Below are 72,089 nucleotides of genomic sequence, written 5' to 3'. Positions count from 1 at the left end.
TTTCAACTGACATTTGGTGCTAACTCTTCTGGATTTGGCTCGACGTTGGTTTTTAAGTAACTACGATGAAATACAAAGTTTTACAGTTTTTTATGTTTTTCTTTTCTAGCAAAATGAAGTAATCCACTAACTGTTGGCATGATGTACAAATAAAAATGGCAAAAATATTTATTTTTCAGTCTGTTTGAATAGCATGTTTAATTTTTTGTTACTTGATGCGGTTTTAAAAAAAGGAAAAAAAAAAAGATTGTTCTATTTTTTTGCAGCTTAAATTTTTTTATTTTTAGGTTTTGGTTTCATCGGATTTCACCTTTCTCACCGGTCAGCCTTTATGAAATACATATCAAAGCGATAGGCACCGACTCTTTGGGGGTAAACTGCCGTGATATGATTCACCACTCAAGTTTCTTTTTTCGTCTAAAGCACAAAGACCAAAAAAAAACAAAAATAAAAGGCCGATATTGTCCTACTCAGCGTAGAAGGCAGCTCGATAACACTTCTGTCCACATTCGTGTGCTTCTTCATCGGGTAGTTTACACCCTGTACGCCACTCAGGGAAGCAGCCTGGATCTCACCCCTCTAACCCCCCCCCCCACCTCCCCCGGCCCACCACCCCAAAAAAAGAAAAAAAACCAAACCACAGCATGTGAGGTCCTCACATCCATCCATCCAGAGATCTGCCTCAGATACCACACGCACAGACACGCAAACTGAGATATGAAACAAAAAGGTTGTAAACTATAAAAAAGATGCAGCGTGTACCACCATGGTTAACATGCATTTCTTTTTTCCTTGCTTGTTTTACATTGTTCAGTGTTTTTTCTCATAATTTATGGTATTTTATTTTTTTCCCCAAAGGAGAAAAAAAAAAAAAGTGGTTTGTGTGCACTAATCTCGTCTCAATAAAGTGAGACCGCTGTGAAGCTTGATTTCATTCTCTTTTCCTTTTTTTATTTTTTTAACTTGCGGGCCAATTTCAACTAACCGTCTGGAATCTAACAAGGCGCTGCCCCAGGGCAGTGACCACGAGGGTGCCAAATTTAAACTTCAGCAGACAACGGAAATAAATAAAACGAAAAGAAAGCGACTTTCTGTGGAAAGGTCTTAAGAGTCAAGCAATCGCAGCGGCTTTTACTGAGCTGAACGCCATTGACAGTACTGTGATGTCCAGAATATATGACGAAAATATCCTTTTTGACAAACAAACTGTGAACCCCCCTCCCCTCCCCTCCCCAACACATGTACACACACACACACACACACACACACACACACACACACACACACGTCCCCGTATTGTGCCCGGGCCCCCGTTGTTGTCTCTTCCTCCTCGTATTGAAGGATGTCATCCCACATTCAGTGTTTTGTGGTTACATGTAAATAAAAACAAATAAACGCACATACACACCCTCATCTAGCCATAGGAGAGAACAACATGACGAACCATTTTCTCATCTTGAACATCTCCCATGTTTTGTTTTGTTTTGTTGTTTTTTTGTTTCGGTTTGTCCCTCCCCGAATTTCCGCATATCCGCCACATCCACGAGCGTCAGAACCAGAACCAGGTTAATAATAATGACTTTCAAGAACACCTTATCAGCTGTCAGTGTCCCGATGAATCTGAAAAAAGACAAGGATCAAAGTAAAGGAGAGAGACAGAGAGGGAACATTAGGCGAGCGGAGGTCTGAAATCTGTTCCTCTTGAGATAAGGTCTCTAGCGTAAAAAAAATATATGTATATAAAAAGGTGACACGAGGCGTGGAGGGAGGGAGGGACACAGCCAGGGGAGAACGTTTAAAAAAAAAAAACAACAAAACATCACTAAGTCGTCCAAATGATCCCCGTGAGATGATGTGAGGATTCTGCCGGGCTGAGAACCTCCCCTCTGGTCCATCACCAACACATGAAGGTCACTATTTATTCATGAAGTGCTGCTGCTAATGTATATTTGGCAAAAGAAAAAAATATTTAAAAAGGGAAATATGAGGGATCCCACGCGCTCCCGCGTTTCGTTGCCTCTCCACACAGAAAAATGAATTTCAATTGCAAAAAATAAATAAAATAAAAATCATCAAGCGTTTTGTTGTATAATTCAATACTAATAATACAAGTAGCGAGAAGATTTTAACATTCTTTGTTTTGATATAAATAATGGAAGAAAAAAAACCAACAGGCTGAATGAATTGTATATAATTTGTGTAGGGGTTCATCAGTGATCATTTGGGTCCAAAATAAAAACCCGGGGGCTTTTTGAAGGTTTACATGGATTGTGCTGCTACTCCTCTATTTCACTGACGGAGGAGGGATGCAATGTTTTAAGCGCCCGATGGGTTTTCTTTGGAATTCAGACAGAACAGTCCGGCATCATCCATCACAACAGGTGAAACACCGTCGCTGTCACTCTCCACAAATGAGAAATTGATTAATAGAACTACCGAAAATGCCTCCGGTTTGATTTCGGACAAAAAAAAGAAGACCTGTGTGTGTGTGTGTGTGTGTGTGTGTCTCTGTGTGTGTGAGTGTGTGTGTGTGTGTGTGGGTGTGTGGGTGGGTGGGTGTGTGGGTGGTGAATGATTTCCTCTGTGAATCATTCTAACAGTGTTGGAAAAATGGATCCAAACGATGATTTGTTATTCACTATCTATTCATGTGCAAGAAGATGATGTAAATATATATACCTGCTGCCCCGCCCCGCCACCCCCTTTTTTTTTTTTTTTTAGATTAAAATAAAAAGTCATTATTCAAACCAGTGACCAATGCCTCCATCCATTTTCTTTTAAAATAAAAAAAGTACTAGTACTTAAGTACATTTTTAAAAGTATCAGTACTTATTCAGTATATAGTATTCAGTACAAGATTCAACATGTTTATTTGTCACATACTGTACATATACATACGATCATACATACAGGCGTGGACAAATTTGTTGGTACCCTTACAGCTCATTGAAATAATGCTTCATTCCTCCTGAAAAGTGATGAAATTAAAAGCAATTTTCTCATGTATACCTGCATGCCTTTGGTATGTCATGGAGCAAAGCAAAGAAACTGAAGAGATAAATTATTGCTAAACAGATCAATTATATTCTAAAATGGCCTGGACAGATTTGTTGGTACCACTTGGAAAATATTATAAATTGGATTATAGTCATATTTCAAACTAACTGTTTTCTTTGATTGGTATCGCACGTCTTCAATCTTATAATCAGTCATTCAGCCTATTTTAATGGAGAAAAGTAATCACTCTGCTGTTTGGAATCATCGTGTGCACCACACTGAACGTGGACCAGAGAAAGCAAAGGAGAGAGTTGTTTGAGGAGATCAGAAAGAAAATTATAGACAAGCATGTTAAAGGTAAAGGCTATAAGAGCATCTCCAAGCAGCTTGATGCTCCTGTGACTACAGCTGCAAACATTATCCACGGGACTGTAGCCAACCTCCCTGGACGCGGCCGCAAGAGGAAAATCGACCCCAGATTGAACAGAAGGATAGTGCGAATGGTAGAAAAAGAGACAAGGACAACTTCCAAAGAGGTACAAGCTGAACTCCAAGGTCAAGGTACATCAGTGTCTGATCGCACCATCCGTGGCTTTTTGAGTGACAGTGGGCTCCATGGAAGAAGGACAGTTAGTCAGGAGGACTCCCCTTTTGAAGGAAAAACATAAAAAAGCCAGACCGGGATTTGCTAAAATGCATATTGACAAGCCACAATGCTTCTGGGAGAATGTCCTTTGGACAGATGAGTCAAAACAAAAAAAAGAGCTTTTTGACAAGTCACATCAGCTCTTATGTTCACGGACAAAAAGGCTTTTTCCTTGAAGGGTACCAACCAATTTGTCCATGTCTGTATATGTAGTGAAATTACATTGCAATGCACCCGGAGATTATGCAGATAATTAACCAACTAACTGAATTAACTGATTTCTAAATCGTAATGTAGTTAGTAAATATAATAAAATAAGAGTAAAAAGGTTGTATACAGAGTGGGGATACAAAACAAAAATAAAAGTAATCGACTATTATGCATGTACAGATATGTGCAGTAAAGTGGCATGTGAATTAAGTGAGGTAGTATGTGTGTGGAGATATACAGTACAGTATACAACATTACGGCACAGCAATTACAGTAACACAGAACAGAAATACAGCACAGCATGCAGTAACCCAGTACAGTGATACAGTATGCAGTACAGTATGAAACATACTGTAAGGCAGTTCAGCATTGAGAGTCCTTATGGTTTCCATCTAGAGATGTTCAACTTATACTCCTTCATAACTTCAAAGAAACTGTCAATACTTTTACTACATTTATATACTTAGATTGATACAGTCACGTTAAATATTAATATATTTAAATAAATATTGTACTTTATAATATATTTTATATTATATTTATATAAAAGTAAGCCAAATCAAAAAAGATCTGACTGGATTCATCAAACTGTTCGTCAATAACTGACACGCTCTAAATGCAAATAAATAACTATTATTATTATTATTATATTTATTATTATTATTATTATTACTACTATTATTATTTTCTAAACTTTAATCATCTGCAGTAAAAAAATAGCACTTTATAAAGTATTACTGGATACAAGTACTTTGACTTTTAATTTTTAAGTTAATTTAGGTACAAATGCATACAGTATACATTTTTACTTAGGTAGAAATGTCAGTGTTACACTTTCACTACAGTAATTGTTATGTCAGGGTATTTATACTTTGACTTCAGTAAACGAGCACTCCTGAGAAAACATAATTTGGAGTATCGGCCCCTCGCCAGACCCTCACTACTCTTCCTTTCTTTCTCCTCATCACTTTATTACTTTGCAATTCAACCATCACCTAACCGCTGGGTGGGGCCAGCTCGGGGCCCATCCACCGCTACTGGGTTTGGTCTGGACCCGGATCTGGACCCGGATCTCTCTGGACCAGCTGCAGCAGGTCCTGGATGGGGCCTGTGAGGCCACGCTCTGGGACCATCAGGCTGTACTGCAGGGCCTTTCTGCTGAATTCCAGCACCTGGCACACACACACGCGCGCGCACACACACACACACGCACACACGCACACACACACACGCACACACACACACACACACACACACACACGCACACGCACGCACAATGGGAAACATACCAGCTACAGCTGTTAGAGTTGGACCCTGTGGGGGCCAAAAAGCCCACTTATGTAATAAGAGTGGAGGAGTGGGCGGGGTCGTGTTGGACAGCAAGGCTTTCAGGGGAAGAAAAAAATAAAAACATTTCATTAATTTATCCCACAGAGTTTTGTTTCCCAACCTATCACTCTCACACAACCGTTAAGCACTAAAAACGTCAGAAATATGTAGAACTGTGCTGAGTTAGTGACGCAAGGCTCGCAAACGATTCGCTCGTCGTGAACAAAGCCTGTAAATGACTCGGAAGTCTGGAGCCACTCTGACAAAGGAGTGAATCCTCTCTCACAAGCGTAAAAAAAAGTAATGACTAAGGCCCAAGTCAGAGGCACAACAAGGTGAATGAAGTTGGCACAATTCATACTGAATGTGACAGATTTATCACTCTTTGCATTCCACCAAAATAAACACTTTTGATTAAATGATTACCCTGAGAATTCCATTTGCAGCTCGGCGCCGAACCCGCTCTTCTGGCTCTTTGTTTATTGTACATTAAACCAAATTAAATCATTAAGGTGATACAATCAACAAAGAGTCGGAATAAGTCAACGACTCTTTTTTTCACCGAGTGGCTCGTCGAGAACCGAATCTCACAAGAAAGAGTCAAACTTCTCATCACTACACTTTCAGTGTGAAACGCGATTCGCACTCGCTGAACAGAGGGAGTAGTCTGGCTGGAGCTGATCAATTATTAATTTCCATTTTGCGTTCAGGCATTTCCGCCGCCGCCGTCGTCCACGCAAACAATTACCAACCGCTTTGAGGGAATTCTGGTCAGAGGTGCAATATTCTGTGAGCCAGGATTCCTTTTTATTTTTATTTTTTATTTTTTTTTAATCACAGTTTCACAGTCATTGATACCGAGGGTTATTGAGCGTGTGAAGAATGAACGTCTTTATCTTCTCCTTTTGAAAGCCTCGGCGCCCAACGTAACGATGTCTGCTCTCCGCTCTGTGTCTGTGAATTTTGTCTATTGATTACTCTCACTTTGAGGTGTGAGGCTGCCGCTCCCTCCATTCCACTTCATCAATGGGTTGAAAAACCACAAACGCTCGCAGACAAGACGACCTCCTACTGCACTTAGTTCGATTTCTACCATCACTCTTCTACAAATACCACTTTAATTTTTTTATTTTATTTTATCTTTTTAATAAATATCAAAATGTATTCTGAGACTTAATTAGGTTGTTTCAAGTATTGAAGTATGAATCATGTATATATTATTAATACGCCACAGCATTGTGGCTTTGAATCGATTGGTTTTGCGTGCATCCTCCCACGTCGCTCCCCGGAGGCAAATATGAAGCATACAGTGGAATTGTGTGATGGATGGATTCTCATAGCAAATGCAACACCAACACACCGGCTTTCCTTCAAACAACACCCCTGTCAATTCCCGTCTGCACTTTTTTTTTATAATAAGGAAAAATAAATAATAAATTAGATAATAAATTAAAAAATAATTGCTCACTACTGCTTATAATACAGGACTGTAGAAATAATAATAATAATAATAATAATAATAATAATAATAATAATAATAAATAGTACACAATTACTAATTATTAAATACAAATTGTAAAAAGGTCTCCATATAAAATCTTCATATAAGTATCAAGTCTATATTTCTCCAATCTGATCTCTTAAAATATGACATTAATGTAGTAAGGCATTCTACGGAATCGTTGAGTCCACCGGAAATCGACAACCAGTCTCAAAATAATCCGTCCAAAAACAAATAAATAATAAAAAAACAACATAATTGAAAGCATTGAGATAACCCTGGCATTTGTTTTGAGATGACCCTCTTTAGATGGCTCTTTTACTGCAGAAGAGCCATTTACTGACACTGAACATAAAAATTTGGGTAGTCAGTCGTAGTAATTTGCCTCAACCCAACCAATGGAAATGTACATTGTATTAACTGCAAAATGTATCGTATTGGTTTAAAATTCCTTTCAACATTTTGGATCTAATTTCTGTTTGCAAATGCGGAATCGGCATTGCTTAATACATAAAAAATACGGCGGAATCAAGCAACTTTTAATTTGACACCGGTATTTGTGTGGTTCCTCAACATGTTTTCGTCACATTAATAAAAAAGGACAGAACGGGACCTTTGACGCAAGCTGAGGGCTGAAATTCTACGTTGGGGTTTGTTGCACAGAAAGCGCCGTACGCCCGTTGCGTACGGTATCACACGGCGGTTCCTGGAAACGTCCACACTTGCACCTGCTTGTGTCCCTGGAGCCTCTGTGGTGTCACTTCAAAGTTGCGTCCCCACCCCAACGCCCTCGCTGACCCAGTGAACCCAAGAGACCCAGACGAGGTTTTAAAGTCAATGGTCAGATAAGGAAGAAACATTTACTCTGCCTCGTTCCTCGTATTAGTTTGACCCGCTCTCGAAACTACTTAGTCACTGTTGATCCAGTGTCTTAAAGGCAAAGTGCATGCCACCGGTGTCTGGAGGCTTAACGGCCAAACTAAGACGACCGAGATACCGACGACACGAAGGTGCGGGGTCCAGATTAGAGTCTTTAAGAGCTTAAACCAATCACAGCTAATCCCGTCCCCAGAGTGAAAACTTCGCCGGAAGTGGCGCGTGGAGGGGGGTGATAAAAGATGTTTTACTGTGTGAAAGGAGAATCTAGGTCTAGGTCTGGTCGGGTTCCGCACCTTCTCGGCGTCGCCGGCCAGGAACCAGAGCATGGCCCGGCAGTGCTGCACCACGGCCGTCTGGGCGCAGTCCGTGATGGGGGAGATCTTCTGCACCAGCTCCTCCAGGATGGTCCTCAGCATCCGGTCCACCTCGGCCAGCCGGACCTCGTCTGTGTCGGCAAAAGAAATGGGTACAACGGCGGAGATGAACACAGGTCACGGATCTAAATAAGCCCCCCAAAATTAGGTCAGGTTGCAAATTCGCAGGACACAGGGATACTGAAATGGTTAATGTGACATGGCTTGACAGGGTGAAAACATCTGAGGGGGGAGAAGCATGCTATTTTTACCATCAGCGGTGAGAAGATGAAGGAAATCAATGTCCAAATGGGTTTTTTTTATGAATGAATCAAGTAGGAAAATAGGTGGAAAAACGTTCAGTTTACCGAGGCTTGAACGAGCTGTCAATACACACAAAAATCTGAAAATTGAACCAGACAATGGGGGGGATCGTGAGTCGGCGAGGCGTGGAAAAATCTGGAAATATAGAAAATAAGTCCAGACTTTTGCAGCAAACATTAAACTCTGAACTTAATGTGAGTTTATTTTTTCATCTTTCTTTTCGTCAGTGGTGCCCCTATAGTAAAGATGCCCATGAGCATCTTTTTTCCATTTTCCCAGTTTCATTGCAAAAAAAACCCCCAAAAAACCTCTCTCACTCTACTAGTACCGCTTGTTTCTAGAGAATGTTTAGCTGTGACATACAGTTGGTTTGATACTGTGACAAATGTGTGTGTTTACTGTTAAGTCGCTTTGGACCAAAGTGTCCGATCAGTGACATCATGTAATGTAATACAACTGGGTGAAACTGTAAAGGTTTTGATCAACGCTTAAGGTGTTTCTTTTTACCCCATTAAGCCACAATAATGCCTACAAATGAGCGCGTCCCCAAACCACTCTGAGCCAGCGAGTGACCACAGCAAGGTCGTGGCGGTTTGGTAACCAGCCGCAAAGCCTGGGAAATTGCATTGGGCCTAATAGGCTTAGTGTCATATGTGGGGCGAGCCGCGGCAGGAGTGCGGAATCAGCACAGCCGGAGATGGCGGCGGCGGCGGTGTCACTGGTGGTCCGTAGACGGCCCTCGGCTCGGGTTCTAAATCCGGGCTTTAGTTTGCATATAGCACGGCGGGCCAGCGTGACTAAATATAGAAACGCTGACATTATTTTCAGTGATACGTCAAGAGACACGCTCCCCAATGCCGATGGCGGGAGAAAGGATGATGATGATGATGATGATGATGATGATGAAGATGATGATGATGATGACAACGACGGACTGGTGTGATGTCACCGTCTGAGCGGGAAAATTAATGCGAAATTGTGCTCTTGAAATTTTGGTTGAATTATTAGGTGAGTAGATTGAAAACGCACTGGTGCGCCATATTATTTCCGTGCCAATTATCCAACATATGCTGATGAAAAAGGAGGAGTGTCTGCGAGTAGAGTTACATTTAATACCTTTGAAAAGACCCATTTGAATGAAATTTATATATATATATATATATATATATATATATATACACACACACACACACACACACACACACACACACACACACACACACACACACATATACAGTGTATGTCTATATATCTATATATATTATATATATATACATATACTGTATATGTGTATATATTATATATATATATACATATACTGTATATGTGTGTGTGTGTGTGTGTGTGTGTGTGTGTGTGTGTGTGTGTGTGTGTATATATATATATATATATATATATATATACATACTGTATATACAGTATATAGAGGTCACATAGTAAGGTAAGAGATTAGGAAGTGGAATGAATGCAACTTGTACTTAGGACATATAGGTAAATAAAATAAAAACAAAACCTTATAAAATGTTTACATTTCAATTCAGGTCTCATGAATCTAAAGACAATTGAATGACTTTTAAGGCCGAATATTTGTAAAAACTGAAACGACCAAACAATTCAGTAAAACACATTTCATGTGGAAATATTTACCGAAAGAGGGCTCAGCTGCAGAGGGACACTGTCCATTTCCCACGCGGGCCTCACAGAGCTTGGTCAGGTAAGAGTTCCAGGTACCTGCTACCTACAAGGTAAACAGTTATCACCTAGTCATCTATCTATCCATCTATCATCCATCTATCATCCATCTATCATCCATCTATCCATCTATCATCCATCCATCTACCATCCATCCATCTATCATCTATCCATCTATGATCCATCCATCCATCCTTCTATCTATCATCCATCTATCCATCCATCAATCATCCATTTATCATCCATCCATCTTCCATCTATCATCCATCCATCCATCTATCATCCATCCATCTATCATCCATCCATCCACCTATCATCCATCCATCTATCATCCATCCATCTATCCATTCTTCTATCTTTCCATCTATCATCTATCCATCTATCATCCATCCATCATCTATCCATCCTTCTATCTATTCATCCATCTATCCATCTATCATCTATCCATCCATCTATCATCCATCCATCTTTCCATCTATCATCCATCCATCTATCCATTCTTCTATCTTTCCATCTATCATCTATCCATCTACTGTATCCATCCATCTATTCATCTATCATCCATCCATCTATCCATCTATCTATCCATCCATCCATCATCCATCCATCATCCATCCGGGGATGCAGGGCCAGTGTCAAACGGAGAGCAAGGAGGTGGAGATTTCAAACCATTTCTCCCCTCGATTGTGACGGGGAACGCGAGGTCCCTGGCGAATAAAGACGGCCGAGCTCGGAGCGCCGACGAGGAGACACACCGGCAATATCAGCAATCCAGTATTACGTGTTTCAACCGAGACGCGACCGCAGGAACATCCTCCGGGCGCCAACACCACTGTCCCGGGCTTCCAGGCGGTCCGGGGCTGATGGAGATTGCAGACAGAGCGCTCAGAAGAAAGGAGGAGGGGGGGGTCACTGTGTTTGTGAACAAGGGATGGTGTCATCCCGGGCACGTGACCGTGAAGGGGTGCTTCCGTAGCCCAGACATCAAACTGTCAGCCGTGAGTTTTCGTCCACATTATCCGCCGAGGCAGTTCACTGAGCGGCATCATTATCGCTGTTCACATCCCACTGTGGGCTGTTGCCGACGCGGCGTGTGACGTCATCAACTCAGCCGCTGCCAGACAACAAACAAAACACCCAAATGCATTCGTAGCAATTTCCGGGGACTTTAGCCGCACGTCTCTCTCTGCTACACTGCCAACTTTTCAACAATTTGTCAACTGCCCCACCAGGGAAAATAAAACGCTGGACTTGCTCTATGCAAATTTGAAGGATGCATACAGCTCCACTGCCCTTCCCCCACCCTTGGCAGATCAGATCACAATCTGGTATTTCTCACCTCCACCTACACCACCCATTGTTCAGCAGCAACCTGTGACCACAAGGACTGTGAGGTGGTCGCCACAGGAAGCAAATGAGACTCTTCAGGGGTGATTTGAGGCCACGGACTGGGACGTACTCTGTGAGTCCCACGTGATGACATCAACTCCATGACTGACTGTATAACAGAGCACATCAACTTCTGCGTGGATAACACCGTTCCCACCTGGACAGCGCAATGTTTCCACAGATAACAAGATCACCAGCGATCCGAAGGAGCTGCTGAGTAAGAAAAAAAGAGAGCCTTCAGGGACGGGGACAGGGAATAACTGAGGAGTGTGCAGAAGGAGCTGAAAGTGAGACTGAGGGAGAGCACGGAGGCATACGGGCAGAAAACCCCCCCCCAAAAAAACATGCGGGATGTGGGGTCAGGCATGAAAAAAGAATCACAGGCTTCAAGGCGAAGGGGGATCAGGCTGAGGGAAGCCCGGACGGAGCCAATGAGTTGAACTCGCTCTTCGACAGGTTCAGCACAGGGCCCTCAGCTGCCTTCCCCCCTACCCCCAGCCACACGGACCCCACGCCCTCCCTGCCCCCACAGCTGCTTCCCTCTCACACCTCCCCGGTGATCAAGACCACGGACTCACACTGTGCCTCACCCCTCAACCCCCCAACCCCCACCCTGGACTTCAATACAGCCCCATCAACACCCACCCACTCCCCCGTGTCAAGAAACAAAGAGCCCCCCTCTACCACCCGCCTTACTGTTTCCTGTAGTCGGGTGAAGAGGCAGCTGGAGAGACTGCACCAGAACAAGGCTGCAGGTCCTGGTGGCACCAGCCCCAGGGTCCTGAAGCCTGCGCGGACCAGCTATGTGGGATTCTACAGCACCTCTTTAACCTCGGCCTGAGCCGGGGGAAGGTTCCAGTGCTCTGGAAGACATCCCGCCTTGTTCCGGTACCTAAGAGTCCTAAGAAGTCCTCTCCCTCTGCCCTCAATGACTACAGACCGGTTAACTTAACATCACACATCATGAAAGTCCCGGAGAGACTGATGTTGGCTCATCTCACACCTCAGGTGAGCACCTCTCTGGACCCGCTGCAGTTTGCCTACCGCCCCCGAGGTTGGAGTTGAAGACGCCAACATCTACCTGCTCCAGCGAGCCCACTCTCACCTGAACAAAGCAGGCAGCACTGTGAGGATGGTGTTTTTGGATTTATCCAGTGCTTGCAACATGATCCAGCCTGCACTGCTGCGAGGGAAGCTCCAAGAGATGAAGGTGTACGCCTCCACAACCTCCTGGATTATTGATTACCCGACGGGCAGACCACAGTTTGTGCGGCTGAGGGAATGCGTGTCTGGGCGGGTGGTTAGCAACATAGGAGCACCGCAAGGGTAGGGACAGAGTAGACTACTTCTTCGGGAAGCTCAGGTCCTTCAATGTGTGCAGCAAGATGTTGCAAATCTTCTACCAGTCTGTTGCGGCTAGTGCAATTTTCTTTGCAGTCATCTGTTAGGGCAGCAGCATGAGAGCCAGAGACTCCAAGAAACTGAACAAACTGATAAAGAAGGCTGGCTCTGTGCTGGGGACTGCTCTGGAGCCCCCCAAAGCTGGTTGTGGAGAGAAGGATGTTGCATAAAGCTGCTCAGCACTGCACACCCCAAGCAGAACCTACTGGTCAGACAACAGAGTGTCTTCAGCCAGAGGCTCCTTCAGCTCTGCTGCAATCAGGACCGTTACAGGAGGTCATTCCTGCCCACCGCCATAGCCACCTACATTGACTCCCCTCTGTGCCAGGAGAGGAAACTCCTCCTCTGAATTGCAATGCAGAAGGTACATTTTTACTTCAAATTGAACTTCCACTTTTAAGCGTTACCTTTCACTAAGTTAAATTATATTTGATTATATTCATTGATATTATTATAATTTATATTTTTTATTTATTTAGTTATTTTATATGTTTTAAAACACACGTTCAAAAAGAATGTGTTTTTGTAAATTATTATTATGAATTTCCCTTTGCGGATTAATAAAGTACCTTCATCTTATCTTATCTTATCCATCTATCATCTATCATCAATCTATCCATCCATCTATCATCTATCCATTTATCCATCTATCCTCTATCCATCCATCCATCCATCCATCTAGAGATTCAAAGAATAATCACAAGAGCACTAATGGTTGAGCTTCTGAAGCCACCGTACAATAATAAACAAGCTGGTGGAGCGTGACCTCAGAGTACAGGGACTGAGCGGTGCGCAGATCCCCCTGCTTCACAAACACGTCGGCCATGAGGAAGTAGGCGCCGCAGGTGACGGTGCTGTCCAGACCAAACTCCTCACTGGCGTAGTACACCTGGAAAACAGAGAGGGCACGGTCTTCAAACATGGGTACGTTAAATAAGACTAGAAATATACTGTACATTGCAGAGGAAAACAACTTAAAGTGGTAATCCATAGGATAGTTTGTGTCGGGTGGATTTCTCCACAAGTCCTGGAATATCCACAAGGTGTGGCAGCTATTTTTGATTTACTTTACTGACCTATAATTTCATTCTAGAGACTTATAACCATCAAATTTGTAAATAAAGTGAGTAAACATTTCCCCTTGTTTCGTTTTTTTTCTGTCTACTTTGGATTTTGTATTTATTCTCAATTATTTTTTTTTTGAAATTTATTTTGAGATGTGCTATTTTTGGGATGGAGCGGGGACGCTTTGAGACATATATATGTCACATATATATGTCTTATGGCTCTGGGGGGGGGGGGGGGGCTTTCTCATGGGGCGAGGCGCGCAGTGCGCTGCGGTCTAGACTCCATTGGTGTGTGTTGGTTGCTTCGCACAAGATCTGCGCCAAGCCGAGATGAGAGGGAGCCGATGCTGCGTTCCATGGGAACTCTGAAAATTGTAACTCGTGTTGATAGGAAGTAATGGTGCGTTCGATGGGAACTCAGAAAATTATAAATCGACTCGATAGGAAGTGATGCTGCGCTTCACGGGAACCCGGAAGACTGTAATTTCTGAATGACATGACTAACCTGGACCCCGTGCATTGCTGCCTGCAGCTATATTGCGGAGATGGGGGCTGTGCCAGGCTTGGGTTGGGAGGAGGCGAGTTCAAGTTCAGGTTGGTGTTTGAGAAAGATCTGCCGCGTCAGCTCCGGGGGGCCTCATCCCCGCTACGCGCTGCCAGGCCACGAGAGAGACCGGAGGAAGCAGCGGCGCTCCTGCTGTACGACTGACCATTCGTGTCACATGGTTGTTTCTCTGCTCTGTACGATTGGCTGTTCGTGTCACATTTTGAAAAACCCAGCACCAGTTTTCAGAGTTTCTTTTAAACACAGCACCAGCTCAAGTTGTCTGTCTAGGTGGCGCACTCGCAAGTGGCTGGAGGGGAATGACTTCCAAGAGGGGAGGCTTGGACTTGACCTAATGATGGAACTAATGGATTTACAACAGTCTTTCACTAATTTCTGCTCCAAATGTAAATCGATACTGATCAAACTCGAACAACACGTCTGAAACGTCCCGGTCCTAACGAGACATCAACCATCTAATAATAAACTTAAAGGTAAGCACGTCATTGGCGAAGTGGTGCAGGGCGGCTTCCAGGTCGCCCGCGGCGGCGTGGAGCCGACCCAGGCCGCGGTGCAGCTGGTGGCGGATCAGGTGACCACAGTCCGGGCTGGTTATCACCGTCCACTCTGCCTGGCACAGGAACTGCCTAGCCTGACGCAGATCGCCCAGACCTGGGGAGAGAGAGAGAGAGAGAGAGAGAGAGAGAGAGAGACACACACACACACACACACACACACACACACACACACACACACACACAAGCAACCAACACAATAATGAGCACAGGTAAACGAATGGGAACATACATGTTAAGAGGCTTGAATGTGAAATGGCTGAACGAGGCAAAAACATCTCTAACATTAATGAAAACAACAATTCATCTTTTCCCCTATCAGTGGTGAGAAGATGAAGAAAATCAATGCTAAATTAAAAAATTCCCCACTAAGTATGTAATATCTAAGTCACGTGAGCTCCATTTTCCAATGATATCATTTTGAAATATATTTGTGCACAATTGGCTCATTTAGCCCCCTATTTTTGCCAATTTCAGCCAAAAATAATTCATAAAAAAAATTAAGAGTTAAATATTCTCTTTGTTTTCATCAATGATAGTACCCATGGTACCTTAAAACTGGGAGAAAATTTTAAAGATTATGATCCATGTTAGAGGTGTTTTTACCTTGTTTAAGCTACATTAACCCCTTCAGAATGTTATAACTGTTGGAAAAAAATAATAATCGGAATCGGAAAGAACGCATGTTCGGCGCTTCCCTCCGTACCCATGTTGGTTTCAGCCAGCAGCAGGTAGGCGGGCACCATGAGCACGGCGGTGGCGCCGTACAGGTCAACGGTGCAGCGCAGGGAGAGCTGGGCGGCGGGCAGTGCCTCCTGCGGCTTCCCCTCAAACAGCTTCTTGCGCACCACGGCCCGGGAGATGTCCAGCAGCTCCGTCTGGACCGGGGAGACACCACACAGGTTCCCTTTCGACTCGGATGCTACCTCAGTCCACGTTTAAAAATAAAATGACCGGAAGTCCATTCATTCCTATGGAGAGTCGGATTCCGCACATGAAAAGCTGCGAGGCTCTGCGATAAGCTGCGCCCTCTCTGAGATAAGCTCCACCTCCTCTGCAGTGCGGAATTTCCACGTGCGATCGAGGATCTGGGATGCGTTCAGATTTTCCGACTCTTGTGGCAAGTTTCGGAGCCGACACTGCGACCAGAGGTTAAATTTTTTTATTGGAATTTTATTGGAATAACGTTGGATGTCAACATATTCACTATCAATAAATCTGTTTCTACATATTATAACTGTTATTATTTACTTTGCAAACACTATATAACTCAAGACTATTTTATTCAAAATAGTAATCAGGATCTGCATTAGCATCATCTGCAGAAAGAAATGATGGTATTATAGGTTATTTTATATCAGGAAATACTTTTACTTTTAATACTTTAAGTACATTACGGAGCCGGTACTTACGCAGTTCTACTTAAAGGTGCAGTGTGTAGAATTAAGTGGCATCTAGCGGTGAGGTCGCTGATCGCAACCAACCGAATTCCCCTCCCCATGGCGGTGCAACATGGCGGCCTCCGTGGAAGAGACGGTGGCGGCGAAAACTCGGGGGTTACTCAAGGGTGGCGGCGGGGCCTTTTAGGCGCTACGATCTAATTTCGACTGTATGCAATAGCATACAAATACTCTGTGTCGTATGCCAAGCATGCTGACAACACAGGTTAAAAAATAAACAATAAAAAATTCATTAAAATAATATAGAGGAGTTATTTTCAGTGAAGTGTAAAATACGACATGAGCAATGTGCAGTGTGTAATATTTGTCATTTTAACTAAGCAAAAAGTACATCTACTTCTTCCACAATTGTGTACAGCAGAAGAGTGTGACGTTGTTTTCTCACTGGTGACTAAACCGAGCTGGTTTTGTCACAGGGTCATAAGACGCACTAACAAATGTTGGCATTCCTGCCCTGGCACGCCATGCTCCGCGCAGCCCCGCAAGGAGCCCCGCCACCCTCTTCACCTGTCTGAACAGGATCTGGGCGTGGTAAACGTCGCGGTCTGCCTTCAGGCAAAGCACGGGGCCCGGGCTGCGGATGGGAACCAGCAGCTCACAGATCCTGGCGTGGATCCCCACCCAGTCCTCCAACTGGTGCTCCTTATCACTGGGGAACAAATAACAACAAAAAAATATGCTGTAATCCTCAGGCCAGGCCATAAATTCCAAAACCGACCTCACTCCCCCAACATCCTCCCTTTTCAGCTTGTTACCCGACCAACACATCGAGTCAACAGGGCCCTTGTGTGTGTGTGTGTGTGTGTGTGTGTGTGTGTGTGTGTGTGTGTGTGTGTGTGTGTTAAATTACATGTTAAATCATTCCGTCAAGTGCCTTGATCTGATCTGAATTGTTTTGGGAATCAAACAGCTGATAATGAGCCTCTCAGGTTTCCTGTTTTGGAAGATTCTTTTTTTTTCTTCCATGTGATCAGCATTTTAGAGCACTTTATCCACGTGGCGTCTATTAACATGTACATAGCTGAGGTTCAATGAGGTTCGAGACAAACAAGCAAACAAACAAACATTTGTGTTTGCACAGTGCCTCCCAAAGAGCAACAATAAAGAGTAAAAATACAGATTAGTACAATACAGTGGTGTTTGGATACAGCCGCTGTGTTGCTGCTTGCCTTGGTGTGCAGAGTGCACGGAGGGCATGCTAAATTCTACACCGTTGCATAACTAGTCTGTAATTTTGCTCATCTGGCAATTTCCTCACATCTCCTCTTCAGCCCTGGCGCTGTGGAAACTGTCTTGAGTTTCTCTCTGTTTTTCTTCTGCCGAGCATGTGTGCTCTTTCCAGCGTGTGTGTGTGTGTGTGTGTGTGTGTGTGTGTGTGTGTGTGTGTGTGTGCGTGTGCGTGCGTGCATGTTTTTCCCTTTCCTTTTTTCTTAGTGGACTGGAGTCAAAGAGGCCATGTGCATTGGCCACGTCACATCAGCAATTACATTGGCAGAGTGTGTGTGTGTGTGTGTGTGTGTGTGTGTGTGTGTGTGTGTGTTCAGGGGTCTTGGAGGAGGAAAAGAAAGGGCTGAAATGTGGATTTTCTTCACACCCGAATACACACAGACTCACGGAGATGAGCAGCAATGAAGAGGAGTCCTGAAGGAGGAAGAGTCCAGTGGTGGAAAGTAACTAAGTACAAGTACTTGAGTACTTGATTTTTCTGAATATCAAGTACTTACTTAAGTATACTCAGTTTTGGAAACTTTTTACTCCACTATATTTCAAAGCAAATATCTATACCTTTTGCCCTACTACGTTTCTCAGTAACACAGTCGTAGAAGTAGGAATACCAACGTGGTACTTTCACTTTTACTAGAGTAAATTTGTATCAGGGTATTTGTACTTTTACTTGAGTAAAAGCTCTGAGTGCTGAGCCACTGAGCTTTTTTAATTTACGCTGCAATTTCCTTGCAGAACTCAAATTCATACCCCCAAAAAAACGACCATGAACAGTGTCTCGAACAGAGAAACCTCATAAAACGCCTCTCGACAGCTAGAAACCAGAGGGTTCCTGTGGCCCCCGCGGTGTCCATGGAGGAATCGCATTTGGATTTTTGGATTTATTTTTTCAACTCAATCAACACTCACCCTCACGAATGAAGTGAGTATTATTGTTGTTGTGAGATTATATATTTTTTTGTCAACAAGGTTTAAAAAAACTGGTAGAGTTGTTTAACCTAACCTTGCACTCCACACAATCTACACAACAGTTTATAATAGGCTGATAGCATATACACACACACACACACACACACACACACACACACACACACACATACTGTATATGTATATACACACACACACCGACACGACAAACACAACATTTAAACCTGTGAAAGGTGAAGTGAATAACATTGGAAAACTAAGGATCTGAGCGACTTTGTCAAGGGTCAAATTATGATGGCTAGACGACTGGGTCAGAGCATCTCCAAAACGACAGGTCTTGTGGGGTGTTCCCGGTATGCAGTGGTTAGTACCTACCAAAAGTGGTCCAAGCAAGGACAACTGGTGAACCAGCAACAGGGTCATGGGAGCCCATGGGCTCATTGATGCACGTGGGGAGCCTGCCCAGCCTGTGCATCACAGCTTGCTGCGTATGGAGCTGTGTAGACGCAGGCCGATCAGAGGGCCCATGCTGACGACCCCTTTCCACCGCCGAAAGCGCCTACAATGGGCACGTGAGCGTCAGAATGAATCACGTTTTCTTCTACATCATGTGGATGACTAGGTGCATGTGCATTGTTTACCTGGGGAAGAGATGACACCAGGATGCACTATGGGAAGAAGGCAAGCAGCCGAGGCAGTCTGATGCTCTGGGCAATGTTCTGCTGGGAAACCTTGGGTCCTGGCATTCATGTGGATGATACTCTGACTCGTACCACCTCCCTAAACATTGTTGAAGACCAATTACACCCCTTCATGGCTACGGTATTCCCTGATGGCAGTGGCCTCTTTCAGCAGGATAATGTGCCCTGCCACACTGTTGTTCAGGAATGGTTTGAGGAACATGGCAAAGAGTTCAAGGTGTTGACTTGGCCTCCAAATTCCCTCAATCGCAATCCGATGGAGCATCTGTGGGATGTGCTGGAACAACAAGCCCGATCCATGGGGGCCCCACCTCACAACTTCCAGGACTTAAAGGATCCGCTGCTAAGGTCCTGGTGCCAGATATCACAGGACACCTTCAGTGGTCTTGTGGAGTCCATGCCTCCACGGGTCAGAACTGTTTTGGCTGCACGAGGGGGAGTTACACAATATTAGGCAGGTGGATTTAATGTTGTGGCTAATCATTTTGTATGTATGTGTATATATAAACAGTATATATATATATATCATTTTATACATTTTTTCGGGAGGGAGTTGTGGGGTCCTTGGCCAGAGCCTATTGTCTGCCAGGGGGGGCCATGCTGTAAAAAAAGGTTTAGGAACCCCCGCTACAAACGGCACAGGCCCACTAGTTATACAATAACAATGGTCTTAAACTTAACTCAAGAGGACACGACACGTAAGTCAAGTGTACATGGCCAGTAGTCATATGGATAAGTCATTATGTGCTTGGCAACTTGAGGCATTTCCTGGTCACGCTGCTCAGAGCGTCTCCTAACCAGTTTTCCCTGCTCATAAAAAGGCAGGTTAATCACACAGCCCTCCCGCCCACCCCCCAGTGTTTTTGATCCGCATCGTTTCATTGGTGGGAGAAATGTGTGTCATGTGAAATGCATTCTGACGGCTGAGCAACAAACAAACATGTCGTTGAGGACGGAAGTCGATAAAAGCCTGGAAGACAGTGGCTTCTGCGGCTCATCCTTTTAAATCCTATTGGGGGAGAGGTTGTGACCTAATGCTGCACGGCCACTTCGGGGGCCTTTGACCTTGGTTGAAACCTTAACAGAACGAGTGCTCGATTGAGCAAAAATACATTTTATATTTATATATTAATTTCCTATTCCTATTTCCTAAGTCATGTTAATAATAAATATTGGTGGTAAGCAATTTACAAGTTTATATCCTTGTAAATTGCTATGACACCAACAATACAATTTTATTTTAAATTTGAAAACTCATATGCATGAACACTCATCTGCAGAAAAGGGGCATAGTATAGCACTTTATGCCATATTATAGGCTTTTACATTTAATACTTGAAGTACATTTAAGAGCAAGTATTTTTACTTAACAAGACTAATTTCAGTTTTACACGAGTAGTTTTATGAGTCAGGGTATTATTTTTGGCACTTTTACTTCAGTAAAAGGTCTGACACTTCTACATTCTCACATACGTGCGTTTTTCAACGAGCATGTTTTTAGAAATCAGTTCACCACCGCCCCCCAGTGGTTGAACCGAGGAGGGCTCAATAATAGTGGATTTTGAAAGTGAAACCGCGGTAATTTTTACGCATTAACATTTTATTTGATAAGAGCAAATGAAATGACCAGAGACGACATAATGATCATAATGTCCTGCAAATTATCAAATAAATAAACCGGTAATTACTTCCCACCCGGACTCACCAGTAGAAGGTGACCCGGCACTGGGTGCACTGGAGCCGGGCTGGTCTCTGACACAGCTCGCACGCTTTCTTGGTCGCTCCTTTTGGGATGGCGAGAGGGTATATAGTCGATGTTTCACCGTCACTCTCCATTTCTGTGGCTGGTTATTCTGAGAGGAGCAACATGGGGAGGGTTTTTTTGTTTTTTGTTTTGTTTTTTTGTTTTTGTTTGTCGCTAATTTTTCTGACAAACGCGTGTTGTTTCCAGGACGCGTCCGGCTGCTATAGTGATGACCTTTGACCTTAGTTTTTACCATTTTTTTTGGTGACGAGGTAGGTCCGTGGTAAATAAATTGGTTGATTTCACTTTTATTTTTTAAACAACTTGTCTATTAATGATAAAATAATGATGGTGGTGATAATAATAATAATAACAACAACAACAACAACAACAACAACAACAATAATAATAATAATAATAATAACAATAATTATAATTGCGATAATAATTAATAATAATTGTATGAAAAATTATATTAATAATTAATAACTATTGTAGACAATTCCTGGTGACATTATGGAAATGTGCCGTGACTGTGGGTGTTTATGTACACACGTGCGTGTATGTGGTTACGTTTCCATGTGCTGCTGTGACAATTGGATTTCTTTGAACGTGTAACTGCCCAAAAACAATCATTTCTGTTGGCTAGATTTTGGCATCGTTTGTGAGGGGACAACGTGTTTGGTGTAGAATGTGTGCGTGTCCTTGCAAGACTGTGGGGGCTCGTGTTTCAAAGCAGGTACATTTTACACCGCACTCTTTTTTTAGCGTGGGAAACCTCCTGGCACAAATTATGGCACAAAAAGTGGAATATTTCATAAATGGTTTTGGCAAGGCCCTCCGCAAACCTGATTGGGCCGTTGTTTTGATATTGTCTGGATGTGCCTTCTTATTTGGTATACAATGATGGCAGCTCAGCTTTGTGATGTCACAAAGACATCACTGGTTACGTCACAAAGACATCACTGGTTACCACGGCTACCAAGGGGCGGGTCTAATGTGGGAAATTACCCTAAAATGTTTACATGTGTTTTCCATGAAGACTGGATTTCTCTGCCCACTCTATTATACCTACAGTATGGGGCCAGAATTAGGTGCAAAAAAAGTGTAATTTTTACACGTCTAACTGCACTGGAGAGAAACTGCACCCCAAAAATTCCTCAGCAGCCACAACATTAAAACACATCACTAATAACCACTAATATTGTGTAGCTCCCCCTCGTGCTTCCAAAACAGCTCTGACTTGCGAGGCATGGACTCCACAAGACCTCTGAAGGTGTCCTGTGGTATCTGGCAACAAGACCTTAGCAGCAGATCCTTGAAGTTGCGAGGTGGGGCCCCCATGGACCGGGCTTGTTGTTCCAGCACATCTCACAGATGCTCCATCGGATCGGAGCCTAACCCATGATGTAGAAGAAAACGTGATTCATCAGACCAGGCCACCTTCTTCCATTGCTCCATGGTCCAGTTCTGATGCTCACATTAGCATTGTAGGCTCTTTTGGCGGGGACAGGGGTCATCATGGACACCCTGACTGGTCTGTGGCTACGCAGCTCCATACACAGCAAGCTGTGATGCACTGTGTGTTCTGACAACTTTCTATCATAGCAGCATTAACCTTTTCAGCAATATGTGCTACTGTGGGATTGGACCAGGGCTACACTTCACTCCCCATGTGCATCAATGAGCCTTGGGCGTCCATGACCCTGTCGCCGTTTCACCGGTTGTCCTTCCTTGGACCACTTTTGTTAGGTACTAACCACTGCATACACGCCCCACAAGACCTGTCGTTTTGGAGATGCTCTGACCCAGTCGTCTAGCCATTACAATTTGGCCTTTGTCAAAGTGGCTCAGATCCTTACTCTTGCCCATTTTTCCTGCTTCCAACACATCGACTTCAAGAACTGACTGTTACTTGCTGCCTAATATATCCCACCCCTTGACAGGTGCCTTTGGAACGAGATGATCAATGATATTCAATTCACCTCTCAGTGCTTTTTAATGTTGTGGCCGATCGGTGTATATGGATATTAATAAAGATTTATGTACTATAAATGTATTGTTATAACTTAAAACATTTTTAGATTAAAAAATTCATTTTAAATTTTGTGAGAAGAGCAAGAAATATTTGAAATCAGATCAGTTAATTTATTTTCCATTTGTTTCAGCTTTTTTTTTAAGGAAAGTTGGCGCAACTAAGAAATAGATATAATACATCAACTTTAGGTACAAAAATATATTTCTAATTTGCTCCAGAGATAATTCTAAGCAAGTTCAATACAAAGTTAAGCTATGTTGGAAAAGACAGGCTCCTAACATGAAACATAAATACCAAATATAAGAAACAGAGTATGAAAGCCGAATGCATCACGTGTTTGAACAAAAGAATGAACAAAAATATCCTATAATTTTCTTCTACTAATACTGTAAAAATGCAAATAAAAATATAAAGCAAATCATACTATGTGTCGAACTGTTCTTAGATATGGCTTCTATGGCAGCAAAAAACAACAACCCAAAAAACATGAGCTTCTATCACTCCTCCTTTGCTCCATCACTCATCCATCTCCGCTCCATCACTCCTTCTTTCGCAGGTGAATGTACATGACTCCGCTGCCGAGCAGGAGAGGGACGCACACCCAGGCCAGGATGAAGCAGTATCCAAAATGTCCCGAGGTCAGTTCTCTGGAGTCCTGAAGAATCTCCTTGTTGTGTAGGGTGTAAATCAGAGCGGCCGCAAACGCTGTTAGCCCTAAAAAAAATAGATAAATAAAAAGAAAGACAATGACTTACTTACAATGGGTTATTATATTGATCCACCAAGAATCAGCATTAAGTAGCAAGTAGATGCATTGTTTGCCTGGCTTGGGTTGCCTGTTCTGTTTATTTCCAGAAATATTCCTAAATATTCATCACTCTTTTTTTCCTTCTTTTTTTTTTTATCAAACGAAATAAACTTTACGAAGCTTTCATAGTAAGTTTAACTAGTATAATAATATGGTTGGTGGTTGTTTATAGACCAGAGTCGTGGTTCTCAACGTGGGTTTCGGCGACCGTCGCAGGGGTCTACCAAGAGGGTACAGGGGGTCCCCAGCAAAATAATTAATAGTGAGGCTTCAGGAGACAAAATCTTATAAAATGGGGGTTCGTACTGTATTGCGTATCAAATTGAGGTTCCTTAATGTGGAAAAATGTTGAGAGTCACAGCATTAGAGTTGTCTACAGTTGATCTGTAGCCTTCTTCAGAAACACCATCCAATATAATAACATCTTTATTTTAATTTCCATTTACAGAAATGTGTATATGATGTGATATTTTTCTTTTTCTTTTTTTTTTTTTTCTTTTTCTTATTTACACAAATGTCTCATTATTTCCGATTTACCTGCAAAGACCTGACACAGCCCCGTGAAGTAGAAGAGTCCACCTTTGGACATGGTGAAGAGCTGGCCCAGGAAGACCAGGAAAGACACGGAGGAGAAGACCACGGAGAGGACCATGAGGACCTGGACCGCCTGGAGCCACTCTAAGGGAACATCCATCCGGGAAAATTGGTTTGTTTTGTTTTTTAGCAATATGTGGAAAAAATTCCAATATTTGATATGAATTTGCTTATAGTCTATCTATCTATCTTTCCATCCATCCATCCATCCGTCCATCCATCTGTCGCTCACCAGTTTCCTTGGAGGAGGCGCAGAGCCAGGTCCCGGTGTCGTTGTCGAACCTGCAGTTGTACCACAGGTCGGAGTTCTCCATCCCGTCCCACACCCACCACGACTGGAACGGGGAGAAAAGGACGAAACTGTCAATGACACAATTAAGAAATTTGGGAAGGCAGAAAAGAAAAGCGTCGAGCTTTGTTGAATACCTTCTCCATGGTGGCAATGAAGAGCATGGCCAGCGTGATGAGGTGCAGCAGGGTGACAAACATCAGCAGGTACGCCATTTCAGAACCCTGTCAGAGAAAGATGGATGGATGGGTGTAAAAATGACAAGGCCAGACAGACAGACAGACAGATAGACAGACAGAAGGACAGATAGATGGATAGACAGACAGACGGACAGATAGACGGACAGACGGACAGATAGACAGAAAGAATAATAGCAAAAATGTTAGAAAATAAATTAATGTACAGTAAACAAATAGGCAATAAACAATAAAGTGACAAAAAAGAAATTTAAATCTGTAGAAACAAGAAATTATTTTTGGCAATACCAATCCATCTATCAACAAGTGTTTGATCACAAGGAAATTGTGATGTTTATATTGAAATATACTGTATATATTCTGTATATGAGAGGAAATCATTGTTTGATTCGCCCCGGCACAATAAATGAGCTCATTGCATGAAATGCTGCCTTAAAGAACCTGCCTGTTTTGACTGAAAACACAGAGTGGAAAATGTGGCCGTCTGAACACAGTGCAGTCTGTGTTGTGTCAGAATACGGTTGGTTAAAAACACAGTGCCAATGATTTCCTTTTTTTTTTTTTTTTTCCGCTTCTACTTTCTAAATCTGCTCTTTGACTGGACGGTCGTGAGTTGCAGCAAACTGCTGCTGGAACCAGAGGGCGAGGCCTGTTCGCATCAAAATGGAGTCAAAATATTTACCCACTTCACTTTTCTAAACGGGTGAAGGGCACCGTGTTCCAGTCCACAGCGCAGGGCTTGTTACCGACCTGCACCTGGGTTTGATTTGGGGCCATACACTCAGAATTTTAATTGCGGGCTGAGGAATAAAATAGTTGTTCCGCCTCGCAGCGCTTATTTTCTTTTTTTTAACATTTAATTATTTCAAACGGAAGCAATGTCGACGTGACGGATGAACAGGGGGAGGGGAAAAAACGCGATGGATGAAAAAAGCGGGGACAGGATGAAAGTGTGTATTTCGATGTTTATCTGTAAGCAGCCGATCAGGAGGGTGGGCGGTGGAACCATGATGATTCAACTTACCCCTTTAAATGGAGCCAAATTATGTCATTAGACCAGATTACACCCATCACACTAAACAGTGGATTAAAGGCAGCAATGAATTGAAACAAAAGATAAAAGTGTTCTCAAATAGTGAACATAATGTTCGGAAAATTACAGCTTTGGTATCCATATTTAGAAGGCCTGTGAACGTAGGTAATTAAGCTCAAATCAAAATGTGCGTCACATTATAATGTTATTTTGATGGTGAATTTAATACAGTGGTGTATGTATATGTATTAATGCCAATTTTGGGGCTCATTGCCATAGTTTGTTCAGGTTTATTGTACATTCATCTTTCTGCTTCAATGTTTTGGACATGCCTTTTTTTATGTTTCTGGTCATTTTTATATATTTTTAAATAGTTTTTTTCTGTTATCTTAGGTTATATCTGTTATTGATTATCTGTTTAGTGTATATTGGCAATTTCTTTTTTTTTATTAGGTATCATTTACTGTTAGGTTTATTGTATATTTTCCACACATTGCCTTTTTTCATATTCTATTGTATCTATCTATTTTGCTATCTATATATCTATCTATCTAAATGATATGATATGTAACACAACTGAGTCATTGCAAAAGTATTTCTGCCTGAATTTCAACACTTTCTAACACAACCCTTGTCCAATTAAAAGACTTACTTTTAGAAAAAAACAACCAAAAGAAAACAACAACAACAACAACAACAACAACAACAACATCCAGCGTAAGAAAAGTGTAAATCCATAAATAAATAGATCTTTACTCACTTTTATGTCTCGTTCACGTCTTGCTTCCCAGCTGTTTCTCGCTGCAAAGCCAGCGGCGCAGTCTCAAGCCCCTCTCAGCGCTCCTCACATTTGTACCCTGCGCCACTCCCCTCTGTGTTATTTTCTCACTCACTCTTCATTCTCTCACTCGCTCACTGACTCACTCCATCCAAAGTTCCAGGAGGAGGAATGCAGACTTCTTAAAGCGCAGAAACCCTAAACGCCCATTTCCTCTCTGCCGAACAGAGCTGGCCTTCTGCTCCGCTCTGAGGGGACCCACCCAGGGCCCGTGGAGCCGCTGAGCCCTCGCCACATGAAGGGACGTCCAGTGTAAACAGTCCATCTGGAGCGCCGCGTCGCCTCTAATGACTGCCCTGCCGCTCCCCCAATCCATCCGCCATCCAGGGCATGATTGTGGACATGACATTTCACTGCATATATGTATGACCGTATGTATATGTATATGACAAATAATCTCCTGAGCTTGAACTTGAACTTGAACGCACAAAAAAAAATTTTTCGGGGTGCCATAGACTAACTGATCTGCAGGTTTGAACATGTGGAGCCGTGGATTTTTTTTTTTTTTTTTTTTTTTTTTTTTTTAAGGGCAAAGGTTATAATGGCCCTCTGTTCAATGAATAAGATTTGAAACATGTGAAAAAGCTTCAAATTGCCGTAGCCACATAAGCAAGAAATGTAGGCATTAGACGTGACTGATCACATTTTAGTGGGTTTGGTTAACTAATAGACTGAAAAACTTAGTTCATAGTTTTCTTATTTAAAATCTTAAAACTTTAAAATCATATAGTCTATGAAGAATGCTGTTTTGATTCAACCAATGTTGTGCTATAAGATAAGCTTAGATAACACATTATTAATCCCCAGGGCAAGGAAATGCAGGTTTTAGAGCAACAAAAACAGTGCAAGCCATGAAAGGAGCACATAAAAAAAAAAGAGCTAAAAAACAAACAAAAAACAAACACATCTATAAATAATACATCTATCAGTAGAAGTTAACAGGGAGTAGCACAACATTAACTAGTGAGTCAATACGGGCAGGATGCATTTACACTAAAGTAAATGATAAATTACAATAATACAGTATTATTAGATTGAGGTATTACAGCAGTCATAATAATATCAGTAATAATAATAATAGTCCAAGGGTGCCCGTCTGTGTGTGCTGTGTTGTCTCATTTGTTCACGCGCTGTGCGGCTCCACCTCTATGATTGGCTGATTGCGTGGCAAGGTTAAAGGAGCGGTGTGAATCCTCCACAGTGATTGGTTCAGTCGTTTCCAGGCCCAATCAGAGAACGCTGCCGCTCCCTGGTGCTCCTGGTGCTCTGCAGTCATACTTTCGCTGTGACGCCAGTGTTGCTGCTTGTGGTTTCATTTTACTAAAAACCCTCATTTGCGTGTGCCTACGGCTTTTTGGTTTGTTTATTGTAGCATTAAGACACCCTTGTTTATTTTGTTCCATTATCTGGTTTTTGCCTTGTGGGCCTTGTGTTACCTTTTGGGGCCATGCCATTTATATACATGGATCAGCCACAACATTAAAACCACCACTAATAACCACTAATAATGTGTGGATCCCCCTCGTGCCGCCAAAACAGCTCTGACCCGTGGAGGCATGGACTCCACAAGACCTCTGAAGGGGTCCTGTGGTATCTGGCACCAAGACGTTAGCAGCAGATCCTTTCAGTCCTGGAAGTCCCTTCTTCCATGGCTCCATGGTCCAGTTCTGATGCTCACGTGCCCATTGTAGGCGCTTAAGGTGGTGGACAGGGGTCATCATGGACACTCTGACTGGTCTGCAGCTACACAGCCCCATACGCAGCAAGCTGCGATGCACTGTGTGTTCTGACACCTTTCTATCATAGCAGCATTAACTGTTTCAGCAAGCGTAGCAGTTCGGGCTACACTTCGCTCCCCTTGTGCATCAGTGAGCCCATGGGCTCCCATGACCCTGTCGCCGGTTCACCGGTTGTCCTTGCTTGGGCCACTTTTGATAGGTACTAACCACTGCATACCGGGAACACCCCACAAGACCTGTCGTTTTGGAGACGCTCTGACCCAGTCGTCTAGCCATCACAGTTTGGACCTTTGTCAAAGTGGCCCAGATCCTTACGCTTGACCATTTTTCCTGCTTCCAACACATCGACTTCAAGAACTGACTGTTCACTTGCTGCCTCATACATCCCACCCCTTGACGAGCGAGATGAGCAATCTTATTCACTTTACCTGTCGGTGGTTTTAATGTTGTGGCTGATAGGTGTATATAGTAGTATACAAATAACGTAGTAACTTAATAGTATTGGGTTTTTTTTTATATAGTAGTAACTAATAGCGTAGTAGTGTTCATATAAAAGTAAATTTATTTTGTTTTATATATAGTAGTATATAATAGTATAGTATTGTTAATAAAGTACTAACTTAATAGTTTTGTTTGATAAATAGTAGTAGAGTAGAATAATAATATACGGTCTATAAAACCACCCCGTCGCTCGGTGTTTCTGTCGTGTCCGAACGTGGGCTCTCCCACCCTCCTCCCCCGCGCCCCAACTGAGTAGTACGGTCCGTTGCCATGCCACCGGCAGAAGCCACTTCCCCGCGCCACGCCTGTGCTGCTGCGGCGCGGCTCCCCGTCCGGCCCCGCGAGGTCTGTTCAACTTTATAACCTCACATTTGGAGTTCAGAAAGCGCCCCAAACAACCACCGGGGGGCTTGGGTGGCTTTTGTATCAGTCCGTCGGAACCAGTTATCAGCCTTTCGCGTGGCTAACAAGCTAGCTAATGCTAACGTAGTAGGATTCTACCGGGTCAACTTTGGGGCGAAGTTGCTAACTCGCTGGCCGGCGGCTACACATGTAACGGTGACTAGTTTGTTTATTTTCAGATGAAGTGGTTTAGAGGTTAATAATCTGGCCGACTGGCTTCGTGTGTTCCCTCCCAGTCAGTTTGCCGTGTAAAAGGAATGCAAGTCGCTGTGGTTAGAGGACCTTACTTGGTCAGACATTTTGGGGAGGAGGAGGAGGAGGAGGAGGAGGAGGAGGACTGAGCGGCCAGAGCTGGTTCTCTCACCCTGCTCCTGCTGGAAGATGAGGGCGGCCAAAACAAATGGGACTGGATGGGAACATTTAACATTTTAATATAGTCAGCCACCTCACTGTTGGCAGGTATAACTTATGCACGGCTGTTGGAGGAGAAGGTCCACTTATTGGTCTCCTAAAATCTCCCATCAGAATTGGGTTGCAGCTTTTTGCACCACAGCATCTATTTTGACATATCCATTTTGTGTGTGTGTGTGTGTGTGTGTGTGTGTGTCTGTGTGTGTGTGCGTGCAATTGCCCGCCTTATATTTCGATTTTTTTTGATACAGAGATTAACTTGTTTATTTTGAGATTATTTTTTATTGCCATTTTTTTCTATATTTAACTTAAAAAAAATTGTAAAGGGCCAATCTTTGTCTATTGCCTTGATTGACTGTTTGTTATGATGTGAGCTGTTGCTAGTGCAGACAAACAAATAGCATAAAAAGAATGCTTAATACTCGAAAAAACACCACAAAACATAAATATACAATATACAAAATGTGCTGCATACACACTTTAGAGGTATATAAATAGGCTATTGCAGGCTAACATGCAGTAAGGATGCAAGTATTGACTGTGTATAAATGTATAGTAAATATGAATTTATTTGGGCTGTTTCTGTACACGATCAGTAAGGTTTGCAATATAAGAGGCAGCAGACCAAACATGGCTAATCTGCTTGGAGCTTTGCATAGCTTAAAGTGATGCACTGTATTAAACCTGTCTCTATGGGATGTACCTGAGCGGTAGATGATAGTTGTTATTGTCATCGTTTAAGGCTAGAATGTAGTGTGTAATTACAGGTTCCAGCTTGTTCACACTGCTGTGCTTTAAGGTCTGTTATTTTAATTTTGCGCAGGATCAGCTCATAAAGAACAGAAGAAGACAACATGGATAAAATTCATCGAGAAGTGGAACTGTTTGATGGCTAAAGATCTGCTCATCGCTGACGCTGATGTTTTCTGAGATGGTATATTCTCCACTGGATGCGATGTGGGCTCACCAGCCACATGACATCATCACTTCTACTTTGGGGAAAATGTTCATCACCGACAGATGCAACTTCCTCAAACCTAATGTGTGAGCATGGACCATGAAGAGGTAATGTCCATCACCTTCACTGTTAATTTGCTTAGTTTTGCTTATCTCGACAATATATCTACTGGTTTTGAAAGCCTTCACTAACCTCTGACAACCCTAGAACCCTACTGGCATTAAGTGGGACTTGTGTTGAACTTTTTCAGTCTGAAAATCCTATCACTATGTTGAACAGACTAGATTTATTTTTCCATCAGGAAAAGTTGTTTATCACCCTCACGCATGCCAGGGCTGTTTAGGGACTTTCAAAATTCATGCCCGTCATTTCAAAAGGTCAACCCCCCTACTCTCAGCTCCAGTCTCAAAGTCATTAGGGATGGGTTGGAAAATCCATTATGCATCCCCCATGATGAGCATGATTGTGCTCCCCATTCTGCTTGTTCTAGATGGCCCTTTCCTACTTTCCAATATTTTTGTACTCAGCAATATCATAGAGCCACACCAAACTGTTGAACAGATGCTCAGTACCGACTCAGTCTAACAACTGTAAAATGCATTGAGGACCGAATGATTCACAGCCAGTGTCCTGCATTTAAGGAAAACACAGCCTGAAGTGACATTTAGTGAAGTGACATTTGTAAAGGTTCTTGGCTTTTAATTTGCCTGATCAGTCTCATATTCCACAAATCAATATATTAAGGAAAAAAAAAAAAAAAAAACGACTTCTACTTAATTTGATCCTCAAGCACAACAGATGATCTCGCCTTGTCCAGGAACTCCACACTGAGTATGTTGTCGAAACAACTGTGTCCTAGTGTCCTCGCTGTCAGATCCCACTCAGGTTACAGCAGCTGCAAATTACAGTATTGTGTTCAGTGACAGGTGTTTAGCGCTGGCGGAACCTCCCCTCCCCTGGCCCGTCTGTCATGTAAGGGGTCACTTTGCAACAAGTGACAAACTTGATGTTGAGCACCACAACTCGTCTAATCCCCAATTTAATAATGTTTAGGGAGGGAGACTGAGTGTTTCTGGTGGTGGTTTACAAACATGGCAAGAGTTTTTGTTTTTTTTATTATGAAGTTGAACAGAAAGGCTTGCTGGCCACAAGTATAAATAATAAAGAACAATGAGTTTGGGCGCAGGAGGAATGGTGTTCTGATCTGTCTTCTGGTCGGCTCTCGAGCCCTGGACACCGATCCCCTCTGCAAGACAGACAAACATTAAGAAAGCTCCCTGCCCTGAGTCGGACCAGTCAGCTCGGCGTGGGCGCTAATTCGGCTGGAAAGGGAGCTATGCTGCCGTCTGCAGCCGCGGCTTGACCAGGCTCCTTGGTCCGTGGTCCGAACAGAGTGTGAAAGCACATCCCAGGAGGTAATAGCGGAGGGAACCACGGGCCCACTTGATCGCCAGACACTCTTTCTTCACTGTGCTGTATCTCGACATCTGCAGTCGCGGCTTGACCATGGCCCTTGGTCTGCCACAACTTGTATTCAACATTTTGAAATAATATCCGGCTGAGTGTTACCTTGCCAAAGTACATAAAAAAAAAAAAAGATAAAAAAAAATAGATTTTGAAAAGCGTATTGGATCTTTCTTTCACAGTGGAGTTAGATAACTCCTTTTCGTGCTCAGTGACATCTAAGGGGGTTATTCATATTGCATTGAAAACAAAATTGTGATTTTTGAAAGTACTTACTATTAACAGCCAAGCGTTTTCTTTTTTGACTGGATAGGAGCAAGACAGGTCAGCCTTTTGGGATAACAGATATTTCTTGTTTTACCGAGCTGTGTTCATTTTAAACTCAAAATTCAACCAAAATTCTAGACGTCACGATGCATCGCAGCACTGTTTAATTCGACCCAACACTCGGGGATCCTCAGGTGCGGACGGAGCTGGACCAGATCTCCATGCGGCTGCAGGAGAGCGGCCTGGCGCCCGGGGCCGGCGCCGAGGAGCGGCAGCGCCACCTTTGGCGGGAGCTCGTGCACAGCGAGGGGAAGCTGCGCACGGCCGCGCAGGAGCTGCAGATGCTACGCAGCCAGCAGGACGGAGAGATGAAGGAGGTGACGGAAAACAGTGGAAGGATTTGAGCACTTGGATATTGTAGTCCTCAAGTTATTCACGTAATTTCCTCAATTTCCCTCCGGGGATTAATAAAGTGTTCAACCAATGCAATGCTTTGTAAAAAAAAAAATACACAAAGTGGTAAGCACTTTGGACCCAACTTTTAGAAGCGGTGGTTGCCAAGACTGACAAAATGGTTGCCAAATTTCAATATTCTAATTGAGTGAAAATGATCCTATATAATAGGATCACCAGGATAAGTTATTTTCCCTGGAAGAAGTTTCCAAACATGCGGCGGTATACATACTGTTCTTATTTTTTTCATATGAAAAGTGGTTGACAGTGGGGCAACCAGACTGCACAATGTAGTTGACAATGGCCCAAATCTGCTGGCTTGGGTCAACTGGGCAACGTTTGTTGTTGGGCCCTGTTTTTACAAAGTTAAATGCATTTAAGGCTCAGAACTAACTATAATTAGTTTATTTCCACCACAATGAACATCAAATCTTCATGATGCCGGAGGAAATTCAATAAATCTCATTTTGCTTGATACACTGAATTATCAATAGATACACGATTTGTCTTGAATTTTGCTAGAATTTAAACTACAAGATCTCAGAAACTCAGACAGTATTATACCCGTCACATCAGAACAGGTCTTAAATACCAACACTGTAACAACCCATAGTTTAAGTTGAAGACAAACCATTAAAGGGGACTGTTCCAAACGGACTGTTTCAGGATGTGTGGATTTAATTGTGAATGAGCAGCCAAGCCGGGTTTAAGCTTTACTCCGGAGTCTGTTTTATTTACTATGTCAACTTTCACCTATTTCACCTTATCAGTACACTAAAATCTGTTTCAGAACAAATTTGAGGCGAGCAATAAGCAACCCAGTTTCTGAATCTTCACTCATATTACGTGTACAAGGCCTAATTTCAAAGTTAGTTCCGACTTTGGTTGCTGTGTTCCAGGCTTGTGGTGGAAAGGACACCGCACCGCGATGCACCAGAACTCTCGCACACAGGGATTTTTTGTTTCATGTTAATGTCGGAAAACAAAATGAAATAAATAAATACATCTACAATAAAAGCACACTGTTTTTATTGGTTTTGTTTGGAGAAACACACAGCGGATCGGATAGAGCAGATGACCATATTAAGAAATCTGTGATGATCTGACGTCAGCTGGTGCAATCATGCAGACTTGTTTTGTTGTAATGCCTTCCAAATGAAAAAGCAACACATTTCCTTTCTAGCCTCTTCAATCATATTTTACTTGTGTCTCAGGTGGAGAGTTACGTGGAACACATCCGGGGGCTTCTGGAGGAGAGAGAGAGTCTGACGGCGGACTATGAGAAGGACAATGAGCTGCTTCGTCTGGAGCTGCAGCAAATCCGGCTGCAGCAAGGTGAAGGAAACTCCCGCCACAGACAACTCTGGCTTCCCGATGGTCTTAAATCGCTTTTAACGACACGCCCAGAATTGGTGTCGACCTCCTGGTTCCTCCTCTTAATTTCCAGAGAGCCAGAGAAAGGAGCTGGTGGAGCTGCTGTCCCAGGAGGGTCTTGGGGAGATTGGGCTGAGCAGCCCCAGCGAGCAGGTGGCCTACCTGCTAGTGGAGAGAGCCACGCTGCTGGAGAGGCTGGAGGACGCAGAGAGGAGGCTGGAGGCCCAGAGCCTGGAGGGCAGCCTCAGGGACGTCCACCTGCAGGTAGACAAGAACTGTGACTGTAGTGGGAATGTGTGCATGGTGTCAGAGGTCTCTCCTCAAAGACCTCCCTAAATCAAACCTGATTCAGCCCGACACCACCCTATTTAGACACTAGAAGGCGATGCATTTTTTTCATGTATTTATCAGTAGTTAAGCTGTTTTTGTCTGAATTGGTTCTATTTTCATGGTGGACTGAGCAATACAATGCATTATAACATATATTCATGGGTTCCGTTACAATTCATATCCATTTGAATCAATATTTGACTACAGGTACTCCTCACTTAACGACCTACCCGTTTAGCGACCGTACGGAGGACAAGCATCTCATCGCACATCATCGTTCTCAGTCTCAGTCTCGTTCCCGCAGTCTGTCAGTATTCACTACACTAGCATTCGCAGTCGCCATGCCCCCTTACCGTGAAATAACATGGGTCCTCGCTTTTCGACCAATTGGCTTAACGACCTGGTCCTAGGAACGGAACTCGATCGTTAAGTGAGGAGTACCTGTACTAGGATAAACAATATTTGACTTGAACCCCCATGTTCATTTCTTTTTGAGTCAGTTCATTCTCAAATAAGATTGATGAGAACTATCATACTGTGCAACCGAGCGCAACAAAGCAAGCTACGAAAAGATATGAGGTTTAGCGAGCAAATACTGTACATGACATAGTTAAAGTTTCTTTCTTTTTTTTTTTGTGCTTGATTTTGCATTTCTTTATGCAATTATTATAACTGTATGTATGTACTATATATACCGCTTTCTGCACACACAACTTGTCTTCATGTCTTCTTCACCATAGAGCAATAGGTGAGCAATAAGTAATAGAGTAATAAGTGAAGGGAGGTTTTTAAATAGAAATCAAGCAATGGATTAGCGTTTTGGGTTCATGCCAAGAACATAAAAGTGTGGGAGGTAAAGCAAGTCTTGGTGTCTCCCTGCGTGACCTTTAAACAGGACGAGGCGGAGAACCTCTACCACGCTGTGGCCGAGGAGCTGCAGTCGCAGCGGAACGGCACGCAGAACGCCAAAGAAAACACGGCCAAGGTATGACCTGAAACGCCTCAAATACGCCTCACTGTAACTCCTTTATCTGTCTGGGTTTAGTTACACTTGTAAAGGAGATGATGATGATGATGATAATAATAAATATAACTGCAGGCAGCAATACACGGGGTCCAGTTTAGTCGTGTGGGGTCCGTTTCACAGGTTCCCGAGTTTAAATTGAACGCCACATGGGCTCCCCCCCGGTCAGTCCCCACTATGCGGTCTACACAACGCAACCCTCCTGTCTTTAAAACAAATGTCCATGTTTGCCTGTGAACCAGAACTTCTCATTGTTACAACTCACCGTGTTGTCTGTGGAAATAGAGCTGCACTCTCAGTGACAAGTGGCCGTTTGGTGCCGTGTCGGGCACCGCTTTATTTGTTGAGTTTTTTACTTGGATTACATTTTCAGTAAGTTATGTCTCCACGAAATACTAAAAACTTTGTTCTGTTGTTCTGTGAGTAATTACCGTTGCGCGGCTTTTATTTTTCCAACGCCTCACTGAATCTTGAACACATCACTCAGTCGCACTTTTCAGTGTTTTCGAGTGGATGCGGTGACAAGTTTTTAAGGATTACTTTTTATTGTACTTTCATTAATCCAGCATATTATGTGGACCACAGATTTAAGATATCAATCTAACAGATCTACTTACGTCGACCAGGTATGACGCTGTATAAATCGACATGTAAATTAATGCTTTGGTAATGTCGAACCACTACACAGAAACCGACTCATGCTGCACACTGGACACGGTCGAATTGGACTTTCTCAATCGGAATCTGTACATTAATCATAAATAGTAGGATGCGGTCATAAAGTGTCTTACTGTAAATCTTATCTCATTCATTTTAGAACAGGCATGTGACATGTCAGTTAACCAAGAACAACCGAATATTTCTGGTCAAAGTTGTTTGGTTTTTCACTTATATCTGCTCCTTGTCTGCATCGATTTGGAAGAAATTTGAGCCACAAGATCCTTGTGACATAGCGGTTTATACGACATTTCAACCGTGTTTGTAAGTTATACGGAAGTATGTCTTCCAGATAGCTTTAGCCGGGTTGGGCCCTTTCGCTTGAAATGCATTGGCCCCTCGCTCTAATTTGGATCTAGATTTGGTCGTTTTTTTGCTTATGCCTGGTCCGTAATTGCGGATTGATTTGGATGGAACTTCAGTCGCGAGGTGTTTGTGACAGTGCGGTTCAAACATGACGTAAACTGTGTTCGTGTGTTATGCCGAAGTTGTTGTTCCAGATAGTTTTAGGCTTCAAAAATTCAAAGAATTTTCACCCAAACAATAACAATAGGGCTGCCCAAACTTTCTATGAGTATGACATATAGACAAAATAGAATAATAAAAACTATTTCAGAATAAAATCAAGTACAACAGAAGGGTAATAATGATAAATATCCTTGCACGCAGAATACACAGGGTCTAGTTTATTCGTTTTAGGCGTGTGTTACATTTTTAGTTTGTTTTTTTTGTAATGCAGAAAAATGTACTGAATTCATAAACATAATGTAGTTACGACCATGTAATTCTTTGAACCAACCATTGGTTCAACCATTGATTTTAAGTTGTAATGTGACATAAGTGTTGTATGAGATGAGTTCTAAATAGCTGAGTGTACAGTCTTAATGTTGTTTGTAAGTTTTAAAGTACAGTGTGAGTCTCTGCCCACTGGTAGGGGTGTAGGGAGGGAGACGGAGTCTTTCTGGCGGTGGATTGCCAACATGGCAAAAATCTTTATTAACAATTCTAAACAGAAAGGCTAGCTGTCCTCCCTGCCCCGAGTCGGACCAATCAGCGCCGCGCGGGCGTGGACGCTTATTCGGCCGACTCAAGGCAGCTGGGCAGCCCCGGGAAAGGGAGCCATTCTGCTGTCTGCAGCCGCGGTCCATTTTAGTCATGTAAGTGACGAATTACATTTTTAAGATTTTTAAGATTTTCCAGAGTGAGACATGAAACTACACGGATTCAGCATGATTCTCATCCGAATTTGGCAGGATGGACAATATTGAATTATATTGCCACTAATTACAAAATTTCTAGACCAGTTGAAAATAGTCAAACTCTTTATAATTTTTTAAAACTGTAAAATATTTTTCTTTAGTATTGTCTTTTAGAATAGTGCGACTGACCTCTAAGGCTTGATGTTTGGACAACTGCTTCTTTATTGCTGTCCGAAAAAGTGTTCTTCTTTCTGTGACTATTTTCAATTTCACTGCTTCTAGTTTTCTGACACGTGTGTAGTACGTGAACGCATCACTCATTCCCACAGTTGGGGTAGACATGACTCCACGTGGTCACGAGTTTCAGTGGATTCATGTTTTTGTGTGTCTAAGTTTACAAGGTTACAAATGTGTGACACCGGAAAAAGATTGATGTTTTTACGTGATTATATACAATTTTCAGGGTACAATTTTTGCGATTTGTTCCGGCAATATGAACTCCTCACGGACTCACCGATTTTTACTTTTTTTTATCTTACCACTGTCGCGAATCCGGCAAAATAAGGAGGACCACAATGCCGCATCTAACACAGGGTTATATCGGAATAGAATGTCTTCATTTACAAAAAGACCAAAGAGATAAAATATCATTCAAACAGCCCCGCAGACATCTACCAGGTAAGACATTACATAAACACACACACACACACCACAACCTGCACATTTATAGTACATTGGGTGATGCTGTCACAAAGCGTCCAATTCATCTTAAGTTTCCGATGTTGGCATGTCGGTGAAGCACGAGACTTAGTTCAAATTTGATCCGTTTTTCACTCATTTCTGTTCTGTATGTGGATCGATTTGGACGAAACCTGAACCGCGACATGTCTGCGACGTCCCGGTTCTAACGACACCTCAGTCGTGTCCTTTGGCGATCATTCTGTTCCGGACACTTTTACCCTAAATGGCGGGACTGGACCCAGATGTACAAATTTGAGCGCCATAACAAAATATTTACTTGCCATTTGGCTGGAGGCAGGTGTAATTTCTCGGCATGATGGCACTGTACTGAGCTACCGGACTGACCCCTATTAAAAGTCTGAACTGGACCCCTAATAATAATATTAAACATATAAATAAAATATATAAAATTGCTTCCAAAGAATAATCAATTTGAACAGCTTGACTGAAGACTAATTAGATACAGAATCCGCCTCTAATATTCTTTGGCAGTGTGTTCCATAATTCAGGAGCATGGCTGGACACCAGTTTGGTTCCACTTTAAGCCAGCAGCAAGGTATTTACTCCAGCATCGCTCCTGTTGTGACCCCGGGGCCCCTCGCTCTCTCCTCTCAGCAGAGTTCGTCTCAGAGCACATGGAGGAAGCTGTTTGCTCCGCGAAGGTCCGCTCAGAGCAAACACACTGGTGCTCCCGTAGGTCCTCACTATGCAGCTAGTTAACCAACTAACACCAGGAATTAATACCAACCTGATTTAAAAAAAAAAAAAAAAAAAAAAAGAAAAAGCACATTTTTTCCTTTATATTTACTCTTCAGGTTGTAGTCAGCATGTAAACTAACTGGTCAGTCTCACTACTTGCTTGGGTAAAAAAAAAGGTGTATGTTCCAGCACTGATGCATGTTTCTCCACACGGCATGTCCGCTCATTACTCCAATTCACTTCCTCAGGTGTGTATTGACAAGAATTTGGCGATAGGATGTGCATCACAATATAGGTTCTATATATTACATTGCGATTAAATTGTGAAATTAGTAATACAACGGTCCATTACAATGTTCCTGTCACACAAGTTGACTTTTGTTCTACAAATGCTGAATACTTCTTCAATGGGCACTCCAGCCTTTTAGCAATTTGGCTTTTTTTTTTTTTTGTCCATCCTATCCAGATTCAAACAAGAAGGTCAATACCAATTTCACCCCTGTATGTCCCAACCACCTTGAAGCAGTTTCACAGGAGTTGGTCTAGGTGACATGTGGGAATGCCACTCACTGCTCGTTGCCCCTTTTCTCAGCTGTCTGACGAATATTTAAATCAAAGCATGTCCCCCACAAGCAGCATGTCGGCAATAGACGTCACAGATCTACTCGACAGTCTCTTCCACTAGCCGCTCCTCTTCCCCCACTTTTGCCATCAGGTCCACAGTGAAGAGATTTCCCTGGAGCGGATCCAGCGCCAGCGGCTCGAGCGGGACCTGGAGGAGGCCTCCAGGAGGCTGGCCATGGCTCACCAGGACATCCGTAGGCTCACCAACGAACTGGATGCCGCGAGGAACGACAACCTGGGACTGAGCGGTGTGTGCAGTGGATTTAAATTCATATTCAACCTCTTCTACTAATTTGCCTAATTTAATAAAAATCTTGCTAGCTTTTATAAATTGGAAAGCTCTCAAAAAAGCAAAGGACTCGGACCAGATTCCCTCTTGGCTTTGCTAGTTTGTTTTGTTCAATGTCTTATAGGGGACACTCCCTCTAGTGGACGAAAATGAATCATCAAAAAATCTCATTATGACTTTTCTAACCATAGGACCCGAGCTGGAGCGAGCTGGCCAGGAGGTGGAGAACCTGAGGAAGGAGGTGGACAAACTGAAGCACTGTGGTGAGTTTGTACAACAGTTGATGATAACTACGAATTACAATAATTAATGTCATCTGAATAGAAAAATGCCACAATAATGGTATTATAGTTGTGGTATCAGTTGCATAGCCTTAAATTGCATTTTTTGTAATAGCTTTTGTTATATGTTATATGATTTTCATGACAATTCTGTTGTGAAAATCATATGAGAAAATGTTAGCTTAGTACGATGCCATCATGTGGGAAATTACACCTGCCTCCAGCCAAATGCCAAGTAAATATTTTGTTATGGTGCTCAAATTTTTATACTTTACAAGCCCTTTTCCAAACCACTAAAGTTGGATTTTCTTTTGGATTCTGCTTTTGCGTCATTATTTCCTGTAGCTATTATGATAATACTGACAGAGTAAGTCCCAAGTTTGTTCATGAATTTCAATGAAACCACATAATGACACGGAGCAGCCCTGATATGTTATATTACTGAATTTCCATCCGACCAGTAATAAAGTGTTATCTCATCTCTTCGCTTTGAATTGTGCCCCAGATATGGTGGAGCTGCAGAAAGCCAAGGAATGCAATGAGCGGCTGGACGGAGAGATCAGAGCTCTGAGGGACAGAGTACGGACGCTGGACTCGGAGAAGAAAAAACTCCAAGAGACGGTTAGAATTCACAGAATATGATGATAATAAATGTAGCTGCACGGTTATCGCAGGGACGTGGCACAGTTTGGTGTTGGTGAAACTGCCTTTGGTCTCAGTCTGTTGGTCTATATTTATCCAGTTGACGAAGATCGACTCTGACCGAGAGCCTTCGGGCAGTGAAGAGAAGCAGAAGGACAAAAGCAGGAAAGAAGGCGCTCTACACAACGGGCCTTCCTCATCTGATGACGACCAGGACCAGGTCCACAAAAGGTAAAGCTGCTCCCAGCAGGCACTGCTTGCGGATACTGGTCCCTCCCAGTCCAACGCCATGCTGAAATAGAGTATCGGTATTAGAAATTAGCTGATACAAAAAATCTGATACCAGCAGCCACATGGAACCTGTAGGATATTCAAGAAAAGCAAGTTGATTTCCACATTTGTTACACATAGAAGGAATCTAGAGATCTCTAAAGGTGGAAAGTTAAATGTCATTCAATATGTTCATTCATAATGTTCCAATGACCCACAACAAACACGCTAAATGCCTTAATAATACAGCAACCCTGACACTCGTGATTTTTTGAATAAATGATAGGATGCTTCGGCACCAAAAGAAATTGATTCAACATCAAGTGAAGATGACACAGTCGTGCTTTTGTTCAATAAAAACGGGAAAAAAAAGAAATATTTGGGTACATCCAATTCTGAGAAAGGGAGAACAGGGAGGACACACAGTTTGGTATGAGAGTAGAAACTGGACCACAGCTGCTTTGGGACATACTGTACTTCACATGTTCAACTTCGCGTTAAATTCCGCATCTTTATGTTTGTTTTGTTTTTTAATAGTTGCTATTAAAGGGTAGTGTTGTGAGACACAAACGACAATGACGATGGTGATTTGCCATGTGAATGTGGGGTGACGATGTGAATGACATGTTGTACATATTGGAGGCGAATGTTGGGAAAAATCTTTGCCACAACAGATAAGTAAGTGTAAGTGTATCCAAAACTGGAAAAGGAAACACTCAACAAAATTCCTCTATGCAAGATCACAAAGGCTGCATATAATACATACATACGTAGAACTATATGATAGACGTGAGGAAAAATCTCACAAATCACACCCTGTGTTAAATCGTATGCATCGGCAGGCGAGTACAAGACAGCAAACTTTTTTTTGCCCTGCTCCCTCCTCCATCCAGGTGTCGTGAGGCGGTGGAGGACGGCCTGGTGCAGGTGAGGGAGCTGCAGCGGCGGCTCCAGCGGCAGCGCAGCGAGCAGGAGGAGCTGGTGGAGCGCAACGAGGAGCTGGAGGCCCTGCTGGGCGAGGCGCAGAACGCCACCAAGGAGGAGAGGCAGCGGCACGAGGGGGAGCTGGAGGGGCAGCACCGGCGGGTGAGGACCCCCGCTCGCCATCATGCAGGAACTCGGGGGAAGATGATTCTCCGAAACCGAAGCTCAACTCAGTACAAACATGACGTTGTTTTATAGAGTTCAAGTAGGGGGAGGACTACAACAAAAAAACAAACAAAAATGTAACCAGTGGGAAAGTTGGGGACAGCTTTGATTTATCACTATTGTGATGAGACCAGATGGAGTCTGGGATTTTGGTTATTGTAATATTAAAGCTCGCTGACGATGTGCGCTGGATTCACAGGTTAAAATCCTGGAGGCGGAGCTAAAGAGGCAGAGCGTGCAGGACACGCTTCTTAAAAATGGAGTCGACGGCAAAGAGACCGAGCTCTACTTTCAGCAGGTCAGTTTACAAGTTCATTTATTTTGTTTCTTCTACATACATTCAACAAAGTATGGCGTTATGGAAAGAGTACCGCAGCTACCACTTGGTGAAAAGGCAAATTATATTAAAGTAGGGCTGATATGAAACAGTATTTTGTACCCATCATGCGTTTTGCGCTCTCTCTTCACTTGAAATCAGACCTATTATACTCCCTATCAATTAGTTAATATATGGTCTCTGAGGTTCACAAAACATGTTTTTCAAGTTTTTCGCTGAAAATACCACTCAGATTATGCATTCTAGCCCTTCTAACATGCCATTAACCCATCCTGTTCCAGGGAGGGTTGTTTTTGTGGGGGGAACCACCCTCCTGAGGCCCTTAGTTCTGCGAGCCAATGGGGTCCATTTACTTCTGGGTTTCGTTGTATTTAGTCCGTAAACTTTCACTGATTTCACCTCATCAGTCCACCAAAATCTGTTTCTGAACAAATTTGAGTCTCGAAATAAGCAATCTGGTTGCCGAATCTTCACTGGCAGTAGATCTACATGGCCTAATTTAAAAGTTTGTTCCGACTTCCGTTGCCGGCGCTGCACCGGGACACCGCACCGGGACACCCGGACACCGCACGTGGGGATATTTTGTGTCATGTAAATGTTGGAAAATAAAATAAAATTTATAAAATAAATACGTCTACAATAAAAACACACTATTTTTATTGGTTTTGTTTGGAGAAAGGCACAGTGGATCACGCGCCCCCAGCCTACAGTCTATCTACCGTACACTTATTTTTTTGACTGGGTTGTCTTATTTCACACTTTGTGTGTTAGTAGGCCCATCAGAGACCCAGATATATGTGCACAAGCATCGAAGAAGTCAGTTTTTCCACGATAGGTCCCCTTTAAACATCTTGATAACCTAGTCTCACTGACAATATTTTATTGAAATGGGGCAACTGGTAATTCAACATGATAAATTCATTTAAGAAACACAGTTATATTTACCAATATATTTATTTAACACTAAAATGTATTTGGACCTTATGAGACAATTACATTCGCTAGACAACCTACGGCGAGTCAATTTGGACAAATTGCGATTGACTATCACTGGGAAAATGCAATTTACAGCAGGCCCTTTGCTTTTAATCCGGTTTTTGCTTTGTAAGTACTTACCAGAATATCTTTGAACCGATGACCGCGGTCTGACCTTTGACCCCTGACCCTGTGGTGTTCAGCTGAGGGGCGGCGCCCAGGAGCGAGTGGCTCTTCTGGAGGCTCGTCTGACGGAGGAGAAGGAGTGGAGGAAGCAGCTGGAGGTCGACCTCACCGCCGCACAAGGCGCGCTGAAGAAGGACAAAGAGGTGAAAAAACGCACCGCCCCCAGGCCAAGGCAGATGCCGTCGCTATTTTCAGATTTGATGACAAACCTGCCGTAAAATGATCTCCTGGGCCTAAAGAAGAACTCCATTAAAATGCATTTTTGCCATATTTTATATTTGTTAATTCTACTTGAAAAGATGGAAGCGCCATTGCTTTAATAAATGCAAAATACAGTAAAATGTAAAATAGTAAAATAGTGCTTTTGACAAAAATTTGTCTCACCGTAACCAATTTGACTACTACTACTATACTTAAGCTCAGTTTGACACGGTTATGGTCCTTTTTAAATGGCTGTGAAATGTATCATTGAAATGGGGGGGGAAAAGTAGAGTAAGAGTCATTTTACCCAGATTTATTTGATCAGTTCTCAAATCTGCACTAGAAGTGGAACCAAAACTGATCTGATCAAAGCTGCTATTCACATCTTGAGTCCAGACCTTTGAATCTCCCCACTCCACCCAGTTGACTGATTCTTCTGCTTCTGGCATCACCACATGAAACGACGCTTTCTCGGTTGAAAAAAAAAAAACGATCGGTCCATTTAGCGCCACGGGGGGGGGGGTGTGTGTGTGTATGTGTGTGTGTGTGTGTGCGTGTATATTATTATTATTATTACTATATTTATTTATGTATTTATTTATTTATTTTTCATTTTCCATTTTTCTGCTTTTTACAAAACATCCTTGTTCTGTCCATTGCAAAGGCTTTGCAGATCGGCGAGCGGGAGCTGAAGAAGCTGCGGATGGAGGTGAACGGTCTCCACACGGAGTGCCAACAAGGGAAAACGCTCATCAAGAGCCTGACGCAGGTGAAAGGAGAGAAGGCCGCGCTGGAGGAGAAGGTGCGTTCAAAAACTCCCACTAGCCAAAACAATACCTTGACTTTGATTCCGGTGTTTTCCTTAATATGAATTTAAAATGTATGCATTTAAAAAAAATGATAGTGTTATATTGTCTACATACGATATACGCATGCATACGGTCTGCATGTGTTTTTTGTATTTTATTCGTTCCAATTTTTTTGTGAATGTCTGTTCGTTGAATATTTTGTTAATTAAAAAAAAAAATTAAAAAAAAAATAAAAAAAAAAGGGGGGGGGGGGGGGGGTGCAATAAACAAAAAAAGTTTATCATAAATTAAAAGTTAAAGCTTATGTGCCTTGAAATAAAAGTGTATCTGCCTCGCTTAAAAAGAAAAAATATCCCTCCCAACAAATATTTCACATTTCTCACCATCATTTCAACACAATCCTTTAGGTTTACCCTCACTGACGCTGGACAGATAGGACACTTAGGTATTGAGGTTTTCATGAAAGGTAGAATATGTAACTGTTACGCATTAAAATGTCCAAAAATGACTAGACCCGGATGATACGTCAGAGAGCGAGGAAGGGACTCGACGACGTAGCTAACATTAGCTAGCCACTCTATTGTACTGTTGTTTGTATTGCTCTGCAATTACTCTACTAACTATTGTTTGATGGAGCACAATTATTTATTACTGTTGGCTGCACTTTCTGATGCCGAAGCCGTGCTCATAAAGTGCTACTCCCTTGATCCCACGCTACTTCACGACATTATTGAACTCTCTCTTTTGTCGTTGTTTTGATTGAGAAACCCCTAGTGCCGGAAATGACATATTCTGCGTTTAAACGCCACCAGAGTTTCAATACTGATGGAATTTGATGGAAATACCGTAAGCATTGCATTTCGATACCGACCTTTAGTTTGAAATGTGAGTTTTAGTTCTATGTTTTTGGCTCCTTTTGTACAATATAAAATATTGTAAAATACTAGTAACTGTAAAATATTATAAAATACAATCGTACGCGGTTTCCCAGGTGGCCCAGTTGGAGCGCGCTCAGAGCCGCCTGCACGGCGTGCTGGAGATCCACAAGGAGAGCGGCTGGGCCAAGGAGGACCTGAAGGAGACCAGGGTGGAGGTGGAGCAACTCAAAGAGCAAGCCGACAAGCTGAGCACTGAACTGAGCAGCGTCAGGACGGAGTACGGCTCGCTGAGGTTGGTACCCAACTTCCATTCACTGTGCCGTGGAAGATCAATGTCAATTCATAAAGTCATCTTAGTTAAAAATTACGACGATGGAGTTCTTTCCAATGGACTTTCAAGATTATTGTTATATCTGGTGTTAGCTAGATGGACCTTACTTATTAGTAGGAGAAATGCATAGTGTGTAATGTGTTGTAAACTGTTGATTATAAGAGAATAGTTGGAAAATAAAATAATATCTCTCTCTCTCTCTCTCTCTCTCTCTCTCTCTCTCTCTCTCTCTCTCTCTCTCTCTCTCTCTCTCTCTCTCTCTCTCTCTCTCTCTCTCTCTCTCTCTCTATATATATATCTATATATATATAGATATATATATCTATATATATATATATCTATATATATATATATAATATTAAAACATTTAAATAAATGTTAGGGTTGCTGCGGTTACCGGTGTTACATGGTGTTCGAGCATACACCAATTGCATTACTTACCCACTGTCGTTTTGCTTTTTTTTTTTTAAATATGTATAGAAATAAGACCCATTTATTCAATGTCGTCATTTCTCTTGTGTGCTTCACCTTTATTGATCTCGGGCCCCCACGTGCTCTCAGGGATGAGCTGGCGGCCGAGCAGCGACGGCGCAGCGAGCTTCAGGCGGCGCTGAGCTCCACGGTCCAGGAGAAGCTGGCGGCCGAGGGGGAGAGGGAGAGGCTGGGCCTGCAGGTGCAGCAGCTCAGGGAGAACATCCAGCGTCAGCAGGAGCAGCTCTCCTCCAGACCAGAGCCTCACCCTGCCAGTCCAGATCCCAGCAACGCGGACGACAGCTCCGATCAGGTTCACACCGTTTTACATTTGTACTGGGCAGGATCTCACAATTTGGTTGCGATGTAAAGGGTCATGGTTCGTGACGACAGCAATTCAATCTAATATTGATGAGATGGCCCCTGATACCATTCTATATTGATATATATCGACCTTTTATACATAATGAGAGACATCTGATGTGCATTACAAAAATATTTTAAAACAAATTCGGGCTTAAAATGACAAATTTCAGTTTACTGACTAAGGTGGTCAAGTTGATTTGGAAATTGAGTAGAATCGAGTCATAGTTTTTGACTTTATTTTTTTAAACCCAGCCCTGATACCTGCAGTTCCACAATGTGTTTACAATATTTACATTACAGAATATTAACAACAGTAGCACATTGTGAACTTATGACCTGTGCGTCCGTGTGTGTTCCCAGCTCTCCTCTCTGACTCGGGAGCTGAGCCGGCTGCAGGTCACCATGGAGGAGGAGCGGCAGCTGGCCTCTCAGCACAAACTGGCGCTGCACATCCAGGTCAACGAAGTTCAAGCCCGGGCCAAGGTTGGTACCCGGGTTTGAAAAAAGTCAAATAGAAAATCAGGCTGTCATCTGTCTGAGATAGCGACTTGGCTAATAACTAAATAACTCAACTTTTGAGTTGCTGGAAGGTGTATTGCCTAGATTTTGATCCCCTTGTGTTGAGCGAACACAGTTGGCATGCAGCCCGTCGCAATCTCTGTTCTAGACACACAAGGATTAAATTGATATTGACAGTGACCGTTCCCCTGGGGGTCCAAGGAGGGAAACGGAGTCGGACTGTCAGCGAGGTGCCTCAGGTGGCGTAGTTTTATTTGCGACTAAACAGAAAGGCTCACTGGCCGGAAACTCAAACATCAAACATAGAATGAGTGAATGAATGAATGAATGAATGAACGAACGAACGAACGAAACAGCGCCCGTAAACAGCAATCTGATCCACCAGGTCTATATCCGGCAACACGCTTCCTTCTCAGTGAAACACACAAACAACATATAACAAAACTCGCCCCTGCCAGGTCGGACCAACCGGTACCCATGGGTCCGATTAGCCCAACTCGATACAGGCGCGCCGCCACGAGACGGAGCCAGCGCTGGGCCCCGCAGAGCGCGGCTTAACCACGCCCCCTCGTCTATACAGCCCCCACGTCCTATAGTTACCTGCAAGCTCTAATACCTTTACCTTGTTTATCATCTTGGGCCTCGGACTGTTCGTGTCTGCGGCGGTTTTATCTATCTGGGGTCGGACCTCCGCTCAAGTGGTACCCCAGATACCGTACCTCCCTCCGTCCAACCACACACTTCTTAGAGTTGGCGGTGAGCCCCGCCCACCTCTAGGCACTGCGTCCACATGCAGCATGTGCATCTCCCAGGGGTCACTGTGAATAATTGTCATCTCAGTAGGCGGCGGCGTATACCATGTGGGGATGCAGGACCTGGTCCTTGAGTCTCTTAAAGGTGGCTGGGTTCCCAAACAACCCAAACAGAAGGGATACAAATTGGTACAACCCCTGCAAAGTGGAGGAAGCCCATTTTTCTCTGGACTCTGGCGGCAAGGGAATCTACCAGAACGGAGATGGCGACAGTTGCCTCGGCTCGGCGAACCCTTAAAAAAATCCAGTGTCGTAAAAAAATTGGCGGAAAAAAGGGGATTTCGACGCCGCGTTCACCTTTCGAAAGTCTACACAACAGCAGACCGACCCATCGTGCTTAAGCAGGAGGTACACTTAAAGTGAATTCAGTTATTCGTTTCTAAACACACACGGTGAAAGGACTGAACGATGTAGAACTGAATTGGAGGAGTTAGACCGTTGAGCTTTTTCTCACCATTTTTGTGGTCCGGATTTTTTGGGTGGGGCTAAATCATGACTCAATGACGTAGAGCGATCATACTTGGCATGATCCCTCCCCACTATATAAACACCAGGTCGGACCAGGGCTTCAGTGGTGAAGTAAGCTAAGTTCAGCTAAGTGTCCCGTTGGCCGCTTAGCATTTGTTTATGATAGCATTAGCTGCATGCTAGCAGGCCGCGGAGCCCTGACCTGGCCTGTGGAGGAGTGAGCAGGGGGCACCTGAAAGCTGGGAGTCCCGCTGCCAATCAGCTGCGCTTTGAAGTGAGCAACTTGACACACCGGACTGGGTTCAGCGGAACATTTAAACATGGAAGTTACTTCAATGTAAAAGTTTATATATTATTACACGGTTAATGTGATTGCGCATGGTTTCAGGGTCTTCAGCGGACAGCCCCCAGCATCTCAGAACAGAGGGAACTGCCTTTTTTTTCACGATTTTGAAACCTAATTTTATATATTTTTTTTAATAATTAAAATTTGGCTGGGTGGTTTATAAGGCATTTTTATGTAGTGTGACAAACGTTGGAACACAATTTTATTTTCACTTCACAGGCACAAAAAGACATGACAACAAAAGGCATAAGAACCACCAGATAACATGTTCCAGAACACCGTCAGAACCACCACAGAATACTCAATTAGAACTCAATAAGAGCTCGACAGCAAGAGGAGGTGGCAGTGGCTTTGCTTTACATAAAGATGATAAAAATAAAAAAGTGAAATCAAACTTAAACAATGTGTCACACAATGTAATTTATTGGCAGGACCTGTATTTCCTCATATAGTGACCGGGTATTTTTTCTACCCCAACTGCGGAGGGTACCAGGCTTTTATTGGAACCGGACTTCTATTAGAGGCAGTCTTTTAAATCTAAAACCAAACCAAAACTATTCATTGGAACTTTAAATCAAACTTCTGTCTGGGTGCCGTGGTCCTCAAAAATAAATAAATCTAAAATAAACTTGCATTCTTATTTTGTATGGAGACATGGGACGCACCGTGGACCAGAGGTCGCTCTCTCTCAATTAACCACTCCACTTTCTTGATTCAAGGCGGAATGTCCCTTAGTTGGGTTTAAATTGTTAGCTTCATAGATGTCAAAAATAATGAAAACAAATTGATCTGATATAAAAACACAGGAAAACCGGCACGGGGGGCGCACCACTGTCTGGAGGAGAGAGAAAAACACAACAACTGACTCAGATTCAGCCTTGTTTACCGTTTTTTATCGGAGTTCCGGTTTATATTTGAGGAAATACGGTACATATAAAACAAGCTTGTAGACTCCTCTATCACCCCCATGGCCTTCAATTCTGCCTGCACAACTTTGCGTTTATGTTCAGGCAGCCAGTAGCTAGGAGTGTACTTTCACCCCCAGTGTCATCTTCACATGGTGGTGAATGAGAGACGTGCGGCCTGGCAGGGGGGAGAAGACATCAGAAAACTGCCGTTGTAACGTGGCCACATCTGCGCTCTGGTCGGGCTGGTCGGTTATTCGACAGGGCTTTTGGAAGCTGTGGCCCCAACATATCGCCCTCAATTACCACGGTGGCCAGCGACATGTTCACCTCCTGCCTCCACTCCTTTAGGAGGTTAATGTGGTACAGCTTAGTCGCTCCACCTTTGTCCGGCCGCTCAACCCCGGAATCGACTTCCTCAACCCGCCGTGTGACCACGAAGGGCCCTTGCCACTTTGCAAGTAATTGGATGTCGGGAGCAACACTAACACCTTGTCTCCCCGTGCAATTGCCTCAGCCGAGTCCCTCTGTCATATAAACGGTGCTGACGTTTCTGAGCCTGGAGCTAATTTCCCAGTGACAAGCGCCCCAAACGTGTGTAGCTTTACTCGCAGGTCCATAACATACTGAACTTCGTTCTCACTGGTGCCAGGACCTTCCACCCAGCTTTCTTTAATTAGGTCTAGCACCCCCTAGGGTGCTAGACCTAACCCTAGCCCTATCATAATCTATTGTCTCGGTCCGAAGTGTATGTGACATAAAGCCAGTGCCCTGGTCGGTCAGGATTTCCTTCAGAATCCTGACTCGGGAGATAACCTGAAACAGAACCTGCACCACACTTTTGGCCGAAATACTGTGCAATGGCACCGCTACAGGGTACCTGGTTGCTTAGTCCACTAAAACTAGCACAAAACGATACCCCCGACCACCGCGGCCTAACGGCCCGATGAGGTCCATGACGAGTCTTTCAAATGGGGCCTCGGCCAGCGGGGGAGGTCTCACCGGCGCGCTCGGTACCGCCAGAGGGATGGCTAACTGGCACTCGGGACATGCGCACCACCTATGCACATCTGCCCAAATGCCCGGCCAATAAAATCGGGCCATTAACTGCTGAAGTGTTTTCTCCTGTCTGAGGTGACCTCAAGTTAGGGTGAGCTGCCTGGAAGCGCATTTCCCGGCGGCTTTTCGGATCCAACAGCCGGGTGATTTCCTCCCCTGGCTGAGTGTCACGGCTCACTCAATATAACCTGTCCCTAATCACTGAAAAATATGGGTGAGTGAGCGCAGTGTCTGGGTGCGCCAACACGCCCTCGATCTTAACTGCTCGCTCACAGGCCATGTGTAGGGTATCATCCCGCGACTGCTCCAGCGGATAAATCATCCGTGGAGGAGACCAAGGGAACCGGGGAAGATCCTGGTTGTGACTGCCCTGCAGCGTCCTCTAACGTCCTCTAAGCGCCAAAGACAAATAAGATAGACAAATAGATAGCAAATTTCCCCCGAAAAACTGGAATATCCCTTAACAGAAATATTAATTGAACACACTGCCCATCAGGCCAAACTTCTGGACCGTAAGTTTGAGGTATTCATTCAGAGTTCACCCCCCGTGTCGTTCTCCAGTCCCAGGACTCCATTCTGGGCCAGAAGGCGGAGGAGGCCAAGCAGCTGAAGCAGGACCTGCAGAGGGCCCAGAGCCTCTTCACCTCGGCGGAGAAAGAACTGCGCTACGAGAGGGAGAAGAGCCTGAACCTGAAGGGACACAACACCCTGCTGGACCAGGAGAAACTCAAGGTTCTTAGAGTGCGCTGGGAACTTCCATAGAAGTCACGTGTCGTCACTTAGTGGCCTGTTAAGTCAGTGAGAAGGGTCTCTGCATGTGAATCAGCAGATGTTATCTGTAAAGACATGCGTATAGTTCTAAAACAAGGTATTCTGGATGACATCAAAATACATATTTTTCTGTGAGTTAGAATGCATTTGATCATATATACTCTACTACTACTACTACTACTACTAATAATAATAATACATTTTTATTATGTAGCACCTTTCATGCATAAAATACACCTCAAAGTGCTTCACATTAAAATAAGCAAAACAAATGACAAGTGGATTAACGGCGGCTTAAAAGGTCTTAAAATTCAATGCACGATAATTGCACAGAATTTAAAATGGGTAAAAGCATAAAAAGGGGCAAGATAATGCAAATAAAAAAAATATATATATATATTTATATATATATATACATACATACACATATATATGCATGCATACATACATACATAGATACACACACACAAATATATATATATATATATATATAGTAAAACATTTTAAGAGAAAATCAGAGGTTAAATCAATGTTTAGTCCTAGATTAAAAATGTTGTTAGATAAGGACCTTTTTATTAGCTTTACAACCCCCCTAGAACAGCTAATAATTATTTGTTTTCTTCTTTTTTAACTTGTTGCACTTGAGCACAAATCACTAATGATCTCCATTGGAGAGTTATTATGCATTCACGACACTTCCCTACACTTGCCTGTTTTATGAATCATCAGTCTTAAATAAATATAAAACTTTAAATAATTGTCAGACTTGGGGGGGGGGGGGATCTTTGGCTGGTACTATGCCAAATCTTGAGGCTTTTTTGTTTCAGTCATTTGAAAAACGCAGTAAAAAAAATAAAACTACATTCAAAGCACACTTTGTTTGGAGAAAAGGTCGCTCTGATCCGAGCTGCGGATTGCGCTCTGCCGTTTTGCCGAATCGCTAATGCATTTATTTTGTGTGCATTTGGGAATGTAGGATTATATTATAGTGAATTAAATATTCAGCTATGAAAACGATAGAGAACTGCGTGGTTTCTACCCACACGTGATTGCAGTCTGACATAGCGAGATGATGACAAAGCGCCATCTGAAATGAAACCTCATTTCGCTGCGTGACTCATATGTGCGATGTGCATGCATTAAGGGACAGGACAGGAGGCTGTTTACATTGTGGCCACAAAAAAAATCTCTTGTGGGATCTCTTATTATCGGCCCCGCCTTGTAATTCTCAGAAGGAATTCTGAGAAAGCAAAACTCCGGCGGCGTGCACCGCCGCGTGCACACACTCACTCGGCTTCCTCTCCCACACCGCTATGTGCACTAGCACACTCTTCTCCCTCTCCCATTTGGAGAACAGTACCGTATGTTTTTTTAATTCTATTTTGAACATTTTGAATAGGCTATAAACAGTAATGTTTACAGAATATAAAAAATATATATATATAGATTTTAGATTTTACTTTTTACTGTCGACAGAACCCTTCCACAGTTGGTCAATTAGTCGACACATCTTAACATCCCTAGTGTGTTGTGATATTAAAGTGTGTGCGTGCGTGCGTGCGTGCGGACGTGCGCGTGCGATGGCGTTGTGTGTGTTGTCCAGCTGGGGGCGGAGCTGAAGCAGACCCAGACCAAGCTGCTGGAGGCCGAGCAGACGCTCCAGAATCGTTCTGCCGAGTGTGAGCGTCTGCAGCAGCGGCTGAGGGAGCTGGAGCTGGAGCTGGCGCGCAACACCTCCACCCGCAACACCACCTCCAGCCTGCAGGAGGAGCTGCAGGCCGAGCGGGCGCATCTCATCGCCGCAGACAAGAAGGTCAGTGCGTGCGCGGACAAGTGGATTTTAAAGCAAAGGCTGCGTTCCAAAACTTGTTTGTGTGGGGTTTTTTTTACGCCTACTGAGCCTCTTGTGACATTTGTTATACAATGAGCTAGGACGGCACGATTAATCGTGATCTTGATTTCTACCTCAATGGGATTGTGCATAAATGTGTTTTTGGGACGGCTAAATGCAATGTACAAAGCGGCTGTTTACAACTGTAGCGAATGCACAAAATGATCCAGGATGTGCTAAAATGTGTCTTAAGAGTCATCATGTTCCATAAACATAAACGCATTTCAATACATAAACAGTAAATTAAATACTTTAACATTTAAATAAGACACAATCAAGTGTATAAAAAAGAGGGGATAACATAAGATAGTACTTTAGTAATCCCTAGTGGGGGAGATTTGGGCTTGGCAGCAGCTCAGTGGGGTGCATGAACTACAGAGGAAGAGTATTTACACTAATTTCGCAAATGTATGCGTTCAAAATAAAAATGAGTAATATAAAGCTCAGCAAAACAAGTGATACACAGAATAAGAATATACAGTGCAGCTATTTTCAATGAAATGCAAAATAGAGTAGTATATAAAAGATAAGATGAGTAAGGTGCAAAGGAGCGTAGGGAAATTTACATTACATTTAGCAGACGCTTTTATCCAAAGCGACTTACAATTATTCAAACACCGACGGACGCAGCCATCAGGAGCAATTAGGGGTTAAGTGTCTTGCTCAAGGACACTACAGCATGCTAGCAGGAGGAGCCTGGGATCGAACCAGCAACCTTTAGATTACTAGACGATGTGAAATGTGTAAACGCTGACAGCAGCGTGTTTATTAGGGGTCCAGCGCGCATTGTGACATCATCCAATTTGCTATATATGTGCAGGTTGGGGATCTGGGTCATTCGCACCCCTATATTTAGCAGTCCAGCCTGCAGGTATCTTGCCGGCTGAAAGTGCCCGGCGCACAGCAACTGCCACACTTACTGACAAGAACGAAGCGTTGTGTATTCAAGGCAGTCCAGACATTTTGTGGTCCCGAGTTTGGTCCACGTCGATCTATATTTGCAGCAGAAATTAACCAAAAAACTGTTTTCCTGATGGACACGGAGCTGACGTACGGGAAGTAGCCGAATGAAGGGGCCTGAGTTGGCGGAGTGGCGCGGGCTGTGGTGGTGGAGTGGGGCGCTCTGTGACATCATCCAATTTGTCATATGTGCCGGGTGTGGCTCTGGGGGTGCTTTCGGATGGGGCGAGGTGCGCGGTGCACTGCAGTCTGGACTCCATTGGTGTCTATTTGCTGCTTTGCGGAGGATCTGCAGATGGTCGAAACGAGGGACAGCAGAAACTGGCGCTGCGTTCCATGGGAACTCGGAAAATTAGTTTGAACTGATGCTGCGTTCCATGGGAACTCGGAAAATTTGTTTGAATTGATGCTGCGTCCATGGGAACTTGGAAAATTGTAATTTGGCTCGAAAGGGAGTGATGCTCAGTTCACGGGAACTCAAAAAAAGGAATTTGTGACTAACACAACTAACCTAGACCCCGTGCATTGCTGCCTGCAGTTACATTATTTGATATATATATATATATATATATATATAAGTATATTATGTATTTATTATTGCTATTATTAATAATTGAACGTTCTGTAAACAAACAGGTTTAGCCAAAAGATGCCAACTACATAATTAGTACAATTTAGACCTACTGAGCTGAAGGTCGTTTTCCTTTTTTTTTTTTGCTTGCTATAAATGGCAAAACTTGTCCTCCACAGCCATTGATTAACTCTGCCACGCAAAGCTCTGCTTACCGACACCGACTAATTCCATCGTTGTAATCCAGTGATGCCGAAATAATCTCTTGCCTTCCATCATCCCCTCCAGAATCGGTGCAGCGAGTTAAAATGGAAATGTTTGGGGTAAAACATCTGGATCAGTAGCCGCAGCAGTAACAGGTTCAGGCGCAGCCAAAGGGATTAGACATTTTTGGGGCTTAGAACAGATGTGGTGAATACCTCAGGGCGTAGGAGTAGCTTGAGATTATTTTCGCTCATTCTTTATTTGCCTCTAAAGCCTTTAAATATCCTGGCGGAGCAGAGGAAGGACAACGTCAAAGCATTTCCGTACTCCCTGAACCCCTCCACACACTTGACCAAGTCTTTCCTCAGTGCTGTGTATGACTTGAATGACTTAATAGGTGTGATTTAATAGGTATTTAAATGTGGAAATTAAATACTTTTTGAAGACGTTTGTTGATTTATGAAAATGAATTGCTGTAGCTGATGGATCCATCTATTATCAAGAAATATGTTGAAAGAAGTTCAATTTTTCTCAGCATGTTGGATTGAAGACTTCTTTCGGTGATTCATTAACCATCTAGTACTCTGAGAAGTTTTTGAGAATAATTTGCATATTTACTTGAGTAGTGTTTTTTACACGAGTGGTTTTATTGTATTTGCAGTCGAGCAGAATTCCAGTAATGTAACGGTATTTCTACTCGAATACATGTTTCCAGTACTCCTTCCACCGTGTTTGATGTGATTGGCTATATGTAAATGAGTGTATCTGATGACATCCTTTGAATCAGAAATACATATTGAATGAAGTTGTGTCGAGCTCTTTTTAAGAAGAAGAATACAATGCATGATGGGTAAAGTTACATGTGCTAGAAAATATTGACGTTTCAATTCATATCCGACTTTGTTCCACCGGTGGTCGTTTACACGAACAACCTTTACAAAATGCCAGAGATGCCTTGCTGAGCCGTGCTGTATCTCCTCCCTGGCCTCCAGGTGGTGGAGCTGCAGCAGCAGCTGAAGAGCCTCCAGCACCAGCTGCGGGTGGAAGAGGCTCGGGCCGGCGAGAGCCTCCGCCTGGAGCGGGACAGCAGGGACCTGTCTGACACCCTGTCAGCCCTGAGAGCCCAGCAGCATGAGGAGCACCTCACCAGGTCTCTCTCTCACACACACACACACACACACACACACACACACACACACACACACACACACACACACACACACACACACACACACACACACACACACACACACACACACACACACACACACACACACACAACACACACACACACACACACACCACTAACCCAGAGCCTCGTTGCCATGTCACCTCCAATTGGAAATGTCTGCCACTGTATTTTGAATTTTCAAATATTAAGTTCTCCTATATATCCCATGATCATTCATTTAATTCATATTTAATTCCAAGTTCAATTAATATATATATATATATATATATATATACATGTATATATATAAATTTGGTTTTATATTTTGTGCTCAAGTTCCCAATAAGTAATGGGTCTGTTTTTCTTGTTCATATATAAACTTCCATATTAGGAAATCGAGCCAAAAAAAAGTCAAGACATTTCCACTTTCCCTTTGAAATATCCTGTGGACAGGAGCTGACGGACTTCAGATCAAAGTAGCCTGGTTTCTTTAGCACAGACGCGTAGATGTTTTTACTGTGGTGGAGCCCGGGCGGAAGTTCAGAGGAAACAGTCAACTAGCCTGAACTTTAATTTGTTGTGTGCGCCTATAACAAGTATTAATGTAAACATTCATTCTTTGCATTCTTCCTGTTTTTTACTGGTTTTTAATGACTTTTATTTATCTATTTATTTATTTATTTATTTATTTATTTATTTATTTTTCAATTTTATTTTGCTATTTCTATTGCTATTTTCTTTTGCTTTTTACAAGGTTGTGGCTGGCCCTATGTATAAAATTGTAGTGGCCGGCAATATCTGCTTCCATGCTGTTCTGACAATTAAAAACCTTGTGCCTTTATCCAGATCTACCCTGATCCAACAAAGTCAAAGTGGCCCTGTTTGGGGTAGATGCAGGACCTACTTTAAGCCATTTATAGCAGGAGAAATCTGCTATTTACCTATTTTAAAGAGCTCCTGCGCCACTAGCGCCCTAGAACATGTTATATAAGTATGGCTCAGCAGCGCCATCTACTGGTTGAGGTCAGTACAAAGCGTGCAGGGAGGATGCTGATGTACATGGGTTAGGGAGTACTTTTAGTGGCGCTCTGCGTCGCAAATGGAGAAAACAAAATAAAGAAAGGCATTCCACTCTCTACCAACTGTGCATTGACTGAGTGGGGACTATGAAACCATGCCCGTTTTGCGACTCTTTGGCATTGAGACGCCCCCTCCCCAATCCTGCTTCTCGCCCACTTATTGGTATTCTTCTAAATTGAGCAGTGGGTGGAGTGAGATGAAATTACTCCTAAAATATTAATATTTTAAAATATATATTAAGTAATATTCATATTTAAATTAGAAAAATAGTAGGGAAATATGTAAATGTTGCGGTGTCGAGGCTGACGCTTTGGCCTCCTCTCCGCTCCCAGGAAGCTCCTGGAGCAGCGGGAGGAGGAGCTGCAGCAGCAGGTTCGCTCCCTCAGGCTGAAAGAAGCGTCGCTGAGCCGGAGCAACTCTGAGCAGAGCCACCGCCTCCAGCAGCTGGAGGCCCGGCGGGCGGTGCTGGAGGCGGAGCACGGCAAGGCCAGGGAGGAGGTGAGAAGCTGGGGCTGCGGTGGGGGCATGACCTGAGTGCTTTTTCAAGAGACGATTTGATCCTGATGACTTTCAGCTGTTTTCATAATTATCACATAGAATTTATATATTTTATATAATATATTACGTCTGTATGTCCTTAAAACGTGTTGAATTGAAGTTGGTATACTTAAAAACATTTTTACAAATATTGAAAGTCATTAAATAGTCTTACATTTAAATTTCCGAGGTACACAGTATATAAATTTTTGTCAAGATGAATCAAGTTGTTCTGCATCAACAGAAGCACTTGAGTCAATTTTTCTGATTTTACAAAACCCTAAAACCAAAGCTTTACCTAATACGTGGCGTGTTTCTTACGTTACTTTGTCCAGAAATCAGTCTTTAAATTCATTAAAATGCAGCTTAAAAAGTATTACAGTGAGCTCTCTGATACCTGCCTGATGAAACCTGATATCTGATAATACTCTCTGGCCCTGTTTATGTGCCTCGGGTGGATTTGCACGTTGGTGTCTCCTCCTCAAGCATCTACATTTTTTTTTGGGGGGGGGGGGGTATTTGTTCATTAAAATGCTATGTTTTAGCAATTCAATTAGTCTGAGATCCAGCCAAAGCAATCAGACTGGGTGTGGACTTATTTTTTCCGCTAAGCAATTTTGGGGGCTTTGACTTTCAATCTTTAAAAACCTTCATACTAAAGGTGGCCTCATGCTACAAAAAGCAATAAAAACTTTTCTGGCAGGGGCCCAGGGAACCCCCCCCCTTGTCTCATTGTCGCTACCACTTAAAAATCAAAGCCATACCCCATCTCCTAAGCTCGTCTGGTTTCTCTAACTCCAATTTACAGTAAACAGTTTACTTTAACTCTGTTGTCTGACTCCTTGTGGGAAATTGAGGCCCTTCAAGAGGGCGCAGGGCCTGGTGAGTATGGAAAGGCCATTAATCGCCTTGTTTTTTCGCTGTCACCCGGCGTGTTTTTGTTAAAAAGCCACTTACAGGACGATGCAAATTGTTGCAATGCGCTGTTTAATAAGCGGCAGACGACGGGTGCTGTTGTATACGTCTTATTAATGCTATACTTGTTAATGCTGCCAGGCGTCTGTTAGGTACATTTTCACTATATCTTCTTCCTCCCAAAAAGGCACGCGTACTGTCCCCTACAGACCCCCGGGTAGTACAATTTGTCCGAATTGGAGTTTTTCGGGAGTGAGACGTATACGCAGACAGAGACGTATAAGCAGACGTATACAATGCCACCTGGTTTATGGTGCTTAATGAAAAAACGCCTGGCGACGGCGAAAAAACAAGGCGATTAATGAACCGTTTGGCGTCTCATTAATTGCCCCACACGAATGTTCCTCAGTGGCCAAAGTTCAAACATGTTTGGTCCCTTGCTTGAAAAATATATATTTTTAATTGCTGCGCTGAGCGTCTGGAGCCTAACATGTCAAGTACATATTAGGTAGAATGTTTTTTTGTTTGTTTTTTTCTGAGATTGTTTGTTTGAGTTTGCAGCCATAAAATCCCGCCAGGAACTGACATATGGGTACCAAAAATTATTTTTTTTGTCTGAATTTGGCTTGGAATCATGTTCATTTCCTCCCCAGGAGTGAAATTCGTAATTTGGTTTAGTTTATTCGTAGCTTGCCTGCTGGCGACACATTTACCAGCTCCAGTTGATACATCTTGGAAGAATTATGAGTTTATCTTGATCACACAAAAGAAAAACATTATTTAGATTAAGAAAGATTCAAATTAAATCTCTACTGAAATCCCATGTGTGTAATTAGTGAGTGACATTTGTACTAAAGTCCTTTAACAGACCATTTAAAATAAAACTTTTTGGTCAGGGGTAAGCATCTTGCACTCCACTTTGACTTCTATCACAGGGTTCTTGAAACGCCATCAATTGATCAAAGATATTTGAGAAAACCCTCATTTTGACATCTCAGGAATGACTATCAGGGCTTTCATAAGATATTTATACATCAGAAATATGTGAGGCACAATCTTCAGCGATGTGGATATCATGACCAAGTATGTAGAGGCGTTGATGAGAACATCTAGAGCGGTCTATGAAGTTCAGAAAATGACATTACTTTGCTCTAACGCAGCCTTAAAGACAACATTTGACTCTATCCCAATATTACGATAACCAAAACCGCAGCTGATATCGGTGTTATCCTCAGGAGCGGTTGAACCAGAAGGCCTGTCTCCGGCTGCAGGAGGAGATGGTCTCCAGTCAGCAGGAGTGTGACCGGCTGCAGACAGAGCTGCAGCAGGTGCTGCTCCAAATGGACTCTCACGTCAGGTACGACACACACACACACACACACACACGCACACACACGACATGTCCTTCAGCCGCCCCCTCGGTGCAGCTGGGTCATTTCCCAGGTTGAACCTAAAGTATAATTCGTCACACTAACATCCACATCACAAAAAAGATGCTTCCCTGGTGAGAACTCTTTCAATCAGAAACGTCATTCCAAACACGCGCAGATTTCCTCCATATCATTTGAACTCGACGGTAAACATGGCTCAATCGTCTCTCAACGTTTGATCAAGAACTTCACTGGAAAGTCGCCGGCAAGCTTTGCCCCAAACACGCTTGCCAGGGTGACAGTATTTACTGTACATTTCTCACAGTTTTCACACACTCCAAATGAGGAAATGAAAGAAAGTTTAGCTCTCTGTCTCCCTGCAAATCAACTGTTTTGCAACCAACGGGGGGGGGGGGGATATTTGGACCAGATGCAGACAGGAAGTAGACAGAGAGTAGACAGAAGTCAGACAGGAAGCAAACAGGGCTGTGACCTGGTGAATGGTTTGCTCTGTTTGCACAACCGACACTCAACGCCTCGCCGTCAATGCATTTTTTAATTTTTTTATTTTTTCTTCTTGAAGTCACTTTTCAAGAGCCTCTTCGAAGCTTTCCGTTGGGCGCTCCTGTGTCCCTTCCCCCGCCTCACTCGTTCAAATTGTCTCGCCCCGGTCCAGAAAATACAACGACAAGCAGTCCCAGCACAAGTCCAAGCTGCGTCAAGCCAAGCAGGTCTTCCTGAAGACCACCGCCCAGCGGGACCGGACCATCCAGAAGCTGGAGCACGACCTGGCGCTGGCCACCAGCCTCTCTCACAAGGTCTGTGGACAATTCCTGCTCCTGAAACCCTGATAATACCCCCTCTAGAAGCCGATGTCGCCCCTCAAGAAGCTGATATTCCTCCTCTCCAAGCTCATGTTTCCCCTCTAGAAGCGGATATTTCTTTACTCAGGGTCCAGGGTTTTGAACCCTCGTGCAACTTTGGTGCCCAACTTTGGCCTGAAATGTTTGTGTTTTTGAAACGATCACTTCTAAATCGCATTTCATATACGGGCTTCAAAGTTTACTTCTCGCCAATTTAGTTTTTTCTTCATGTGACGCAACTTAATGATGATACCCGCCAAGGGGCTTATGTTAAATGTACCTTTAGGAGAACATTCTCTTCATTCTTCTGCTGCTCTGTCTGTCTCCTCCCCCTCCCCCTCCCCCTCCCCCTCCTCCTCCTCTTCCTCTGTGGTTTCTAGGAGAAGGAGTGGATTCGCACGGTGATGGACGAAAACGAGAAGCTCTTGGTGGAGAAGAGGGAGCTTCTGAAGAAAATGAGTGATGCGGAGGAAATGGGGAGCACCGGCATGAGGACGGCCTCTACTGTCCAGCACAGGTACTGCAACCCCAAACCGCACGGCTTCCCGGGCGCGGTGGGTCACCGCAGGAAAGTGACGGTTCAAGGGTGAGGCAGTGGGTTATCTGTGGGAAAGCGGTCGAAGAGTACAGAGACAGTGCATGTATTCATCTGTTGGAATAATGATCCCACATCTGTTAAGCACATCTGTGTTAAGCACTTTTCTTTAAACTCTTAACTGAGGGGCGGGTGGCTAGTGGCTTTTTATATAATTACATATATGATATACTACTATGAACTTTTAAAGAAAACAATTTTTTTGTTGGGGTTTTTTTTTTAATCACTTTTTGGCAAATTGTCACATTTTCGTTAAACAAACTACTTAAAAAAAAAAAAAATTGATGTTGAATTTTTGTGGAAAATCTTGTGATGTTGACTGTAGGGCCCTAATAGGCCCGCTGGCCACCCCTGCCCTAACCTATGAGGTTTAGTCCCATGTTTTTAAATGTAGTTGGTGATGGCCCTGCCATTCCACTAAAGTTTTAAGAGCTTCTAGTAGGGGAAAAAAAACAAAACCTTGTAGAGGCTTTAATGCGGCTTTACACAAAATCAAAACAAGTACAGGTAAAATGAGGTCCGTCAATGTCAAGCCAGGTTGTAGATCCTTTACTCGTCCAAACTGTTGTGCGCCAGCCTCGTCGATGTTCTTTGCTTCTTCGTGTACTTCAAATCCAAGCCGACGGCAGCCTTTACAGTTAAAATTAGACTTGGGAGCGTGGACATTATTTGTTTGTCATCTCAAGTGGTTATTTATAGTCACGGTTCAGTGAAATGAAAGCAGAATAGAGAAATGAGTGTTTCTCACTCTCGGGTTTCTGTTGTGGCTAATGTGTGATGCGTGTGTGACAGGGTCAAGGTGTTGGAGGTGGAGAACAGGCAGCTGCAGGACCGGACCCTCCTGCTGTCCAACCAGGTGGGCTCCCTGGAGCGAGCGCTGAGGCACAGCCAGCCCTTCTACAACCTGGAGGTAGTGGCTTCATGCGCAGGGATGTCACTTGTTTAAAGTTGCGTATCCAGATCCCGCAGTCGGACCCTCCCCCTAGTGGCCGTAGGATGAACTGGGTCTGGGTTTCGTGTCAAAAAAGATGTCGGGGAAAATGTGGGAGCTTGTTTTTTCCATGATTACCATTTTCCATGATTAAGAATTTATAAAACGTCCTTTTTATAGTGTTTGCAAAGGGCAAACAAAAAATAAAAAACATGCACAATTCACTTATATAAAACTACATTTATTGATAGTGCATATGGTGATATCCAAAGTTAACCTTAATAACGTCATTATTGTAGGTACGTGACTTATTTACTTAGTTTTGAGCCTAATTCCAACAAAAAAATTGACGTTACTTCCGGGTCGTCGTGTCGTCGCCGAGACTTGTGGCATTAGTTGAAAAATTTGAATGCATCCTGGAGCCTCGATCAGACACATTGTTCTTGTCGTTTGTCGGATTCGATGGAAAGCAAGCTTTAAGGTTGTTGTTGTTTTTTTTTTGTTGTTGTTTTCTTTTCCATTCGTATTTTGAAAAGTAAAACTGAGCGGTAGAATGGCTGTATAGTTTGAAAGTTTAAAAAGTTGTCAAAAAATGGTTTATTTGTTTTTTTCCAGCACGACGTCCGGAAAATGTTTCCCTCTGAGAGTCTGACTGGTGACTGCACCCTCCATACATCCTCTTTAAGGTAGGATCATTATTTTAATTTTTTTTGATTTTTTATTTTTTTTTGTCCTGGGTGACATCACCCCCATATGTAATATCAGCCCCAATTATTTCATCATTTATTTTTGTCAAATCGTTAGATTCCATAATAATGTTTCCATCTCCTAACATATTCCAAGGAGAATCTTTCTCCAATGTTGCGATGAATAAAATGTGAATTGGTCGGCCCGCACAGATTTTCCTTATTCCCCCTCCTTTATCTTTCTTTTATCTTTTTTTTAAGTTTTACGTTATTGTTAAATATATTTTTCCAATGATGTCTGTTAATCCTCATTTAGCAATCTCATTCTGTGGCATAGCTGACACTTCCAGCTGGTCTCTCAGTCACATCTGAAACCAAAATACCAAAACATAACCCTCGCTTTTTGACTTCTGCTTCTCAACAACGAAGTTTTTAAACTGTACTGGGAAAATATAAAGCAAATGTGGGGGCGTATAGCTTTTGCAGTTTGAATGCTGAAAATGTGTAGTTGTGTAGATTTTGTCCTTACCGTGTATGTGCGTGTGTGTGTGTGTGTGTGTGTGTGTGTGTGTGTGCGTGCGTGTCCGTGTCCGTGTGTGTGTGACCAGTTTGACGCCCAGCACATGTGACGCACTGGGAATCCTGGACACCATTTGCCGGATGAAGGCTGGGGAGCGCGTGATGGAGGTCTCCCAGGCGTCCTTCTCCATCCCTCCGCCCCAACCCTCTGAGCTGGGCTACCTGAACGTCACCTCCCCCATGGTTCCTCCAGGTACTAAAGACGCAGGGCAAAGCCCCAGAGAAGCCCCGGGGTGACCGGGAACTACTACAGCAACTATGCTTCGTTGCTGCCCTACCATCTGTATTAATCGGCTACTGACGTATGGTACTTCCAGTAAAAGGCTCCTCATAACCAAGCAGCTGCCATTACCGCCGCGTGTTGAAGCCGACGCGGAAGTGCTTTAAACTGCAGTTCGGCGAATCACCACTAGGCCGCTAGGTGACGCTTCAGAAATGGAATTCCTGAACGGAAGTCAATGGAAAAAGTAGAAGTTTCTCGCTAGAAATACAGAGTCATTACATTTGTTCCTTAAGAGTTAAGGATCGCTACAGCCAAGTTGACATCCTCCACTGGGTGTCCGGGTTGTGACTTTGAAAGTTATTGTTCCAGAAAGAGCGTCCACCTAAAGAGAGGTCAACTTGGGTGTGTAGTCGGCCTCAGAGGTTGCCGTATTTCTCCCTTCTGCCGCCTGCCTGGCGGTTTCAGTCCACGGGAGGCTTCAAATATCCCCATCAGGAACCAACGGGTGAGGTCACAGGCGCCACGGGCGATTGTTTTTTTTTTTTTTTTTTTCTACAACCAATCATATCCATTGATAAGGCCGAAACGCCGCGCAGAACCGGGGGGGGGGGGGACGTCGAGCGCGCCCTTTAATTCAGTCGACAGAACAAGAGGAAGTCCGACAGCTTGTAGTTTGTACTGGAGCCCTTTGACAGCTGGGCTCGGCCTTCTGGGATTTCAGCGTGGCAATCTTTCCCTCGGCTGAGTGCTAATGTGTTTCTACCATCACGTCGTCTTGCAATAAAGAGGTTTAACACCTGCAATACAATGTAATAACCCACTGTAAGAGGAAACACTCAAGTATGAGATGCAGCGCAAGGTGCTGTCTCGCTTGAGGATGCCGTCGTCTCGTTCACGCGCACATTTTGTGAAGGGATAACAGGCACGTTCAATCATTGCGGGGCCATTTTCTCCAGCCTGGGATTCAGTCGAATTGATTCCGATTCCGATCGAGAAGAAAGACGTGTTGTCCCTACCTCCCGACAGGATTTGGTAAAAGTCTTCATTTACCAACTCACCCGCTCCGCAGCTACGTCACACGTTTCGTTGCTCTGATTGGTTGTAGGTTCATCCAGTCGCGTCCGGAGACATTTTGGTCAGCGCCCGTTGGTAATGCCTCTTGGAAATCAAAAACGAACAAAGATTGCTGACTAATACGCATTTGAGAATTGGTGTGGCGATGCCAGGCTACTAAAGTGTGACTGATGTCACGCCGTACAATCAAATGGAACTGGTTTTGAATAGAGCACTTTAGAAAAGAGGGAAAGTTGATGTTGTCCACGTGACAAAATATAAATGTAGCAGAGCATAAAGAGCATTATAATCGAAATAAGGCATTATTATTATTATTATTATTATTATTATTATTATTATTATTATTTTCTTTTATTAACCCACTTTAGTTAGAAACCCAGTAAGAGTTTTATATGAAAAGAAGCCTGGGATTGGGTTGGCGACATTCATCTTAAACGTCGCGGTACTGCCACTAAAAAAGCGGAAAGTATTTGATATGGATGTGGAGCGGCTCGAGTTTGGCATTTGTCGGAGATTCTCTTAGCCTAGAAACAGCCTGCAAGGGAGCTCGGCAGCCCAAGCCACGCCAAGTATTCACAAGGCTCGCCCAACCTTAGCTCGTGGCACAAATATTCAACATGAAAAGGTAATAATCCAGGCGGTTCCAAATATATAACGAATATTTGACGATGTTTACACAGAAAAAGGCTGAAGGGAGATTAGAAAGGTCTTGTATTTGAAATGGGGCGACGTACGACACTCTTCTCGCGGGAGAGAGGTCTGCGGTGCCTTCTAGAGACGGCCTCTAAATATGCATCTATTTTATATGATTCATAGCGACTAGTCAAGGTTTTTTTTTTTTGTTAGTTTTTTTTTTTCTCACACGGCTATAAATGGCAAGTTTTTAATTTATGAAGCCACTGCTGATTTTGTCCATGTGCCATCGATATGCCTAAAATTATGACTTAAGATAAGTATTTAACTTTGTGACGTTTGTGTACATTGGAATGTAAGGACATGTTATGGGCGATAATCACTTGTGTTTGGAACTGCCCATGTATGTATATGTATGTAAAATGTTTGTTTTTCAAATAGAAACCTATTTTCCTAAATAAAAAGGTCACATATTCATATTTTTTTTTGCAACCTGTAGTTGTTTTGTATTATGCAAAGTCAGTGTTCCTTGTTTTTGTACGCATTTGAAGTGAATTGTACAGAGCCCAGAAGTCCGGAGGGGAAGCCCTGGCTGGAAGTTCCTTTGAATATTATTTGTATGCATTAAAGTGCGAATCCATAAGAGAATCCCATATTTGATATTCATCCCATATTTAGTTTGACTGCCATTTTGGTTTTTGAAACCGCCATTCAGTTTGCCTTATGGCTGTGCTCCTCTATGAAGAGTTTCCATTGTTGGTGGCGGTGTCCGCCTTTCCTGCTGTGAATGTGAAAGTCAGCCACGGTGAATTTGATAAAGCAGATTAGCGAGTTACAAACACAAATTGATCGGAAAAATGTTAACTTTGGTGAAAGGAAAGCATTTGAGAGAGAAGACGAGGGTCAACCTGGACGTTGGAAAAAATAAAAAATAAAAGTTGCAGTTTTGAACAGAATTATGGGACTTGTAGTGTAATCCACCAAACAGAGGATCTTATGGATTGCCACATTAAAAAATATATATATTTAATTCAGCTTTATATACAAAATAGGCATTAATGGGCGTTTATAACAGTCTGTTTATTAAAACAAGGTAAAGATACAAAGATGTTTTGTTTTTTTTGTTTTTGTTTTTTTTTCGTTGTTTTTTTTGTTTTAACATTGATATTTTTAGTTTTACTTCTCAGTCCTGGCTGTGCATATTTAGTTGTCTAGAAACTGTATATGAAACCACAATGCAAGACAGGAAAAAGTGTAATAAATCTACGCCATATCTTTTGATAGAGAACATGGGTTAAACGGTTATCATACAGATTACATCTCGGGTACTCCATGCGGAAGGAAAACATAAAAATAATAATAATAATAAAATAAAAACATGTCAACACGACTGAATACTGCAAAAAACACAATACAGGGTAATGGAAAGTAATGGTCATGGCGTGAGAAAACAGTTAAGGCTTATACGTAAATAACTGGTGTAAAACATGGATATTAATAACATACAGGTAGACTAAAATCATTACAGTAAGTCCATACAGAAACATACCTTTTACAAAAACCCAAATAGAAAGGTTTATGAAAACAGAAAATAGGTTCTATAAATGAGTTAACATGTTTTACAGTACAGCAACATGTACAATTCCCCCATTATCTCAAAAGAGAGAAGAAGTTGAAGAGGCAGGGTCTGTTGTTGGCGTAAAATGTGTGTGATTTGTATTTTTATTTTATTTTTTTCAGGCCAGTGGCTTGAGTATTTATTTTTCTTTCTTTCTTTTTTTTAATTTTGAAAACATACTATATACTGTATATGTATTTTACACTATCTCTCAACACCATCTCAAACTGCGAGTCTGCTCATAGCACCGTTCATCTGCGCCCTGCGAGAACACAGGGCTTCCTGTTCGTACCATCCAGAGCAACCAGAGCTTAAAGGTTACAGTAAAAATACATCAAACAATACTGTGTACGAGGAAAGGATACGTAAAAAAAAAACCAAAAACAAAAACAAAAAAAACAACGATGGAAAAAGAGTTGAAAGATAAGCAACACGCCTACATTGCCATGGCGGCAAATGGAATAAGCCTCAAACTGCAATTCAGTTCACATGGGTAAAGCTTGTTAAAATGTTTTTTTTTTTTTGTTTTTTGCTTTTAATATGGAGTATAAAAAAATACTCTATCCGGACAGAACACTTTCACATTTTGGTCCAATATTGAGCTTTGTTTTTTTTCTGTTTTTGTTTTTGTTTTTTTTGTTTGTTTTATTGACTTCTAACTTGATTCAGATTTTAGTAAGTTTGAAAACAAGATGATACAAGTGCAATGTGTGACTGATCAGAAAGATGGTTCATAAAGTGTAAATGGGCAAAACATTGCAAGTTAACATTAAAAACAAATCTTCGAAGAAAAATGAAACCAAAACAACCAAAAAAAAAACAACCTTAATAAGGTTCATATGGCACTATTTACTTTGACGTCGGAACATCTCAAATATCTTCAAACGTTGTCTTTAGACCGTGGCAATTAAATTTCATACATCCTGTAACTTTTTTTTGATAGTTTAAAGGGGAAATCCACTCCGGTCTCGCTTGTCTACAGAATGACATCAGGCTATGGAGCTGAGCTAGAGCAGGGAGCCTCAAACCACTTGCCCGGGGGCCACATCTTGGCCGCCAGACAATTTAACACGGTCCGCTGCATGTTTATCACAATATACTGGTAAATTTAGCCTACAGATTAAATTCAAACTCACCATGTTTTAAAAAAATAAATCCATGCCTTTTCACTTGATGTTTTCAGAGTATAAAACTGAATATTACAAGGATGTCTTTTTATGTTTGCCAGCCACACATTTGCAGGCTTCCCACGCTTTGCCGTGGAATTCCCCTTTTAATGCCGTTTGAATACAATGTTATTTTGAAATTGTCATCTACCGATTGCCTTTCTCATCGTTTTGATTTAAATTACCCTGTAAACGTATATATATTTATATAAGCAACATAAAGTTAATTATTTTTGAGGAAGAAGGGAAAAAAAAAAAAAAAAGTAACAAAAGACTTAAGTTTGGACAGTCAGAACTCCTAGCTGCCCCAAAGTGACGCCTTCTGGCTTTTCCATCCGACGAGGTTAAAACAACGCGAGCCAAAACCACAAGGCCTTGAAAGTGCTTTAAGATTATCTTTGGATGTCTCCAGAATACACCCAGCAAACCTTTTTTTTTTTTTTTTTCTCTCTCTCATTCTTTTTTACTTTACAAATTTTTTTAATTCTTTATAAGGGCTAATATCATCTGGCACATTTGGAGGAAAAACCCATTAAATGGTATATAAAAAATAAAAAAAAATAAAAACAAAATTGTCAATTTGAGGGGCCAATGCGTCAGGCAGTTTACATGACGCCTATGAAAGTGCTTATTGAATCTGACGTAAGACATTCCCGGCCACTTCATTCTGTGTAATAATATCTCGCTGACTGAATCCTTTACATTCATGGACAAAAGCAAAAAAAAACAAAACAAAAAAAAAAACGCGCCGTGCTCGTTTCGACAGATGGTCCGTGCCAAAGACAGATCAATGGGGGGGTCCGCCGACTGAATGCTCGCGTCGGCAGTCGTGAGTGCAGCTCTAACGTGAACTAGGAATCCCAAAAAAAACCAAAAAACAAGAAAACAGACGTGGGGAGCTCAGATGAGAGAGATGCGTATGGGGATGCTGGGGGACTCAGTTCTTTGAGGGGACTGGTGGCTCACTAGGTGCTCCACCACCGTGTGTTTGGACATGTGCTTCATAAGGTAGGTCTCCTAAAAAAAAGGGACGGAAGGAGAAAAAGGTTAATAAAATAAAATAATAAAAAATTTTAAAATTCAATCAATAACACAAACAGATACGCAATCCAGGCTGTCTGCAGGTTCCAGATAATTAAGGCTTTAAAAGATTTTTGGACAAATCGCCTCTTGTTCAATTAACTGTTACGAGTAAAGTTCCGTATATTTGGCGTGGAGAGGTAAGTATTTGGTAGAATGAGGGATGTTCTAAAAATGTTTCCTTCAGGTCAGATATAAGGGTAAGTGATTAGGAACTGGAATAAATCCACCCAGTTTCGTTTTTTTAGGTAATTACAATGATTACCATGTATTTCTCTCGACAGGTAGAGTGAGTTGGGTTCTAGTACAGGTAAGTATTAGGTTGAGCTGTAGGTTTAGGGTTTTCAACATCAGACATGCTGACTCTGAAGCAGAAGGACTCGACTATATAAGTATAGTGTGTGTGTGTGTATATATATAAACATATACATGGATAAATAAAATCGGATGAATCCCTGATGTTGAATTTGAGAGCATTTCACAACTCTTTAAGCCCCATGTTTGTCAAAAAGATCGAGACAGTCTAAAAAGCACCTGCAGACACCCTGCCAGATCAACCGGTTTTAAAGTCAACAAACTGAGATGTGTATGCAAAAACAATGTAACTATTATAAGTACAACTATTTCGAGTTTTACTATTCCTGGTTCTATTGTTTTTTTTTCCTCTCTCTTATACAGTTTAAGTGCAAATAATGTATTCTCTTGTGAAAAAAAATTAAATAATTCAGATCATTTGAATGAATTAAAATTAATCAATAAACCTCAAATTCCAATGCTCTTGACAAAAATCTGTGAGATTAGACTTCTAGGGTACGACGCTTCGCCCCCCGGTCGCTTGGACCAATGCCTGAACAGGGATCCTACCCCGACGCTTTCCAAGATCGACATATACACGTGCCTCTGTGCGTCACAGAGGCGACTTGAAAAATGTGGCGTGCATGTCAACCTTGTTGAAGATACCGTTGAAGTGCGCGGAGAGAAGAATAAAGCCAAAAATGTGCGCTGCACTCACTGAGGTGTAAGCCCGTCCACACATACTACAGCAGTAGGCTTTAGCGTTTTTGATGGCGTGCGCCGACAAGTGGATCTGCAATGACGCCGAGTCCGAGTAGGCACGGTAGCAGTTGGGACATTTATACGGCTTGTCTTTATTGTGCTGCCTCTGGTGGGACTGTTCAGGGAGAGGGGGAGAGAAAAAAAAACATGAGATGTTAATCGTACGACCATGTTCATTGGTTATCTTTTTTTTTTTTATCTTTCTCACTGCTTTACAGTTGGAATGGAGCTGCGTGACGGCGTTCTGACCTGGAGATTGGAGAGCTGAGTAAAAGCCTTTTCACATCCGGGGTGGGCGCACTTATAAGGCCGATCACCAGTGTGGATTCTGCGGCAAAGTCAAAGGGGTCGGGAAATTAGTGACGGGAGGCTCGCAGAGGACCAATCTTTTTAAGGGACTGGGGAGTCACCCCGGCAAAATGAGCCGTTTGTCGGCTTTCGCTTGACACTGACTCAAGGGTCCGAGTCTCAATCTGTGAACAAAAACACCCGTGAGCGGATGAGCGAGAGCTCGAGTGAACCGAAAACATTTGGCAAAATTCACATTGAATGTGACTGATTCACACTTGTAATATCGTTTACCAGATTGGAACGGATCTTGGAAAATACATGTTAATATCACAGTCGTACAAACATAAAAATGTGACGTATCATCAGGAAAGTGGCCGATGCCAAATGTGTGGCGCTGTGCACACGCCCCTGGCCCCACGCCGCTGGACTCATTTAGGGTTGAAATTGCGATGAAAGGAGAGAGAATTCGAATTAGTTGAGAATTACGTGAATTCAATAGCAGTAATCCAAGAGAAATCATTTCATCTGTACAGGTCAAAAGACAAATACTTTCCGAAACCTCAGAGCGAAATCTCTGGAAAAACCGCTGAATCAACGACCGCAAGGAAATGCGAAAACTGAAAAACAAGTTAATCGTCACAACTTCTCAGGAGGCCCCCATTTGTGTTCGGCAACAAGTACTACACGGTGGAAGACGTGCAAACACACTGCTGTATTTTGGCCTTTTTGTTGTTTTGTCAAACTGTTTTCACCAACTGTTCAGTGAAACGACACTTCCACTCGTCGCGCTTCCTCCTCCATTTTGCCTTCTCCCCCACCCTCAGCCATTTGCACCACATCAAGTCGGCGGGTGTGGCCGAGAGAGAG

At 42.9% G+C, this 72,089-nt stretch overlaps 4 protein-coding genes across 4 annotated transcripts in view; 1 reads left to right on the top strand and 3 right to left on the bottom strand.

Annotated features, from left to right (window-relative positions):
- Window positions 1-4,887: 4,887 nt before the first annotated feature.
- Window positions 4,888-21,055, bottom strand: zmynd12 (zinc finger, MYND-type containing 12; the record flags this gene model as incomplete). Its single annotated transcript, XM_080014584.1, has 8 exons — window positions 4,888-5,025; window positions 7,856-8,007; window positions 9,887-9,977; window positions 13,488-13,610; window positions 14,835-15,004; window positions 15,614-15,785; window positions 16,875-17,016; window positions 20,925-21,055. The coding sequence occupies 8 exons, from the start codon at window positions 21,053-21,055 to the stop codon at window positions 4,888-4,890; spliced, it is 1,119 nt and encodes a 372-aa protein (XP_079870710.1).
- Window positions 21,056-23,097: 2,042 nt separating this feature from the next.
- emp3b (epithelial membrane protein 3b (MAM blood group)) lies at window positions 23,098-26,841 on the bottom strand. Its single transcript, XM_080015195.1, has 5 exons — window positions 26,683-26,841; window positions 24,830-24,916; window positions 24,636-24,738; window positions 24,347-24,487; window positions 23,098-23,715 (listed from the first exon to the last, which is right to left on the bottom strand). Exons 2-5 carry the CDS (start codon window positions 24,905-24,907, stop codon window positions 23,540-23,542), a joined length of 498 nt encoding a protein of 165 aa, XP_079871321.1. The 5' UTR covers window positions 24,908-24,916; window positions 26,683-26,841; the 3' UTR covers window positions 23,098-23,539.
- A 2,485-nt stretch (window positions 26,842-29,326) lies between these two features.
- Window positions 29,327-64,318, top strand: ccdc30 (coiled-coil domain containing 30; the record flags this gene model as incomplete). Its single annotated transcript, XM_080014583.1, has 28 exons — window positions 29,327-29,345; window positions 30,637-30,878; window positions 32,697-32,879; window positions 34,170-34,290; window positions 34,403-34,593; window positions 35,555-35,644; window positions 38,959-39,033; window positions 39,755-39,911; window positions 40,144-40,215; window positions 40,739-40,854; window positions 40,976-41,106; window positions 42,039-42,231; window positions 42,494-42,592; window positions 43,810-43,935; window positions 44,658-44,795; window positions 45,794-45,972; window positions 46,573-46,795; window positions 47,209-47,331; window positions 51,519-51,689; window positions 53,332-53,541; window positions 56,347-56,504; window positions 57,938-58,103; window positions 60,293-60,414; window positions 61,104-61,245; window positions 61,671-61,807; window positions 62,678-62,795; window positions 63,432-63,502; window positions 64,111-64,318. Exons 2-28 carry the CDS (start codon window positions 30,864-30,866, stop codon window positions 64,316-64,318), a joined length of 3,735 nt encoding a protein of 1,244 aa, XP_079870709.1. The 5' UTR covers window positions 29,327-29,345; window positions 30,637-30,863.
- Window positions 64,319-69,681: 5,363 nt separating this feature from the next.
- Window positions 69,682-72,089, bottom strand: part of znf362b (zinc finger protein 362b) — an 11,711-nt gene continuing 9,303 nt past the window's right edge. Inside the window, exons 7-9 of the mRNA XM_080014732.1 lie at window positions 71,181-71,259; window positions 70,888-71,046; window positions 69,682-69,812 (exon numbers count right to left, since the gene is read on the bottom strand). Coding sequence (XP_079870858.1) covers window positions 69,696-69,812; window positions 70,888-71,046; window positions 71,181-71,259 — 355 coding nt within the window. The 3' untranslated portion in view covers window positions 69,682-69,695. The remainder of the gene's footprint in view (window positions 69,813-70,887; window positions 71,047-71,180; window positions 71,260-72,089) is intronic.

Source organism: Zeus faber, assembly GCF_960531495.2.
Source record: "Zeus faber genome assembly, chromosome: 15".
Taxonomy (NCBI): Eukaryota; Metazoa; Chordata; class Actinopteri; order Zeiformes; family Zeidae; genus Zeus; species Zeus faber.
This window is presented reverse-complemented; position numbering and strand designations above follow the sequence as displayed.

What these genes read in the sequence shown, in the direction of transcription:
- emp3b (XM_080015195.1), bottom strand. Translation starts at nt 24,907, where the DNA reads ATGGCGTACCTGCTGATGTTTGTCACCCTGCTGCACCTCATCACGCTG. An exon ending in TCATTGCCACCATGGAGAAG is followed by an intron (nt 24,739 to 24,829) that starts GTATTCAACAAA and finishes TCCCCGTTCCAG; the next exon opens with TCGTGGTGGGTGTGGGACGG. An exon ending in GCTGTGTCAGGTCTTTGCAG is followed by an intron (nt 23,716 to 24,346) that starts GTAAATCGGAAA and finishes TATTTTTTTTAG; the next exon opens with GGCTAACAGCGTTTGCGGCC.